The sequence below is a fragment of the Mchenga conophoros genome, linkage group LG5 (genome assembly GCF_057382185.1).
Source record: "Mchenga conophoros isolate Kocher_MC1m ecotype Shallow Benthic linkage group LG5, M_conophoros_male_GT1.1, whole genome shotgun sequence".
NCBI classification, from domain to species: domain Eukaryota; kingdom Metazoa; phylum Chordata; class Actinopteri; order Cichliformes; family Cichlidae; genus Mchenga; species Mchenga conophoros.
In genome coordinates, this window is record NC_140530.1 from 9,332,118 (window position 1) to 9,404,206 (window position 72,089).

Below are 72,089 nucleotides of genomic sequence, written 5' to 3' on the forward strand. Positions count from 1 at the left end.
CCAATGCTTTCAAAAGACGGGTTTTTTTTAATGACCTGTAAATGAATCACTCTGGCAGAATCGTAAGAGAAGCGGAGCCCTGCCTCTTTTTCAAAACAAAAAGGGAAAGTGTGCTGTCCTCTGAAAGAAAAAAAAAAGAAAAAGCTCGCAGATGTTTTGAATAAAAGCCGCACTCCAGACAGGGAAAGATGCAGTAAAACATTTGTTTCCTATACGCCGCTAACAGAAAGATACACTGTCGAGCCTCAGAGAGGGGCCTCAGAGGACTGGCACAGTCTCTGAACGCGGTCGCCTAACAATGAATCTTCCTCCTCTCCAGTTCACACGCTCTTCATTGTCGTTTTCTAGATGCAACAACAGCTATTTTCATCTTCATGATTGCATTAATTACAGCATAACTCACGTCTCTTGGCTCCAGTACTGTTTTCCCTGTAGAAAACAGCGTGTCAATGCTTCAACAAAGGAAGGGAACAGTACATATACTCAGCTGGCACTTCATTAATCAACATAAGAAATCAGCATGGCTTGTCACTTATCTAGCTGAGTCTGCTACTGAAGTTGTATTATATTCTCTTTAAATGATTCATTCGAGTTGGGAAGATTTTAATGAGATTTAGACTGCATTCATATTACCGTAATACAGCCAGATACAGTACATGCAAACACCTCAATATGTAGACATAAAGCCTTGCGATGGACAGGCAGTGAGCGGCTGCTTCACTGTTGAATCATCTTAAAGACTCTTCACTGTCCCAGGAAGACTCTGGGGTGCACAAGCAGCAATAATAGGAAGCACCTAAGTTACAGCCATCTGCTCTCAAGCCAAAGCTGAGGTTTTTTTGTGTGTGTGTTTTTGTGGCAGCAGAGAGAAGGGGCTAGAGAAATTTCTTTTAAGATTCTTGCTTTTTTCCCCCTCTATTTATTAGGATAATGAATTTCCGACTGCAGTGCCAGTTCCACTGAGCCTGCTTCTCGGCCTAATTCTCTGTAACATTTCCTCATTGCCGCTGGGGAACATTATATGAAGGCAGGGCTTACAATACCATCAATATGCCCAAGACGACAATCGGACGTCTCATAGATATTAATGGAAGTGCAAATTAAATCAAAGTTGGAGTGCAGCTATCGGGGCTATGATCAATGCCTTTTGCACAGTCAGATTTAATATGGGGTTTGTAATTTGAGTATCCAAACAAAATGTGCATCTTAATGGGAAAGATGAAAGTAATCCCACATGGGGAGAAAATAATACATTAGCTGCATTGTAATTAGAGAACTCAGAGTGCAATGTTTCCCCAGTATTAATGTTGAATAAAAGCCTGATATATTTACGATGTGGAGACAGGATGTGGACGTTTTGAATTGTTTTTAGACACCTTGAGTCGTCTTAGGAAGCATCTTTAAAAAAACAAAAAAGACTATAACGATGTTGGGTAAATGCATGCGTAGGAAACAAATACAAATGATGAAATAAACTGTCAAATGTTAGAGCAAAAAAGCAGACTTGTTTTTGTTAAAGCAGTGGGAGCACATCTGTGTTATCACAGTCATAATGAAAGAAAAACACCTCAGGTATGTTTTGATTTACGTAATTATGAAATACTTGATCTGAATATGAAAAATCCCATGTTTTTTAAGCCAAGCTGCTACAACCAAACAGAACAGAAGTATGTGAAACATGATTTTGGTAAAAGGTTCTTAATAAATAGTGATTGAGCAAGTCTCCCCGCAAGCATTCAAATGAAATACGATATAATAATGCCTCACTTTTATTTATTGGCAATCCTTCTGAGTACACACACAGCAGCCAGTTAAAGTGACCCCATGTGAAGTCGGCAGGTAGCATGCAGAGAGCAAACAGCAAAACAGCTTTTCAATGAATAACACATGAGCCAACAAACGTTGCTAGACAATGATCCAGTGCGTTCAGCGAGTCAAGTGCAACACACACAATCACGAGAGAACACAAAGAGCTAATCAAACTTGATGCAACCCTTCGTGATCAAAATGAAACAGCAGCTACTAGTAGGCGCCCATGCTTTTGTAAAAGAAAGTTAACTTAATTAAAAAGATATGAGCTTTGTAATAATCTAATTTTTTTTCTTCGTTGTAATTTTTGTTTTGAATAGAAACACTCTGACAGTTTGAGGAAAGTGCTTTCGCTTCTTGGCAGACACTTATACGAGAAGGTCAAAAGCACTCCCATGCGTGTATGCTAAATAGCGCTAGTAAGCCACAGACTATATAAAAGATAATTTTCAGGTCTAAAAAGTGAAGCCAATGTGGAATTGCCTTAAAACTGCATTCTTTCTCTCCTGGCGAACACAAGGTGTCTTCTGTGGTGGCAATAAAAGTCCAGTTGAATCAAACTCTAACCTGGCTCACTTGCTTTATGATCTTAGCAAAAACCTAACATCAAAAATCTCAATAAATGTTTTGTTGATAAGATTATGGTCTCATTTACTAGCTTCAAGTGAACTGAATACAATATGGTGTTTATTTCATAAATTATGATTCCTATTATGTGAAAATAGAACAGTAAAGCAAGGTATGGTTTTGGGTCAGTGTACTGGGCTTAAGTCACTCCAGTCAGGCAGCTCACATGCTTAGGTGTCTTTTTTCTTCTTTTCTTGTCTGATTTCTATTTTCTACATGCTAAGATGGCAGTGGCAATCAGCTTGAAAAACAAAATTTCTACAGAAAAAATAGGAACTTCACAACAAGATCACTGTGGCTTCAACTTTTTACGAGCAGTTTATGCTAGCAGACAGTTAGCTTTGCGCTTCACAAAGATAGCTTTAGCTTTGTCTGCTGAATATACTAAATATTTGCTGAAAATTTACAATAGGGACCCACTCTTCAGTGTAATGGTACCAATGGTTCACCTTTTACTAACAGTTTATGCTAGCAGACAATTAGCTTTGCACTTCACAAAGATAGCTTTAGCTTTGTCTGGACCTAACAAAACGCCCAACAGTATCACACTACTTATTTTATCAGTGTTATATTTTGTTTGCTAAATGATTAAAAATAAATAAATGTAAATATGATAAGTGGTTGTGTAAAACTGAAGTTAACTAATGCTAATTACCAATTTCTAAAGAAAATCTTTCTTACAGATATGGAAGGTACTGTGTCTACTTCATTTACAACTGAAGACATTTTCTCAACTTTATACTTAAAAACTGAGTGTCATTTATATAGCATTTCAAGTGTTAATAAGAACCACAAAATTTTAATTTTCACATGTATTTTGAATCAGAATTGCTGAATATTTTGACTGCAGTAAGCATTAGCACCTTCCATCATTTAATCAGTCCAATTAAATTGTTAGGGGTCATTAAGTTTAAAGTTTGCACAGCACTCCTAGCCTTTATAACGAGATAAATGTTGACTTTTTTTGTTGCACAGTCCTATCTCTGATAAAAGCATAAGGGGGGAGAACAACTCAATTTATAAGGGGTAACATTTCATCTTTGAACACTTCACTGAGTGGGTATGTAACAGGACGCTATAATCCATCAATAAAACTGTATTGATATTGTCGAATGTTAATATGTCATCCATAAACCCTTGGGCCCTCTTGTCACCAGGACACAGTCTGCTCAGCAACTCATACTGCCTCATGGTGTTGTTCAAGATCGACCCAGGTCTCCCACTGAACGGCTGCCGCTGTAAAATGTTGCATGCCGTGACAGAGCGGAGCATTAATCAAAGTTGATTTGAAGTGCGAGAGCGCAAGTGCCTTTTTTGTTGCTGGAGAAGTGTTTAGCACAACAGTGCTGTGTACAATGGGGTCCCACTCTTCAGTGTAATGGTACCAAAAGGAGGTCATAAATAATGGATTCAAGATCACTTACACCTCATGAAGCAGGCTATGGCATTCAAAGGGATCATGTTTTGCTGCTCAAATTATGGATTTAGCTCTTTTGGCTGCAATTGTAAAGGAAAACAAGACCTCTCCAAGAGGACTCTGAAACAGTTTAATGTGGTGCAAAACATGACGGAAAAACAACAGTTTATACACTGCCACTAAATGATGGAAAAAGCAGATTATTTTTGCTTTCTGGTGGGATGTTTTGATTTAAAATTCTCCTGGAATATGTCTCATCTTCAACTTTAGTTAACTTGAAAAAAAAAACCAAGCTGAAACTTGAGATTTTTAAATTCAATCTTGCTTGTGTTAAGTAAAGATTTGCAGATGCAAACAGATACTGCACCTTCCAACCGTTTTGTTCTATCGCCTTTCCACTTCACGTAACTTGTAACAATTATCTGAATCTCTCAACAGCTGGACATGATTACATTTTTAATGCATTTGAAATGTAACCGTCCACTATCACACCACATTTAATTAAAGATATATGAGTATTTATTCAGTTTTTCTTTGACTGTCACATTGAGCTGTTTGCATACTAGAATTGGAGAGGTCTTCTTGCAATAATCTGCCCACATACATGTAGCAGCTCGCTGTTATTATCTTTAGATGATAGCAAATAATGTGATAACCCCTTGTTGTAAGTTTTTGTCCTTGCATCAGTGCTGCACCTGACTCTATGCTGCCCCTCAGTGGCAAAACAGTGAAACAGTCCTACAAAGGACAAACTCGTGAACAAATTCTACAAAGTCTCACCTCCAGATGCTGAGCCAAAGTTTGATATTTCACCAGAAAATACGAGGATAAGAATCCCAATAATTTCCAATGTGCCAATGCAGCTGGAGATAAATACAGAAGAGAGAGGAGATGATCAGATCTCACTCCATATCTTAATGGGATCCTCTCACGAGCCATTCCGATTAATGACCAATCTCACAATTATGGAAATCAGAGATTGGTCACTAACAGTGAGAACTTGAAGTTGCTCACACAAACAGCAACAGTGTCACATTGCAGAGAGCGCTAATTGGCCACTACTTTTCATGTAATTGCGGCAACCAGGGTCACCTCCTCTGCTAACCTCTCCTTTAAGTATTGTTTTTCAGCACACAAACAGTTAATGGAGCAATTAAGATGGTTCTCACAAGTACCACTTCTGGGGACCATTTGGCAAGAAAGAGGTAGAGAGAAGCGGACTGGTGACTGCTCGGTCCATCATGCTGGGTGCACGAGTCCTAGGCGAAATAGAGCGAGGTGCAAGACGTGCAAGAACACTCCCACACTGGTGTGACTGGTCACCGATGAAGCAAACGTGTAGGAGCAAATTTCTGGAGTTTTTAAGAATTCACAAAATATATCAGTTTACTGGTGCTGTCGGCAAAAACATCAAAACTACCTGTTATGCAGGTCTTCTTTGTCATACCAAACAGCGCACCAGGGCATGTGGCTTTGGGTGCCAGGGTGGTGGCAGCTGATCCTTTGGGTCTTTAAGGTAGCAGCCTCTGTGGATCAAGCTTGTTCCTATTTGCCTAATAGACAAATAGGTCAGGTCAGCGCCTTAGGAGTTTTTGTCACATTCTTGTCCCTGAACAATTTTTGCGTTGTGGCACATCTATGGGGAAGAGCCAGCCGCGTTCAGGGACACCAGGATGCCGGCAAACACATGATCAATATTATTCATTTCACATGTCAGTGGTTTTAATATTGGGACTAATTGTTGTACACAGCACTCAACAGCAGCTAATGAGAGGGAAAAAAACAGTCACACACAGTCTTTCACTTTAACATGCAAGGATAACTTCCCCCAGTTCATTACAATACAAAACCTTTTTACTTTTTATTACCCATTTGTATTTTTGACAGCATTTATCTGTGTTTGTGTTGGAGCAGATACAATAAAGTGTTACAGTCACAGTCATCAGTATGTTTAAGCAGCATCCAGGGAATAAAACACTGTAACAAAAAAGAAACTGTGATAATTTGGTCTCAATTGAAAGTAACGCTTGGTACTTTCCTGCTAAAAGAATTGGTAATAAAAAAAATGTTTATAACTCTTTCCTGTATTTAACATTGTTGCTTTATTTTCCTTTCAGTAAAACATTTTCTGCTGTTGTACCACACCGGACATTGAACTAAGCCTACAGTCTGCACAGAGAAAAAAAAAAACCCAAACTCCCAAAACTGATCTCACCTGTCCAGAAACTGCAGTTTCATTTAAACTGATATTACTGTTCAAGTCTCAAAGGGACATAATATGAATGCCACCTATTTTTAATCCCTGGAGAATGAAGAAGAGGGGGGAGGAAAGTTTTCATCTCTTCATCTAACCCTTCTACCACAGACTTTGCCCACCTTCTATGACTAAGTTATGCCCTGTCATGTAGTCAGAGGCATCAGATGCCAAGTAGACCACTGCAGCTTGCAGGTCTGTCACTTGAGCCAGTCTACCAGCAGGAATATCTGACAGCCAGCGCTGCACCAGAGGCCTCAGACTCTCCGAGTGGATGAGAGGGGTGTCAACAATCCCCCTGAAAAGAGAAGCAGACAAAGTGAGAGAGCGAAAGAGGAGGGAAAAGCACACACACACAGACACACACAATGAAATCAGAAGACATCACAGTTCAGAGCCAGGAGTGACAGCGTTGTTTCAGAGCCACCACTTTGGTGACAAAAATAAACCCAATTATCCTTTGCAGAAAGGGCATGGCATGGCATCTCTGATGATATTTACTGTGGGACGGGTGGCACTTTAATGACTGGCACATCTCTGGAAGAGCCCATGGGTACGAGGGGACATGTGGTATAATTTGCACATAGCCTTTGGTTAAATACTTATTATATTTCCCCATTGAAATGTGCTACTTTGATGCCGAGACAGTATTTAGGCGAAGTTTATCAGAAAACCGCTGCTTTTAGTTTGCTGGTTGCACACTGGCATCTAATAGCGCCGTGTCACAACAAATGCCATTCTCTCCACTCCTCTACAGTCAAATATCACAGAGCTTACATTTGAATAAATATGTCAACATGCCCGCCTGCGCCTAATACGAGACGACTTCTGACTTTCCCCACAATCGCTGTGACAGTGACTAAAAGCCATGAGGCCTGAATCATTGTTCGATGTATCCTGGTGCCTTGATATGGAATTCCAACATTTGGCTAAATTAGCACTTCCAAGGAGCGTGTGACACCTTGGTTAACATATTCCACCTCAATTATATTTCTCTTCAGCTGCCCTGTTATCTGGAACCTTTCCTGGCAATCAGAGGTACTGTTTTCCCTCAGCCAATTTTCTAGATAATACAGCTTATCACCGCTGCGGCTAAAGTTGCCAATGGAATCAGGCTCCAGTCAACCTCGTGAGCGCTAATTGTGTCCCTTTTTTATGCATATTTACCGACTGTCACTTCAAAGAAATCAGCGGCCCATTGAGACACCCGGTTAGCGAGGGTGGGGGGGGAAGCGAATTGCTTCTTTGCAAATGAAAATTAGCAAACAAGCTGCCGATAAATAAAGCTGAGCGTGGCGCGTGTGTGAGGGCTTTGTTCTGGGGCTGTGACTGGGCCCGGCTCGCCCGGTGCCACCGGACGGATTTGCTCAGGGATGGCTGGGGCTAAGAGATGCTTCACTTAACACCCCCCCGCCCCCTCAACCACCACCCCTACCTCCCCTCCCGACACACATTCAAACAGCCCCCTTCCTGTGTTCTCCTCCTTTTTCTTCCTACTGCTCAGCTTCACAGACAAATAGATACAAACAAGGGCGCTATTGTTGCGCCGACACTTGGAGTGAGGTTGCAAATTTGATTCCCTAATTGAACAGAACAATTAGAGCAAGTGTTTGGTTGATTCATCCCTCAAGACGTCATCTAATTAAGCACTGATGCATTGTTTGAGGACTTAAATTAGTGCATCCCCCTCAAACGGGAGCTCTTCATATGAAAGCAAAACGGCGCTAATCACTGCCTCCTTTCGCAGCTTGCTATAATCAAAAGGTGGGCCGCTGTGTTTTGGAGGAAGACGAGGAAGGCCAAAAATAGGCAGTACTTACGGCGAGATGCAGTTGACGCGCACTCCTCTGTCGGCCCATTCAGTGCCCAGAGTCTGAGTCAGTTTGACCACACCGGCCTTGGATGTGTTGTATGAAAGCTGCTTCTGAGGATGGGGGACTGGACAGTGAAGGGTGGAAAGAAAATGAGTTACTGAAAAAAGTCACTGCTGTCCATTTCGGGAAGTGGCACGTGCCATTTAAGAAGGCAACAATTACAGCATCATTAATAGTGGTATGCACTTTTCACATTCTTATTAAAGCCTCTTGTTGTTTTATCATTTGCCTTAACTGAAGAGTTTCCTTCTTACAGCGGGCCAATAGCTTCTACGGTGCACATTCCAGTTCCTGTGGTTTCTTGTGCACACTACATAAAAGCTCTTCCATTAGCTGCTGGGGACTCTGTGGATGATGCTAGGTAAAATTAATTGCTTATAATGTCCAGTTATGCTCTGTCCTCAGCAACAAAGGGAGGGAGCCATTTGTTTGCCTTGACCATCACAGATGCTGCACACTGCATGGGATGCCGGGACAGGGGCTCATTTTCTCCTGGTTGATTAATCATCACAAGGAAGGCTCCAAGTTACATACAACTTTAGTAGTTAACCTCATCACCCGCCGATCTGACTGCCAAATGGCTTCAGTGTGAGACCGGGGATGATAAATACCAGCCAGCTGCGGAGAGACAGAGAGTGGTCCTGAGGAGAAAAGGGCTGGAGCATCCTGCATGCAATTTAGGGATGTTGGAAAAAAGAAGACAAAGAGGAATAAAATTTGCAGTGTAGGTGTAAAAGCTGGGATGTGTTGAAGAAATAACAAGTAAAGGGTGGGACAGGAGGATGGTAGCCATGAGCAGGGTTCAGCGACGAGATTGCAGAGGAAGGTAAGGTTGGGTTGGGCTGGGCTGGATAAGGGTAGGCTGGGACCTCAGAGGAGCAGGCGAGGATGAGCCGAGCCCAGGGCTTACACGCAGATTGAAGGTGAAATCCGACTTATCAGGACAGGAAACACAGCTCAAAATGCCTAACAGCACTAATCCTTGCTCAAGACCTGATGATACGGCCGCAAAATACCATTCAGAAAATGCCTTCATCCTTTAAATAAACCTGCATTGATGTTTTTCGCCGTCTTAAAGAGCAGTAATCCCCAGAGAAGCGAAAAAGAAGTAGAAGGAGAGCATTTTCCAAAGCCCTCTTTAACATTCACCCTACTTATTGCCCGTTGCAAGTGGGAGAAAACATGCTCTTTATCAGGCACGCCTTTTAAATTTTGAATTCTTCTGAGCAGATAAGGAGTTCAAATGATGTACTCTTTTCCCAGCTGCTGTTGTTATGTCCATTTCTATGCAGGGCAGATCTGCAGGTATGAGTGCGAGAGTCACAAATCCCTCAAGTAAGGTCAAAACCAAAAAAGAAAAGAAAAAAAAAAATCAAGATAGATATTTCCTGTCCGGGTGTCTTTGAGCTGCTGGCCGTCATTCAGAAAAAAATAGTTGTTAATGTTCAGAGAGTGTCTGTGTGTGTGTGTCGAGGGGGTGTTTGCAGGCCCACGAGCACATTCCATTCAGCAGATGGACAAAAAGCTGTCATTGTGCATTTTAATTGGACATTTACGGCTGCTTTTTGGTCGTCCACTTGGCTAGAACAGGTCCCATCTGATTACACATTATGACAATATTATAACAGATGTCCAGACCAATAAAGTAAATTCCTGAAGGACTGAGCGTAATGCGAGTAATTGATCATTTTCTTTATGCCGGCCTCTATTTACCAGCATGTTCCTGTTTTACAGATTGCCCCTGCAGTCGGGACTGGGGTCCATATGGCACGGCGCTTTACTGGCGATTTGACTATACTGCTGATGAAGTGTTGCAGTTCCTCTGGAGAAACCTGTTGGAGGAGGAACATTACACCGGTGCAGCGAATTACAAGGCTTTTACTAGGCTCCCACTAAACTCTAAAAGTGTCTTCCGCTGTTCAAACAAGGCCGTTGGCACAGGCTGGGGTTTTGCCGCGGCACAGGAACCCTCCCCTCCCAAGTTGGACCTCAGGTTGCCTTCCACATCCTCCAGACAGCTCCGCGGAGAGGGGATGTTTATTATGATGCAAAAATGCCTCGGCGAGATGCAATCACAACACTGCTACTGTATGCAGGGGTGGATGCATCTCTATAGAACTGTTTAACTGGGCTAAAAGTTGCCTAATCCTGTTTTAAAAGTGAAGGCTCACCTTAAGTTTCTCATAAACGAAGAAAACTGCTAAAAAAAAGACTTTGTTTGAAGATGAAAATCTAATGCGATGTGCACTCACCCACATAGCTGTACAGCACAAATGTATTTAACTCTCCCTTCCTCCCCCTCCTTCACTCTGCCCAACTCTCCACGCCAAATGGAGAGATTAAAAGCAGACATGGAGGGGCTCCAGAGAGAAAGTGGGGAAATAGAATCATCACTCACCTATTAGACTGGCCATGGAAGCTGTGTTGATAATCTTGCCGTACCCTTGCTTCAACATCACTCGACCTGCTGCCTAAGGCAAGGATTCGGAGGGGCGAGAGACACGTTAAACACCTTATTATTAAGGCCCTGATATGCCATGCCCAAAGCTGAGCACAGATCAACACAAAAACATGCAGTTTATCGTCGGAGACGGGAAAACGTTTGGTGTGGATTTGAAAGCGGCACAAAAAAAAGGGTGGGCGTGGGGGGGGGTTGTAGGTTGTACATATAGATGTCTCGCAGCAACTCGATAATTTAGGACTAAATTTAGTTTCTACAAAGGAGCTCAAGCTGGTTGGACCATTAATTAGGTCACAGTCTTAACTAGTTTGGACAGAAATAGAGTGCTGAAGGAATACGTCACCGAGAATCTGTTTGGCTCTTTTTTACTCATATTTAACTGGGAATAATTTGTAAATATATTAAACTGATGGATGCATTTTTCATTTTAACAGAAAATAACATTTCAGCTATGGGGTGTTTGCATGAACTGTACTCGTTGTGTGTGCAGAATCAGGATTTTTTCCTTCTTAAGCTTCGAAAACAGCAAGAAAACATGACCCGTCACAAAAGGACAGATAATGTGATTTATGTATGTCAAGTCTTCAGCTGCTATAGAGGCAGCTCTGTTTTAGATTTGCTTCAGTAAACATGTTCATTCAAACACTTTCCTATTAGTGAATCTGACTGATCAATAAGTGCACGATTCATTTTGAATTTGTCTCTGTTTATAGATTAGTTTTTAATTTGTAATGGAAATAAACCAACTCTATAAAATTAGTGCAGTGAGATGAGCGAAAGCTACAGTGGTTAAGTACATTTTCTGGCAGTTCTGGTAAACATAAAACCCGTTTGTATGCTACAAAACGTCTTCCTACCCAGTGTTTATCAAAGCAGAGGTATATGTGAGTGAATCTCTTACAAAACTAATTAGGACCAAATCACTTGGAAAAATACTTGATAATATTTACTGCTATTGCACTACCCTCGCACAGGATGGGAGGTGACACACACCTGACAGCACATGAAGGTCCCCCTGAGGTTCACATTAAAGGTTTTGTCCCACTCCTCTAGACTGGTGTCTTCGCTGGCTGAGTTCATGTTGATGCCAGCATTGTTACAACCAATGTGGATCACTCCCCATTTGGAAACGATGGCGTCGATCATCCTCTGGACGTCATCTGACTTGCTGATGTCAGCTGTTATCGAAATGGCATTGATACCTGTTTGAAAGTAACACAGGGGTGTACTGTGAGAAAATTCGGCATTTTAGATTCTTTGACACAAAAAGTAATGCCCTAAGTAATGTGGATATAGTGAGATCACGTTTGATCAAACATTTTATCCTTTAGTATGCTGCCATCTGCTGGTCAAGACACAAACTAATGACAAAATTCACAATGTGAAACTCATTTTGAATGAATAAACGCAGGGCATGCTTGTTTTCTCACAAATAAAGCCCGGTTTGAAGCGTGCTATTCAACAGTGATGCTGTCATAGCAGATTTTCCAGTTTAAGGCCAGCTTCACCACTTTGAGGCCAACATATTGTTGTGACTCTTACAGGTTTTCATTTTAATTTCTGGCTGTCATCGATGTCTTTGAACTTATTGCTCTGCACCGCAAGCAATCTTAAGACATCTGCAGTATTTCAGCTATTGCAGCGAACAAAAGCAGGGAGACTCCAGGCTGTTCAGCATCACATTCCTTTGGACTTCTTTAACAATTGAGTCACAGCAGGGTGAACAGTCCGAAAAAAAGGAGCAAGTTATGTTAAATCAGGGTTGTAATGTAGTTCTTCTTATTAACTTTAAGGAAAGTTTTAAGGAAAGGAACAACTTAAGAACAACAACCATAACAACAATCAAGTGAGTAAAGAAAGGAAAGTAACCAGTAACTTTTTTTCCTTAATTACTGATTACAGAATAAAACTGAACCACACTGTTTTAGGAGTTGTGGATTAAAGCCATCCTAGTAAGTGGACTTCATTCCATATTTAGTGGCGACTCTATCCCTAAATTCTGTCCCAGATATAAATTTTGTTGACCTTGAAGTTACGTGAGTGACGTCCATTCAATGAAACAAACACAAATGGAGAATGTAAAATCACAAGTGCGGGGGGGAGATGATGAAATTAACTTAATGTATACAAAATATATATATATATACACAATATATACAGAAATTCAAAGAATTTAGATTTGTAATAAAAGTATTTTCAGAAACCTGTACATGTTAATAATCACTGTCTATGTAACAATGTTCGTGTAAAGTCTCACATTGATTGGCTCACCAGTTAAGAAGGAGACATACAGACATATGCCATGATCCTTACAGTATGAACACTGACCATTCAGTCCTAGCCTATATAACAACCATAGCTTCATAATGATTACAGAACATCAGACTACTTGTTCTTATTGCTTAAAAATGCAGAATTATCATATAGAAATAAAAAACCTGAAGTTGTGCGCTATTTGAACACGTTGCCTGCCTGCAGCACTAAAGGACTCCGTGAGAGACGTCTGTCTCGCCCTAGCAGCACCTCTCCTCCCCTTCAATTTGCCTCAACATAAGCTCATCATATTCTGTGACATGATTTACTCTGAGGTGTTTGACGAGGTTAGTGATGTTGCCACAACACCTCACTGTCTGCCACAGTTATCGCAAACCGCGTCTCGGCTGTTTGTGGAGGTAAAATACGTCCACACATGACTCCAGTTACGCTCAGCCATTGTTGTGAGTGTGCACGTCAAGGGGCTGCGACACATTCATACAGCCATATTTCGCACATGACTATGAAAGGCGGAAGAGGAAGTAGTTCCGCTGTGTTCCTGTTAATGGTAAACTACATATTTACCCCAAATTACTAAAATATTGATATTTTAATTTGAGAATCAATTCTAGAACATAAATAACTGGTATCGGAGGAATCGGTATGTCAATATCGATCCGCACACCACTACTTCACAGGGCCAACCTGCAGTACCTTAATAGCCCACCAGGAGGCTGCAGACCACTTTGGGAATCCATTCTCTAAACTAGGATGGGCTGTGAAAAAAAGGGCATTCAAGTCAGTCCTTGTATGTTTTTTGTTACCTTTAAGGAAGAGCTCCTCAACGACTGTCTCAGCTTTTGCTCCATCCAGGTCTACCACAGCCACCTTTGCACCAGCTTCACCCAGAGCGTGAGCGAATGCTCGGCCTATGCCTTGTCCAGCGCCTGTCACATAGGCCACCTTACCGTCAAGACGCATTCGATCCAGGATGAAACGCCCTGTGACCCCACGGAAAACCTCATCATCTGTAATTTTACACTAATGAACGAGAATAAACAGGCAGATGTGATCAGTAAGTATGATGATGCCTGGAGAAACTCGTCACATCAATCATTACATGCTGTAAATAAAACGTAGTCAGAACTACAAAGTGGTAATCCATAAATCAATAGGATTTTGCAGGGAAGCCACAGATAGAATCAATAATGGCACAGTGAAAGAAGGAGTACAAGTAAGCAGATACAAATCAACATAGAAAAGCTCCTGCTAACAAGTGCTAACAGGTATATTTTAAAATAGGATTTAACTTTTCACCGTATGAAAAAACCTCAACACAGACCTTTTAGATCATCTGTAAGTAAAATTAACCACACTGAATAAGTGCCCCAAACATTTCATTTCATTCATTCATTTGTGTCATGATGAGGGAGATGAATTGTTTATATGGTAAACTCTTTCTTTTGATGGGGTCATGAAAAGAATTAAATCACTACTTGGTAGGTGAGATAAACTTGGATCCCGCTTATCCCTGAGTTGTGAGGTGTTTATATCTAGCATTTAATGTTATAGTATTGCTGATACTGTGAATAGTGAAGGCACGTATATCAGCTGTGACTGAGGGAGGTTAACAGTACCTGATGCCGAAAGCACTCAGCAGCCGGAGGTACCCGACGGATAAGAGTGAGGCCGTCTCTTAAAGGGACTATGACCTTTCAAACAAGGAGGCATTATTAGAATAAAGGTTAACCAACAAACAACTGACTGCAACACGAAAACATCTGAAACTCACCTGCTCTACTCGGGGGTCATTAGACACAAACTGGTTGAACTCGCGAAGGGCCAGTCCATTGCTATCTGTGGTTTCATTAAGATAAACCCTGGCTTTGAACAGCGAGTTATCGATACATATCACCCCTCGCAATCTGAGCATGTTGTTGTCCATGATAAATTTGTAGTAGTTGATGTAGTTGTTTTTGTCTGCATCGATGAAAACCATGTCGAACTGTTCACCGGCGGTGGCTAATTCCTGGAACAGAGACAACGTTATTACAAAACTGACCCCATGACCCACAGTTTGTTCACTTATTGACAAAAAGGGTCAGCGTTAGCCTTGGACTGTTCTGATTATGGAACGCATGTGACACGCAGTGAAGGCTAAGTGTTACCTAAATGTATTTTTAGTTTGCAAAACAGTTCATTGGACCTTCAAAAGGATCCAAAGTTGATCGATTTTTATTCACCTTTAGTGTCTCCATGGCATTTCCAGTCTTGACGTTAATCTTTTTACCATGTGGAGACTTATCAAAAATGGGCTGAGCAAACTCTTTAAGGTATGGCTCCAACTCGCAGGCCACTAAGCACCCGTCCTCTGGTAGGGCTTCAGCCATCGACAGAGCTCCATAGCCAGTGAACATCCCGATCTCTAGGACCCTTTTTGCTTGACTCATGTGGATCAGCATCTTCAGCGTTTGACCTGCCAAAAACAGATCAGAGATCATGTTATCACAATATGACTAAACCAGTAAAAAAGAAAATGGTATAGTGTAAGCAGCACATGTATGAAAGTCCCACCTTCAACGTGTCCAGTGATACATTCCTTGGGAAGCTTGAACATAGTCTTGCCCTCCTTGTGCACTTGATCCCAGTCATGAGAAAAAGTCTTTCTACAATGGAGTGTAATCGAATATGTTAATGCTTATTTCACACAGCAAATGCTTGCTGTGCTTTATGATTATAAGTGAGGACTTACTTAAAAAGTTCTGCAAGCTGTTCACTTTCCTGTGTGGTCATTTTCTCCAGGTAGTCATCCAGGCCACTGGCGATGTCCAGAGCCTTCTGCAAGTGGCTTGTCAACTCTTCTGGAACATTCCCACAGGATGCAGCTATGTCCTGGGCTTTAGTTAAAAGGTCCACAATGACTTCCACTGGGGTGTCAGGAACTGGGGAGGATGTCATATGTAATGTTACTTAATGATGTCTCCATTCTAGTTTTATTGTCATTTCCTGCTCCAGTAAAATGATGCATCTCAGAAGCTCTGAGTCGATGTTTAATATCAAGTAAATTATTCAGCTGGTGTTAAGAATATCAGAAAATTGAGGTAATGACTAATATGCATTATTCATGCATTATCCTTACAGAAACGTTTTTTTCACTTTCAGCATTTTGTGTTAGAAAAATAATAAATATAACTAAAGAAAAATCAGATAGATCAGAAATACTTTATTGATCTCCAAAAATCTGCAAATTATAGAAAGCATTATATTGTGTATACTTACTGCACAGTAAAGTCAATAAATTGAATAGTTTTTAGTGCTAAGTCACAGTTTCTTGCCTATAATGAGTCAGCTGATATCTGCACTCATCAGCCACTTTGGTAAGAACACCTGGTCAACTGCTTATTAATGCAGATATCTAATGAGCCAATTATAGGGCAGCACCTCAGTGCATTAGGGCATGTAGACATGGTCAAGATGATGAAGAACATTTGAATGGGGAAGAAAGGTGAACATGGCATGGTTGCTGATTCCAGATGGGCTGATTTGAGTATCTTAAAAACTGCAGATCTGCTGGGATTTTCTCATACAGCCAACTGTGGGGTTCACAGACAAGGCGCAGGAAAATAGAACACATCTGGTGAGCAGCAGTTCTCTGAGAGAAAATCTCTTGTTAATGTCAGAGGTTAGATGAGAATGACCAGACTGCTCAAAGTGGACACTAACTCAAACAACCACTTGTTTACAACTAACTAAGGCATGCAGAAGAGCATCTCTGAGTGGGATGCGCTGTAACGCCCCACAATAATCTTAATAAAGTGTCGCCTAAGTGTCAAAAGAACTACCTGAATTATTCAAATTATTAAAAAGTTTTAACAGGGACCTCCCAATAAAAGTAAGCAGTTTACTTAAACCTAAAGCACTCTACTCGAAATAAGTACTTTCACTCTTATACTTTAATACTGCACGTGTTAATATTTCAGGAAAATATTCCACCTTTTATTCAACTGCCTTATGCACATAAAGTTAACATAACGTTGAGAATTAAAATTGTGCATATGACACCAGCACACTAACGCATTATAGCGTAGTTTAATACACAAGTAATACAAATATGCACCGTTTATAGAACTGTTCTGCCACATATACGTTGTTCACGTGTCTGTGTTAATATATCTTTTAAAATCGAAAAACTTACAGTACCGTTAAGAATTGAGATATCGATTTATCAGAACGGGAGTAAAAAAAATGGCAATAGTCTTACCTTTTTCGGTTGACATGCTTCCGTTTTATGGGCGTGACGCTTTTACCGAGTAGAGGACGCTAATCTGTACCTGCGGAGGTAACTGAAGTTTCAGTTATATCACCAAAACTAGCTAATTGTTAGGTAAGGCGGAGAGACTGGCTTACACAACAACGACTCTTCATTATTCAACTGGTTCTGGCACGTGACAGCGGCTCCTGCCTGCCTCCGACCAGTGTCTGAACGCTGGTTATCAAACAGCTTTCCCAGCTCAGGGTGTCGCTCTTTCTGAGAAGAAGCTGGGTAGTGAGTGGGTGGGTGGAAAAGGGGGGGGGCGTCAGTGAGCCAGTTTGTGGGAGGGCCTGAAATGTCTGAAGTTCCTGAAATGATTTTGGCTATTTACGGCTGACTGCGATCCAAGAAGAGAGCAAAACTCCAACCAGTACCATTAGCCACACGTGTGTGTGAGATATAGATAAATAAATAGATACTTGATCCCGCAAGGGAAATTACTTCATTACAGCTGCAGCAAAAAGAATACTAATTGTGTAATCTACAATAGAAAAAGCATTGTAAAAAGTACCACGGACCATACTGAATGCCTTATTATGTGGAATTCTATATGGAAGCGTTATAAAATAAGCTAATACCATACAATACTAAGTTTAAAGCACTTTAAAACAGCTACATCAGATACAGAAAAGTGAATAAATACATTGAAAACTATTTTTTTAAAAAGTTGATACAAAAACAACATTAAATGCAGCTATACCACAATGAAAACAAACAGTCACAATGTTATAAAAACAAATAAGATCAATGTTTCGTACTGGGTCGAATGCAAGGGAGTTTAAGTTTGCTTTTAAGTGTTGGTGATTGTCTAATGTGCAGATAAAGCAGATATAGTGAAAAAAGCAATGTCCCTAAAACTTAAGTAACTCTACACTTAAGAGTACCTATGTTAGCTTACACTAATGCAGAAAGTGGTTTTGAAACACATCCATGATTTTTTTTCCCGTGGTCTTTAGCCTGAGGTAAACCAGGTGCTGTGTTTCTGAGAACTGTCTGCAGTTTGTCAGATCATCACCTGGGGCGGGTGTGGCACCTTTGAAATGCAATTAAAAAGCCTCACTAGTTTTTTTTTCGCTCTAGATTTGCTCCGTTAGCTCAGACATGAGAAATATTTAAGCCGTTTGAAAAATAAAAGATGAGTTGTCAAGATCAGCCTTTACACAAAGTCTTTTACACGTTTCAACCACTTGACACAAGTGATGATATAAGGCCGACATATGTTCCTCTTCTAGGTTTCGTAATGTTCCACTCTGTTACAGCAGCAGTGCAAATAATGCTTATATGTTTATAATGTTTAAAAGGAAAGAAGCTGTATTGATAAAGTTTATCTTCAAGGATCTGCACACAGCCTTTTGTTGGAGCAGTTTGACTACAAGTGCAACAAGTTAAGCCCTGGTGAAGTGAGTTTAGGTTAAGTGCAGTGTAAATGTTGGGGGCCAACTGTGAACACACATTCTGCCTTTCATTAGCTGGCTTGTAAAAAATGTAAAACCCTAGTCAGAGATAAGGCATATAAAGATTTTCTTTTTGCATATTTGCCACACATGTTACAGATCATCAAACGACTTTTAATAATAGACAAAAAATAACATGATTAAATACTAAAGTTTTATTTATTAAGGGGGAAAAAGCTATCCAAACCTACCTGACTCTGTGTGAAAGAGCACCCTGTAATCAACCATTAGTGATACCTGGCGCAGAGTCTTGCACATTGCTGTGGATGACTGTTTTAAACGAGAATGGTGTGTTTAAGGTCACGCCAAAGCATCTCAATTTGAATTTAGACCTCATTGCATGAACTGAATCTCCTTCAGGACTTTCTGGTAGAGAGCAGAATTAATGGCTCCGTCAATTACAGCAAGTTGATAAAGTCCTGAAGCTGCAAATCAGCCCCAGACCACTTTTTCCGAATAGTTTTGTCATCAGGATGCTTTTAAGATGTATTTATATTTGGTTATAAGCTTTTGCTAATACTCTTGTACAATGTTGAAATTGCAAGTATACATCCGTAGATTATAAAAGTGATCAGGCTTTTTTATCGTCAACAATACCCGTCCAATCAGTGAAACTGATGGGGGGGTTTTCTAATCTGGTGACAAACGAAGGCGATTTCTACATATCCTTTACTAGACAATACAGCAGTAACCTGTAGTGTTTAAATGTAAGCACTGTAACTGTATGCAGATGTAAATAAAGTTGCGCTTTGCATTTAGCTACCACAACAGAACAGGAGCAAATATAAATGCAAAGAGCAAAGTGGCATGTAATAATTTGAAACGAAACTTTTAAAACAGCTCAAAATATCATCAAACAAAGTGTTCGTGTGCAGTTTGTTAAACAGTGTATCTGTGAGCTAAATGTACAGTTGCTGTAGTTCCCACTAAGTGGAAAAAATGTTATTGTGTGGCCCCCGACAGAAGGAGAAAGATATAAGATGGGTACAGGACAGAAGAGGAAGAAGTGAGATCATTTTCAAAGGTAAGGACTGCTCAGCAAGAGGAATAAAATAATCTGTAAACGTAAATCCTACTTATAACATTCTAAGTCATTTCAAACCTTTTAAACCAGATATCAGATCGATTCATGATGTATTGCCAAATTATGTTTTTGTGAAGGGTTTTGCGAAACAAACAGAAGTACACGGATGTCGTGTTGTTCAAAGGTTGCATGAAAATGCTATACAAAGCAGTTTAGTACACTTCATTGACCATGAACATGCCAGTGTCATTTTAGGTCAATGTTCATGGTCAGTGTTCAGTTACATTAAGGGTAGCAGACATTAATGTATCTTTAAAGTGATGATTTAGAATTTATTTACTCACAAAGGCACTTTTTCATACTAACTTTATAGTGTCCATGAGTTGGAAATCAGCTATATAGCTTATGTAACATCTTATATGCTGATATGTTGAAGTTAGTTGGCTAAATACATAAAGAGCAGGAAACCTCAAAGCAGCAGCAGCAGCACAGGTCAGCTGATCAGAGCCAGGGAAAATCTTGCAGAACTCCCTCCTGCTTCATCTCCCACGTGCCAAATTACAATTTAAACCCTTAGTATACCCTTCTCCTCCTGACTAAGTCACGTGTTCGGCATATATTGGTGAAAAAAGGGCCACCTCCATCACACAGAAAACTCTGATTTTAAGCTCAACAGCTAATTAACACCTATTAATCTCCCTGAGCAATAAAATGATCTTTTTGAAGAAGTATTGATTGAGGCTCTGTGTTGTTTTTATTTAAACCTGATATTTCTCTATCAGTAGTGAAACCTTGAAAGCCATAAAAGCAAATGGTTAAACCACAGAATGATGTTCGTATTTTTTAAATACAAAAACGTTTAATCAGATTTTGTTTTGCCCATGTTCTAAAGTGTCCTACCTTTCCATTTGTTTCCTCTTACTTCATCTTTCTGTTATCTGCGGGGATCCACTCATTTCACAGTTACTTACTGTTGTTTTTGGATGTTAGTTATTTTCTTACTCTCACGAGTGCATTTTCCTTTCTCTATTATTTCTCGCCCTGGTGTGTATTTAGTCTGTGTCAGGGCTGGACTGGGACAAAAAATCAGCCCGGGCATTTTGACTAGAGACCGGCCCACCAGGTATTATAGGAAAAACCATAAAGCCTTTGAATGAAAACAAACGTCGTTGTGACAGTGATGTACACTGTCTTGTTGGTACATATGTATCAATCTAATAAACTTAAACCTACACCATCCTCCCTATTCTGGTATTCTAAACAGTACTTAGCCGAAACCCAAAGACTGCTTGGTTGAGTTAACTTCCTGAACTATCTACAACATATGGTGGAAACCTGAAATTAAGACAGAAAAGACTAGAGGTGAGACATGACCATTACTGAATATTAAAAATAATAAATGACAGATTTAGTGATATTTTCATAAACTATTTATTTACCACATCAATAAACAGCATGGCAGGGCAAAATATTTTTTCTAACATGGCAACCTTTTAAAAGTGAAAGGAGACAGAAAGACAGGTGAGAAAGAATAAAAATTTAACTGACTTTTTGATGGCATTTTACACAAAGTACTAGTACAGTATCTAGAAAATGTGGGAAAATACTGGCATCTGAAGAAATTATGTCGGGACCCTGAAAAAAACTTACTATGTACAATAATGGATTTCTATAAATTTGACATCAGATGAAAACTTTGGTTGTAAGATTCGGATAATTATTTGTTAAAAGCTAGAAATTTTAAATGAGAATAAGAAAGAAAAGTATTTCTTTGTGCCCCCCTTTCCCTGTTAATGCCCTACATGCCCCCCTGGCAAAACTTTGCTAGACCCGCCCCTGCACAGTTACCAGCTGTCAGCTACATAGAAAAGGATCCTGGTGTAAGTTGTCTCTCAGAAACAGTTCATGGCTTTCCTTCAACCCATTCATGTCACCTGAAAGCTAAACCTGTTTCTCCATCACCTGTTCAGCTCTGATGATTCAGTAAGGACATCTCCTGGTTTCATCTTCATGTTTCCCTCTCACCAGATAACCAAACCGATCTCATGACCAGCAGCTTTTACAGCTCCAACAAACATCAGCTGATACTAGAAAGTAATATTAAATAAATTCTAACAACAGCTGATCAAGTTTAAAGGCGCTTCTGCTGTTTAACGCGACCTCCGCTAGTTTCCTCTTTCTGGCGCAAAGCGGGAGATAAACAAGCAAGAGAGACGGGACTTGTGGCAGAAACGCAGATCAGCTGATCACTGATCAGTTTCATGATTGAAGTAACAGCAGGAGAGGGAGGGGGGAGAATGAGAGAAGAAGAGGCAGCTGACAGCGTAAAGACACAGAATAACTCCAGCTTTGTGCCTTTTTTTATTGTAGCTGAAGTACGGGACAAATCGCGTTTATTTTCAGCTCAATGTGAAACGCGTAATATTAACTCTGAATACCAGAGGATTCCGTTTTTTATGGCACGGTTGGCAACTCTACTAACTAACCATATGAATAAAATAAAGTTCACCAGTTCACCATCATAGCACCCACCCAACTGTATAGAAACTCCGTCATGCTAGCTAGTACACAGTACGAGTTATTGTAACTGACTGTAGCACAACGTTAGCACAACGAAAATAAACTACACCTAAACTTGGTTTGACCCAGATAGACTGCAGGTCATAACTTCTTACCTGAAGCTCATTTCACCTGACAGTCGGACTGGCGGCCGCCTTGGGTCTCTCCACCTCCGCCACCCCTTTCCCCCATCCACCTGCTGGCCTCCACCACTTGCTAATTTTACTGAATCTGTGAAAGCTCCACCATAGCCACTACCAAACAATTGAGTTATTTTTACACGTCTGCCAGCATCTGTCCAATCCGCCACCTTTCACTGTTTACACGGTTACGAAAAAAAGACAACAACAACAAAACATTGGCCCATTTAAAACGAAAAATTACCATCGGCCCACTGGCAAATGCCCGGTATGCCCGATGGCCAGTCCAGCTATGGTCTGTGTCTGTTCCCTCATCGCCCCTTTTGCTTTATTTGGTTAGTTCACTGCCTTTTTCTGCATGCTCTTCTTGTTCAGCTCATATTGTCACAAGATATTTTAGTACCTACTTTGAGTCTCACCTTGAGTCCACCTCGGAGCTTTGTAACCAATGCCAAAGAAAGAAAATTACCATGTCAAGTGAAACCATTTCAATTCTGCAAAATGAACTATATCTATTTAACCTCCTAGGACCTGGCGTCCACATATGTGGACATCACATTTTGGGTTATTTAGACCAAAATACTCAATTTTGCTCTACATGGGCCTGATATCCACTTACGAGGACATTATACTGCTACTGTTCTATCAAAACTTTAAACAAATATCCTCATATGTGGCTCTTATTTTTCTTAAAAACAAAAATAAGGTTAAAAAAAATCTGGTAATTCTTTGTTTTTACATTCATCAGGCCCCAATATGCCCAAGTATCAAAGACAAATTAAAAATGCATGTCGTGGAAGAGTTCGGGTCTTAGGCACTGCAAAAACCCACTTCCTTAATACTAGATAAATACACTTATTTTTGGTGAAGATTTGCTTAAAACAAGTGAAATTATCTGCCAGTGGGGTAGGTTTTTTTTCTTACTAAGATTTCTTGAAATAAGAACAATATCTAGATTTAAATAAAGCTAAAAAATAAGACGTTTACACTTATTCCAGGTAACAAATCAGAACAATTGAAACTTAAAATAAGATTTAACCACTTATAGGCAACAAATAAGATTTTTTTTTTTTTTTTTGTGACACATTACTTGGTATCGGATCGGAAAGAAAATCAGTGGTATCGCACATCACTACTGCTCCCTCATGTCCTTCACTCCGATTCAAACAGTGAGATAATGGACAGAGCCACTTGAGGGCAGCCAGGGGGGAGGTAGTGTTACACATTTTCGTCTGTGTAAAGCTTGTAAAACGTGAACATAACATGCATAATGAACTGGCATTAGAAAAACAAATTTTAACAAATAACCCATCAATTACTATGACTGTTGTAGTCGTCTTTACAATTGCATTACTACACAAGTTAAATGCAGACTTGGTATAAACCACCCCTTCAAACTTGGTATTGACCTCTACTATTCTGCCCGCCAAGAACTTCTTTCAGGTCTTTTTCCCAAACAAGATGGCCTGTTGGAGGTGTGGGATTTGTTTTGTTTTTGTTGCCTTAGCATTAAAGTCTCTTTTGAGACATATTATTACAATTCATAGCCGTAGTCCAGACTTTCGTGTGATATGTGGGATTGATGGTTTTACGGAGGAATACAGGAACCTAACCTAGTGCTAATACATTATAGACTATGTGCACATTAGCATATGCTACTTCCGGTGCGGAAACTCCTGTGGGGAGCTTTGTTTCCGGTGTCCTATTCGCGCCCTGTTTACGGTCCAAAACAAGTTAAGCAAATGAATGAATCAAGCGGCGATTTACATTTCTATAGATGTCTTGGGCATTTACCCAATATATCTGTAAATGATGTTCATCGACTTGTCGATATTTTTTCCCCCGCGCCTCAGAGCAAAACAGAAAATGGATTCAAATGTTATATTTCTCAGTATCTGTAAACAGCGGTCTCTCGTTTATCGCGGGTGTTATGTTCTAAAAATAACCAGCGATAGGTGAAATCAAGTAGCCAAATTTATTTTTTGACGGTGCAAAAGTTTCGTGGACATCGTGGACATACAGTACTGCACTTCAGAGTCACACTGCCAGCGATGGATGCAGCGATTCTGTACTGTACAGGAGAGACGTCACAGAGGAGATCGTCTGCAGCGATCAGGACGCAGGACACAATGTGACGTAAAAAAAAAAGCATGCAAACTTGCACTAAAAAAATCTGCGAAACAGCGAGGTGAAAGGTGAACCGCGTTATAGCGAGGGACCACTGTAATTTTGAAGGTAAGTCACAACTAGGGCTGCCACAAACGATTATTTTGATAGTCGACTAGTCACCGATTATTTTTGCGATTAGTCGACTAATCAGATCATCATCCATTGGACGTACAGCGTACAGCTTATTGCACCAGCAGCATCTGGTCTTATATAACTATCATTAGCTTACAGCTTGAAGTGTTTGTGCTAACTAAAAATAAAGACAAGATGGTAGTTTATTAATTTTTAATGAAATTTGCAGATTGTTTCGGTGAAGTTTAATAAACTCCTTGCTTTCTAAAATATAACAGGACACCGGAGTATATTCTCCAGCGTCTCACACTTCTGATAATCAGCTGTCTGCTTGACAGTTTTAGCTGTGCAAAAAACTATAACTTTAATCTCAGCCAAACCAATTTACTCAGGAACAAATAAAATACTAAAGAAAGCCAAACAATAACATTTTTAAGTTATCTAAGTGACTTATATATATGTTTAACCTGACTAGCGGAAGACGGCGGTGGGTTTGAAAACGATTTGCCGGGAGTCCGGTGTTCTCACGGCTCTAGTTAGCCTTGCCCCCGCCTAGCTAACGAGCTAGTGGGTAACAGACGTCTCCGAAAACGTCGGAGCGCTTTTGAAAATATGTGGTGTCTTGATAAACTGAGCAGATATTTGAGGTTTACACAGCTACATTCTCGCCTGAAAATATGTTAAACGTTTATTTTGTGACCCGGAAAGAATAATAAGAGTAAAGTTAAAACTAACTAGCTGCCGCCATTGTTGACAGCTGCGCTATGAATTCTGGGACACAGCTTCTTCTTCTTCGGGGTTTAACGGCAGCTGGCATCCTTGTACATGCAGTGCTGCCATCTTCTGTTTCAGTCCGTTATTACACTCTTAAATCCTACTACTCATTCCTGCGTCCTTTGTGATCTTACAAAGCTTCAAACGATGCGTCGACTATTAAATTAGTCGTCGACGATTTTAATAGTCGACATAATCGTGACTAGTCGACTAATCGTGGCAGCCCTAGTCACAACATACCCTTCGTAAATACTAATGTATAGAAACCGTTACCAGCAATCATTCATTTTTTGTGTGGCTTTTTTCACGGTTTGTTAACATGCTGTGTAGGTGTGTACTTGACTAGCTGATCTCGACATAATGGGGGAAACATCTGGTTTGACTATTCTTCACCTGTAGTTTGAATGCTGAACATTTGCCTGTTTAAATCATAAGACCAGTCACTATACAGAGATGTGCTTCTGAATGTGGACGATGTGTCTTCTGATTCTGTAATGCAGTTCTGCTTGTGTTGAGTGATGTAAACAACTGATCGATTTAAACTCTTTAAACGTCAAAATTGATCATTAGATTTTTTATGACACAACAGTGGTGAGTGTTCCCACCTTCTCCTCTTTGTAACTTAACGCGATCTTTCCGTTTTCGAGTTTTGGACATGATTTTGGAGTATATCTTCGCAGTAGCGATTGACGGCAAAGTAAAGCTACCGGAAATGTACAACTCCACATGCGGTCTCAAACCAGAAAGTTAGCATTTTCTCGTGCACAGGGTCTATTTAACTTTTTAATATGAACTAGACTATGGAACACCAAAGTGTTAAAATGTGTCATTTAATTTTTATTTTACATTGTATATTTTTTATAATATTTTATTAAATATTTATTTCACTACGATTTTTTTTGTAATAATAGAGACACTTTAATTTTAAGCACCTGTTTAAGCAGCAGCCAATGAGCGTTCAGTTTCCCACCCACTGACCCTGATTGCCTGAATAAGAAATTCAGTTGTTAAATGACCTTCTGAAATAAATACACCAATTTGAAAAACCCATTATGAAACAAAAACAGACTTTGGGAAGAAGAGATTTTGGAATATAAACTCAATGAATTTAATAAAATGTCTCAAAAAATGTTCTATAATTCATAAAAAAAATTTAATGTTACTTTAGCTTCAAGTGACAACAGACTAAAACAATCCTCTGGACAAATGCTTATATTGATCAAGATTTTGCCCTTCTTATCCCTTTATCCAGTTTATTTTGGATTTGATTGAAATTGTTAAAATACTTTTTGCCCCAGTTGTGTCTTTACAAACTGAGTCCAAACTAAAAAAAAAAATGATAGAAGATTACATGCTGCATCTTCCCTCTCAGATTATTGCCCTGGGACCTGTAATACGTCATACATGTATGAAATTCGAGTCTAAACACAGTGTTTTTTAAACAATGGTCAGCCAAATTAAACTTTAAGAATGTGTGCAAGTCTCTTGTAAACCACAATCAGCTGCTGGAGTGTTGTCAAAGTGAAGCAGGAAACGAGCATCCGATATTTGTAAATGAGAAATGACTAGGTCCTGTTTCAGAGGTTGCTAATATGGAGCATTTGCAATCAAATGTTGTGGATTTTTTGGTGATTGAAGATGCTATACATCATGCCGTTAGAGTAAAGTGGCTTATTTTACATGGTAACAAATACATCTGTGACAGGTTTCAGAAATAAATATACCTTCCAATGATTGACTTTCTTATTTCAAGGAAAAAGGTGAATGTTTCTTATTTTGAGATAATTTTTTGTTTTACACTCTATCTAAAAGCTATTTTTGCTAGAAATAAATGTAAAATGGTTCATTTTTAGATTTACAGACTAAATAAGAAAAAAAGTAATATATACTTGAAACAAGTCTAATCATCTAACACATGAGACTGGAAACTAGCTTGTAATGTTCAAAACAAGATGGACAGGATAATCTGGCTAAATTTAAGACAATAAATCTTGTTAAGCTACAAGAAATATGCAGTGGGAGGTTAATAGCAATAAATAGTCTGGATTTAAAAGTCTGTTTCTTAAACAAATGTTATTCTATGGGCATAAAGTCACATATTACAACACAGAGCCCTGTCAGTCCTGTCAACAGACTAGAAACAGATCTCAACAGATCTCATTGCTAAACTTCTACTGTTGTCTTTCATACCTTGCAAGTTGCCCTGGGGCTGTGAAACTCTATGAACTCAGAGTCCATGGAACCTGTTTTGTAAAATGGCTTGGTTAGACAGTTACAAAATATGACATTTTAAAGAAAAAATAACCCATCAGCATTTCTCTCTGCGATTAATCTTCCTGGACATAAAGCCAGGATTCTGGAGCTGTATTTACTGGAGCTAAAGCCTATCTATTACTGTACCGGAGAATAAAGATGCAACAAGTTAAGGCTGAATTTGTTTTACAACATCTGTATAGCTTCAGTAACACTCATAAAAGATGTGTTGGTAGATACTGATAAAGTCTTCAACAGGTAGAGAAGAGTTCAGCAAAAGAAGTTTCTCATGGAAAGTTCAACGTGAGGATGCCTCGGGCATTTCGTAAAAGATTGAATTTGGCCTGCAGGTCTCAGTGCCTGCTTTAAAACTGATTTGTAAAGGAAACACTGAAGGAATTTAAAGGCCGGTCAGATAAAAGCAATAGACAAGTTAGAGGAAAAAAATGTAAGCCTCTCCAATGACCTTTCACCAGTTCCCAGAATCCAGCTGAGCACCTGAGCTCCAAACACACAAATGAAAGAGCGCAGAAGCTGTTCTGCCCAACATTTCACTTAATGCTGCTTTGTCCTTTATTTGTAATCCGTCTATTATTCTAGGGTCTATACCAGGGGTGTCGAACTCCAGGCCTCAAGGGCCGGTGTCCTGCAGGTTTTAGGTCTAACCCTGGGTCAACACACCTGAATCAAATGATCAGTTCATTACCAGGCTTCTGGAGAACTTCAAGACATGTTGAAGAGGTAATTTAGTCATTTAAATCAGCTGTGTTGGATCAAGGACACATCTAAAACCTACAGGATACCGGCCCTCGAGGCCTGGAGTTCGACACCAGTGGTTTATACCTTTTAATATTAAGTAACTTGAGGCAACTGTTGTTGTGATCTGTTGCTATATAAAGGAAGGGTTCCAACACAAGGACGAGGGGACAGAAATGTTTTAAAAAAAAACAAACATTTTTAACAGGTTTTAACAAAAACTTTGCTTTATAAATATGGGGCAGTCTGGGCCAGAGGTCAGCAATCTGCGGCTCGCCACATTTCTTTAGTCGCATGCAGCTTGCGAGCCATGGGTTAGAATTAGAGTTAACAGTAACCCTATTAATACATTTACTACATGTGTTCATTTATCCTCTTCCGTTTATATCTGCCACCCTTCCCCATCACCTGCGTGTCCTGCTCTTTATCTCTTCTTATCTGGTAGGAGGAGCTATAATGGCTCTTTTTCATGTTGTGGTTTGCCAACATCGGATCTGGGCAGTGACCTACCAGACCTTCATGTAGAAAAACTGAGACGTGCTGCTGTAATTGCATTTCTTTACGTAATATTAAGATATGTCAAGGATTGAATGTGTAAATAAAGTAAAAAGTAAAAGTAACCCTTACTACCCAGACCCAGGTAGTGTTACCCTTTTCCCTGGGGTGGGGAGAAGCAGTCCGCCCCGTCTCCGCAACAGCAGGGAGACCCCACATTCCAGACCCCAGTCGGATGGCCAACTCCTCCTCCTAGCCCCTCCCCCGCTCCAGCAGGCCGCAGAGAAGGGGGTGTGTGAAGACTCCAAACCTCCCTCCGCCCGCTCATATGTAGTGTTGATGCATGTGTGTTCTAAGGTGCATTTAAAACCCAGGAGGGCATGGAGCTACCTGACAGAGAGCGGCAGGTAAGCGCATAGCCCCTCCTGATAGCCCTCAATGTCTACATGTATTTAATATTGAGAGGTGGGCAACGACGCCAGGGGTGAGGTTGTACACCCTGATGGTCTTTTGGATACCGTGTAGCGTGCCCACCCCAAAGATCCTATATGTATGTGTAATGAGAGTGTGAGTAATGTGAATGTCTAAGTTGTGGGATAAAATTGAGGCACAGGCAGCCAAAAGGGGACAGAGGGGGGGGGGGGGGGGGGGGTAGCCTCCTCTGCACCCTGGTGACACACCTTTACCCCAAGGCCCTGCATGTGTGGGTGATTGTGGTGGAGCGGGAAAAGGGAGGCAGCTGGAGATGGGGAGGGAAGGAAGGGAGGGGCAAGTGACCCCTCCCTGGGGCCAGCTCCCCCGCTGACCCCAGTAGGCACCCCCATACTCCGCAACCCGCCAGGGAAAGGGGGTCCAGGCCCCTCCGGACCGGGGCCTAGTTCGGCATCGCCACCTGGCCCCACAGAGCCCGGGACAGCCCACCCGACCCCACCACAGAGAAAACTGCACCCACCCCGTCATCCACTCATCTTCCAGACTACACAAGACAATAGACGCTCAGGCTGAGATCTTCCTCTACCTCTCCTGTATCTCCCCCTCCTGCAGAGTGAGTTCCTGAAGAGAGGAGACCTCCTGCAAGATGTGACAATCTCCCCCACTAGTTGAAGAGCCCCCCAGGTGGCTCGATGAACCGGCGGAACCCTACGCCAGGGCTGGGCCCCCCATACACCCACCCACCCACAACCCCGGCAACACACCAACCGGGACCCAAGCCACCGAGGCCCAGCCAGGGCCCCAGCCCAGAGACGGAGCGACCCCAGAACCTCACGCCCGTCCCGGACCCACCCAGGGGCAGCCAGGCTACCAGGTCAGTAACCCACATCCGTCAGCACAGACCCTCCCCTAGCCCCGCTGCACGCAGCCACAAGGAAACCGTCACCTAAGAGCCAACAGAGCTCTTAATAGGCCATGACCGCTACCCCGGGTTGAGCCCCCCAAGGAAGATGCTCCTGGGGAACCCCCTGACGCCCTAAGCTTGTCCCTACCCCCACACAAATCACATCAGCAAAGATGGGACCAAACTATAACCCCCCCACCCCCATTAGGTGATGGAGCTGATCAATGGAGCCCAGAGCAATTGATCTGATGTGGTGGCAGAGGCTGTATCAAGACTAATGTAATCTAATAGATAATTTCTATTTGGTTAGAATTAAGATTATTTTTCTTTTTCCAGTTCATGAGGACTGTTGTCTTGGCTATGCATAGGGCAGTGAAAACCATATGGGCTATATTCTTTTCTGTAGTGACATTATCTAAGCTGCCCAACAAACACACTAAAGGGGAAGTTGGAATGTTACATTTGGCAGTGTGAGCAGTTGTTGGTAGACGTAAAGCCCATCTTGAACATCCGATGACTTGTATAGTGCACTCTATGTAGTATTTTGTATTGAATTAATTGAAGACTGGGATTTCTAATTAAATGAAAGGTTTTTAAGCAAATTTGAGACCAGAAGTTTTGGTCTAAGTTAACTGATAAATCCGCTTCCCATTTTGTAATAGGAAGTGATATTGATTCATCTGTTTTAGAAAGCATTCTGTAAATTTTGGAAAGTAGTTCAACTTGACCCAGTTTGAATTTCTTTTTTACTATGAATTTAATTTGTTGATATTCTAAAAATCTTTTCTTGTTGATCCCATATTGTGTAACTAGTCTGTCAAATGGAATAAATTCTGTTCCTTCTATTATATGTTCTAAGTATTTGATTCCTTTATCACTCCAATCTGGAAAGTTTATCATATTATTGTTTTGTAATATGTCAGGGTTGTTCCAGATAGGTGTACGTTTGCATGGGATTAATGAAGACGCCGTCAATTTTAGAAACTCCCACCATGCTGTCAGAGAAGAGCTGATGCTGACGCTTTTGAAGCATTCATGTCATTGGATATTTGAGCTGATAAATGGTAGGTCTGAAATCTCTAGATTATTGCAAAGTGCTTGTTCTACATCTAGCCAAGGTTCATCTAAGAAGGTATGTTTTAGCCATCCTGAGATAAACTGAAGCCTGTTGGCTAAGAAGTAGTGCTGAAAGTTAGGTAGTTCTAATCCTCCTTTATCCTTGGTCTTTTGTAGTGTTTTTAAGCTTATATGTGGTGGTTTCTCTTTCCAAAGGAATTTGGACATGTATGAATCTAGAGATCTGAACCAATCTTATGGCGGTTTAGTTGGGATCATTGAGAATAAATAATTTATTTTTGGTAAGACCATCTGTCACGTCCGGTGTCTCCCTGCATCTGAAATCACTCACATAGGACGCAGACCTTCACAATAAAACAGGAACTTACACATGCAAGGACACAGACTAAGAAACGCGGACCTGATACAGGAACACACGGGCAGAACAGAGTAAACACTAAACAGAGGAAGAACAGAACCAACAATCACACTAATAGAAAACACAAAACGCTGGGTCAAAAGGACCCAGGACCATGACACCATCATTTAGTGGCAACCCTTCCCCCTTCCCATGAGTGATATGGGTAGACATTTCCATCTAGCCAGATCGCCTTCTACCTTCTTTAAAAGTGGCATATGGTTTAATTTAGTTAGATCTGCAAACTTGGGAGAAACATTAATACCTAAATATTTTATATTTCCCGATTGCAGTGGTGAAGAAGAAGAATTATAGAAGGAGCAATTAATTGGGAGGACTGTAGATTTTGACCAGTTAATTGAGTAATCTGATATTCTTGCAAAAGAGTTTATCAATTCAATCACCCCAGAGATATTGGTTTGTGAGTTTTGGAGAAAAGGTAGCACATCACGTTATGTGTAATGTTAGGAGAAAGGGGGCTTGGCTCTCTACCAGAGATCAACAAGATGGCGGCGCGCACAGACGCAGCGGCCCGGAGCTCCTACACTTTTGCACTTTTGGTGGTACTGTGTATTATTTCACACAGTCTGGGGTTACTTCAATACAACAGAGATGATCTACTACAACTAAGCCGTGGAGATCTTCAACTAACATCCGAGTATCTCATCCCCCCGGAGATCGTTAAGCAACCCCCGGGGCTACCCGCAACAGCAAGCCGCAGGAGGAGACGTTGCGATCGGAGGCAGAAGAGAGGCAAGCGGGGAGGCCTGTGGGCACGGCTAAAGACTAGTCCGTTTAAACCACCACTCCCGATCATATTCCTCTCCAATGCCCGTTCAATCCGTTACAAACTGGATGAAATACGACTGCAGATCGCCACTCGACGGACTTTTAATAACTGTTCGTGCATGATTTTCACTGAAACCTGGCTGGACAGCGCCATTCCCGATGCGGCTATCGATCTAGCAGGCCGCACCGCCTATCGAGCCGACAGGTCTGCGGACTCGGGTAAGAAGACTGGCGGGGGGCTGTGCATCTATATTAACAACCTTTGGTGCACGAACGTCACGGTAACGGAAAGACTGTGCAGTACAGAGGTAGAACTGTTGGTGTTAAAGTGCCGTCCATTCTATCTCCCTCGGGAATTTTCTGCCGTTTACATCTGCGCTGTTTACATTCCACCAGATGCTAATGCTAAGCTAGCGTTAGCACAATTGAGCAGCAGCATCAATAACAGCCTGGTAGCACACCCGGACAGTGTCTTTATTGCGGCTGGGGATTTTAACCACGCGGACCTGAAATCTGTACTTCACAATTTCCACCGTAATGTGAAGTGTGCTACCAGAGGAGATAGAACGTTGGACCAGGTGTACACCAACATGGCGAATGCGTACAGAGCCCAGGCTTATCCCCACCTGGGTCTGTCAGACCATCTCTCCCTTCTGCTACACCCAATATACACACAAAAGATCAAGAGCACTGGGATTACAACCAAAACCGTGAGAACATGGCCGCAGGATGCTATTCCGATGCTTCAGGACTGTTTCCACTGCACAGACTGGGATGTATTCAAGGTGCAGGACACTGACAATCGTGTCGCATTGGACAGTTACACCTCCACTGTCTTGGACTACATCTGTTTCTGTGTGGACAATGTAACAACTTGGAAACGATTCCGTGTGTTCCCTAATAATCCACCCTGGATGACACACGGAGTTCAACAACTTATTCGAACAAGGAACAACGCTTTCAAATCCGGGGACCAGGAGGCATACAGTGCTGCCAGGGCCAACCTGAGAAGAGGCATCAAGACTGCCAAGCAGCAGCACAGGAGGCGTATCGAGGCCAGGTTTGAGAACAACACAAACCCAAGGCAGGTCTGGGAGGGCATCAGGGCTATCACGGACTACAAAAGAAGAACACCATCACCCTCAGCCGACAGTTCTACTCTGGCTGAAGATCTAAATCTCTTTTATGCCCGTTTTGATAGGGAGAACACCGACCCTGTCCTGTCCCCTCTCCCCTCAACCGACCCTGCTCCGGTCCTGAGCACTCATGAGCTGAGGCGTGTGTTCCGGAGCATTAACACCAGGAAGGCGGCCGGGCCGGATGGAGTGCTGGGCCGGGTGCTAAAAGACTGTGCTGCGGACCTGGCGGACGTCTTCACCTCTATATATAACACCTCGCTGTCCTGTTCACTGGTACCATCCTGTTTCAAAGCAGCAACCATCGTTCCCATCCCAAAACAGTCAAATGTCACATGTCTGAACGATTTCAGACCTGTGGCACTCACCCCCATTCCCGCCAAATGCCTGGAGAGACTGGTCATTAAACACATCAGAGCTACTTTTCCACCATCCCTGGACTCGCACCAGTTTGCATACAGGGAGAACCGGTCAACCGAGGATGCGATCGCCACAGTGCTGCACACATTACTGAAGCACTTGGAACACAGGAACACCTATGCACGGCTCCTCTTTGTAGACTACAGCTCGGCTTTTAATACCATCCGGCCATACAAACTCCGTCCCAAACTCCACCAACTGGGACTTAACTCTTCTCCGTGCAACTGGATTGTGGACTTCTTCACTAACCGTAGACAGAGTGTCAGAGTGGGTAAGAACACCTCTTCCACCCTTGTGGTCAACACCGGTGCCCCTCAGGGGTGTGTTCTGAGCCCTCTGCTATACACTCTCTTCACCCATGACTGTATTTCCTCCTGCGCGTCCAATCTCATTGTTAAGTTTGCAGATGACACCACAGTGCTCGGACTTATATCCAACAATGATGAGACAAACTATAGGACAGAGGTGCAACAACTAGAGTCATGGTGCCACGACAATAACTTGGTCTTAAACACCAAAAAGACCAAGGAGATCATTGTAGATTTCCGGAAGAGGGGTCATAACAACCATCTGCCTCTCTTCATTGGCAGTGAGGCGGTGGAGAGGGTGAGCAGTTTTAAATTCTTGGGGGTAACTGTGACCGAGGACCTGTCCTGGGGCAACCATATCACCTCAGTTGCACGGAAGGCCCAACAGCGCCTCTACTACCTGAGGAGACTGCGGAGCGCACACATTCCCAGATCTCTGATGTTGAACTTCTACAACTGTGCCATCAGCAGCGTTCTGACGTATGGATTTCTAGTGTGGTTCCCCAGCTGCACCAAGGCCGATCAGCAAGCACTCCAGCGGGTGGTGAAAGAAGCTGGCAGAATTATTGGAACAAGTCTGCCAGAGATCAGTAATATCTTCCCCACTCGCTGTCTGAGGAGGGTGCACAGTATCCTGCGGGACCAACATCACCCTGCGCGCCACCTTTTCCATCTGCTGCCCTCAGGGAGAAGGTACAGGTCTATACAGGCCAGAACATCCAGACTGGCCAACAGCCTGTATCCACAGGCTGTGAGGCTCCTGAACTCTCTGCCCCCCTCTCACGGACAATAACCATATCCAACTTCTTAATAGCAATGAACTGGTCTGCATTGGTGCATCATATCTTTATTCTCTTCCCCCTCCTGCCCCCCCCCCCCCCCTCTTTCTTAAATAGATAACTATCATATCTGATATCATATCTCACAGTACAATAATATTGAATGGGTTGCATTGTTGTATTTTGTCATGTTTCTCAGGTCTTTGTCTGAATTTCTACGAACATTATTGCTAAGGATTGTCTTATTGCATTGGAGTCACACTGGGTTAAATATGTACACTTGGGTTTTAAGGGGTATTTATTATTTTCTTCTTTTTTTTGGGTTGTATGGAAGACCCAAACGCAATTTCATTGTTCTTGACAATGACAATAAATAAATAAATACTAAAATACTAAATATGTTCCACATTTTTGCATTTTATGCCCTTAATTACTGAATTCTGTCTAATTGCTGCTGCTAGTGGTTCAATAAAAACTGCAAACACTGAAGGGGAGAGTGGGCATCCCTGCCTGGTGCCCCTCAGGAGACAGAAGCTGGAGGACGTTTGGTCATTTGTTTTGACACAAGCTGTTGAGGAATTGTATAATATTTTTAACCAGTTAATGAAAGAGGATCCAAAACCAAATTTGTGTAAAGTTCCAAATAGAAATTTCCAGTTAACTCTGTCATATGCTTTTTCTGCATCTAAAGAAAATATTGTAGTTTCAATGTTTTTACTGTATGAGTAGTCTATCAAATTAAGTAATCTATGTGTATTTGTTGATGAGTGCCTACCTTTTATGAAACCAGTTTGGTCAGGATGAATTAAGAGGGGGGTTATTTTCTCTAATCTCTTTGAGAGAGCTTTGCAGATTATTTTGAGGTCTACATTTATAAGGGATATTGGACGATAGCTTGAGGGATATACAGGGTCTTTGCCTGGTTTTAGCAGGAGATTAATGTGGTGAATCCAGTTCCATTGCTTGAGTGTCTAATAATTTTGGAAGAGCTATGTTGTCTAAAAACTGATCAATTTCCTTTTTAGATGGATTTATTTGTGGTGAATACAACGTTTTATAGAAATCCCTGAAAATGTTGTTTATTTGTTTCGGGTCATATACTGTGTTCCCAGATGAATCTTGAACAGCACATATAGTTGCTTTTTATTTATTTATATTTAGCTGGTTTGCTAGAAATTGACCGGATTTATTACCATGTTCATAATTCTGTAAGCGTGGTCTTTGTACTAAGAATTTTTTTTTTTTTTTTATCAATTATCTCATTTAATTCTAGTTTTCTTTTGCGTATTTTGTTCAATGTTTCCTGATCTTGGTGGGACGCGTAGGCTTCTTCTAGAGATTTGATGGTTTTTTCTAATTCCTGAATATTTTTGTTTTCTTCTTTCTTTTTATGTGATGAGAAAGAGATAATTTTACCTCTCATCACAGCTTTCCCTGCTTCCCATAGAACAGAAGCTGATGTTCCGGGAGTGTCATTATAATCTAAATATGAAGTCCATTCTTTTTTAAAATATTTAATAAAGTCTTCATCTTTAAGAGTGATGTATTAAATCTCCAGTTTTTACTTGGCGTAGTATTATTCTTGTGCATTAGTGTTAAAGATACAGGACCATGATCGCTGACAGCTATAGGGTGAATCTCAGTGTCTGAAATGTCGCTCAGCAGTGAGCTGCTGACCAAAAAATAATCCAGACAAGAGTAAGAGTGATGGACATGTGAGAAAAAAGTATATTCCTTACTGGTGGGGTGAAGTGAGCGCCGTGCATCGCAAAGACCAAAATCGCTCATATACTGTTTGATTATATTTGTGGACTGCCAATTACGCTGAGTTCCCGCTGTATTGACCCTAACCATTTCTTCATTTAGTCCAAGGTTGAGGTCGCCTCCACGAACAAGTGTGCCATCTAAGTGTTCAGAGAGTGCACTGAAAAAACCGTGAAAGAATGAGGGATCATCAACATTTGGACCATATACACTTACAATACATAGCTTTTTTTTTTATCAAGTATAGATAGTTTAATGATTAAGAATCTGCCCTCTGGATCTATAACTGTATCGAGTACTGTGAAATTAATATTTTTATGTATTAAAATTGCTGCTCCCCTTTGTCTAGAATTATAACAAGCTGAGAACACATTAGGAAACTCAGGTGTTTTAAGTTCATTCGAACCTCTAAGAGGTCTGTGGGTCTCTTGTAATAGGACAACATCTGCCTGTAGTTTTTTGAGTTGGTTAAATATTTTTAACCTCTTTTCTCTGGAGCCAGCTCCATTTACATTCCATGTAACAAACCTTAGTGCGCCCATAGATGTCTGTGTATAACTAGGGGTGTATGCTGTGTGTGTCGCTTCAACAGGTGGAGAGAATACGTCACTTGTTCGTAAATAAAGAGAAGGAGAGAGAGAAAAAATGTGTGGCTAGATGCTCCCTGAGTCTGACTATGTGTGTGCATACAGTATTTACTAATATGAATAGGCTTGGCTTAAGTGTGTGTATCCTGTACGTCTGTGTGCGCTGTCTGACTGATGTAAATGTGCTGCCGTTGAGCGCATGATTGTGCGTGATCGTGCTGTGCGTATAATGTCAAAATAAAGGATGTTGTTTGTGGATGAGTCTGGAAGCAGGTGATCGAAGCAGTGAAAGAAAATAAAAAAGAAAGAAACCAAGGACAAGGGTGAGCAGCATAAAAACAAGGGGGAAAATGAGAAGATGCGATATAATACTGGTAAGTTAAACAGATGTTAATGCAAGTTAGTCTGAGTGGATATGAAAAGAGTGTAGCGGATTCTTATCTGGTGTGAAGTTAATACAGCCACGGAGTGATGTTGGGGTCGCGGTAAAGCTGTCCATCCACGTACAGCCGGTCCACAGCGATGACAGTGCGGGAGCCCTTCTGGATGAAGCCGGGTCGGATTGGGAAGAGGACCCTGCGTCGTTCCTGGATCTCTTTTGGGAACTGGTTTTGTTATACTTTTTAATACAATGGAAATCTATGACTGCTGCATTCTTCTTGCGAGGTACTTCCTTTCAGTTTTTTTGTTCTAATTTATTTTTTTTTAAATTTGCTGGTTATGGTTGCTTTTTGAGAAAGAGCACTACAATACCAATAAATAGCAAAACACATTCATTATTGCAGTGGATCCAAGTCAACTGGTTTTATTCATGGCGCTGCCCACACCCAGTGATGAAGGGCTGTACTTCGGAATCACACTGCTGTGAAAGTACTATTTGTATAAATATGGATCACAACAGGTAGTGCATACCCCAACAAATACTACACACAGTTGCACATTTAAGCAAAAGCTTTTACATGCATTTCTACATGTGTGCATATATACAAGCAGAGGAGAGAATAGTGTTCTGTAGTAATGCTATAAACTCTAACCATGGTTGCCTCTGCATTTAAAATAAGAAACCACAGAAGGCCCACATCCTATGATCAAATAGGTCAACTGCTGAATAAAGTCTCAGATATCATCGCATGCTTTTCCTAGTGAAAAGTGAGTTCTAGCAATCCAGGGGTGAGAAATTTTAATTGTAATAAAACTTTTAAGCAACTCAGTGCCAGCAAAAGTGTGATACGTGAGTTTCCTGTTGCTAAAAGCATCAAAGTAAAATATCTCTCTCACAGGTTTTTAGCATTGCATACACTTAAAAACACCAAAGAGTAAGTGTATCTTTTATTTTCAACAATGCTTATCTTGCCTTTGTACCGATTTTATTTAGATTTAGACTGCTCTGAGCTTTTTGTTTGTTTGATTATAGTGGCCATGGAGCACCTGTTTCGAAAGCCACAGATACACAGCAGATAAGACTGAAGCCATCTTAAAATGAACGATAATCTTTTAAACAAGAGTGCATAGTTAAAATAACCCTCTACTGCATAGCGTTGCCCTGAGGCAACAAATCACATTTTCATGCCTTATGGTGGCCCTTCAAAAAAAACCAAAACTTTTTTTTCAAACAATTGGGGGGGGGGCTTTCTGCAAGCTGCACTACATGAGAGACATCTCCATTAGGAGGCAAGATAAAGATCACTATTTTACATGTTTATAGTGAAATAAATGTATATTAAAAAATACTTGTATGTGCATGAATATGTTAAGAGGCATATTTGATTGTTTGTTCTACTTTTTTAAATTTATTTATACAGTAAAACTGTTAATTTTCATTCGTTGCCTCAAGGCAACACTGCGCAGTTAGCCCAATTTTTTTCAGGCAATATAATGCATTTGGATATGTGTGTAGAGATGTGTTTGTGTGCATTTATATGATCATAGTCAATGTTTTTTACTTTACAATCTACTCATAATTACAGGAAATGGATGTAAAAACTTTTTATGCAAGGAAACCAAGGGAATGTGCACTTTCTGTCCTCAGAAAGTGAGGACAGTGAGCTTTCAGGGAGTGACAGTGAAGTAGAGGAGTGGATCCCTGAATGAGGTTTGAGGGACACTTAGGAGCTCAGGGGTCAGGGGTCAGTTGGTAAAGTAACTGTGTCTGTGTGTGTGTTAGTGCCCACATAGCAAGCAGGTCTGGCCAGGATCTGGTATCAAGCCGGCACTTTGAGTAATCTGGGAGAGTAGAAAAGCGCTACATAAAAATCAGTCCATTCACTGTCTGAACAGAGTTTCGGCATGTTACTTTTGCACTGTTTTGCATGTTCTGGCACATGTTGTTATTGCATGGCTTGATTAAGGTACACATTATGCTGACATCTGGGGCCAGAGCTGAAACCGTTCTGGGCCAGCACAGGGCCAGCAGTGTGTCTACAACTGGCCCGTGGCTGCACACCACCTACAGATGGCCCACATACCGCAATGAATGACAGCCCTTTGGTGGCCCAGATCAGGTTTGCCAGAGGTAATCCACACATGGGCCAGCACAGGACGACCAGGGTGTCTGAAACTGGCCTTGTGCTGGCCCATGTGTGGGCCACCTCTGGCAAACCAGGTCTGGGCCACCAAAGGGCCATCATTCTTTGCAGTATGTGGGCCATGTGTAAGCACATTGTGTGGGCCTGATCCCTGCCATACCAATATTGCTGTGTGGGTGTCAGTGTGTGTGGTCATGTATTACTTATTGTTGTGGGGACACATATTTGTTTACACACTCATATTGTGAGGTCTCGCCTACTTTATGGGGACAAATTGCAAGGTAAATCATTCAATTTTAGGGTGAAGGCTTGAGTCAGGATTAGGGTAAGGTTCAGGCAGGGACTTGTGATGGGTAGAGTCAGGATAAGTCTCCAGGAAACCCCATGCACACGCGCGCGCGCATGTGTATGGGGTTAGGGTCAAATGTTGGATGTATTTTGGTGTTTTATTGTTTTGTGAAATGTTTACATTGTTTATTTGTTGTTTATTTATTTGTTCATCCTTGTTGTACTAATACAACTTATTATAGAATAACTTGGCATTTTACTACCCTTGTTGCACAGTGTTGCCTTGAAGCAACAAACCAATATCTGTTTGGGGGTGGACAGGGTGTCAAATTTATGATTGATATATTATTAGAGACCCTAAAGCTCCCCCAAAATAGGGAGAAATATTTTTTTCCCCCAAAATTAAAAAGTCATGCAGTAGAGGGTTAAAAGAAGTGTAAAAAAACAACTGATTGCAGCTTAAAAACATATCTTCTCAACTCATGGATCATTAGAGATAAACTGGTTGAACTCATAAAGCCCTATTCTAAGATAAATAGTTATCTATACCTATAACCTGCATAATCACAGAAAATTGTTGTTGCTGATTAGTCTCTTCTTCGTGATATTCTTTTCAGGCCTCATCAAACTGCTCATCTGCAACAGCTTGAAAGGGATTATTACAAAACTGACCACGTGACCCAGTTATTCACTTATTGAAAAAAAATGTCAGTGTTAACTTGACATGTCTTTGTAAACCAGTGTTTACAAATATGAGCCTGTTCTGATTGTGGAAAGGATGAGACCCATCACAAAGGTATTCTTAATATCCAAAAAGGACCCAATGCATCTTCAGAGTACATCAAATTCTCTGATTTTAACTCACCTTTAGCACCTTGATTGCATTTTCAGTCTTGACAGCGATTTTTTTTCCATGTGGAGAGCCATGGCCAGAGCTCTATAACCAGTGAACATCCCCATCTCTAGGACCCTCTGTGCTTGACTCAGGTGGATTAGCATCTTCAGTTTTTGACCTGCCAAAAGCACACGAAAGATCACAGCAAAATGTTGAGTCTGTTCATGGACATAGCATTTTCTTTGTCAGTCTCACTGAAGACTGAGAAGTCACTTGGATGAGTGACAAAATGTTTCTCTTACTGAAAACGCTCCAAACAGATCAACAGAATCAACAGTGTGGGATCACTGAGCATACATCACGTCTTAGCCTTGCTTTACTTGATCCAGTCAAATTAAAATCGAAAAGAACTTTAAGTGGTTAAGTGGTCAAGCCATTTATTATCAAGGAAACCATTGGGTTTACATGACTACAGTTAGTCAAGCCTCTCAGTTTAATGGGGGTAGGGAAGTTTTAGTTGCAAGATTGACTAGTGTATGTGTCAAGGTACTGTACATCAAATGCAGTCTTTTTTGGTTCACTCACTCAGTTGTGTGTTTCCTGTTCTGCTGCTTGAAAGGTTGACATGGACATTAAAGGTGTTCAACAATAACATGAACTATAAAATGTAACAACAGTCCTGTGAAATAGAATTTTCAAATATAGCTCAAATAATATCGCACTAGGAAGTGCCAGGTTTTTTTTTTTTGGAATCCAATACACAGATTTCTGTCATGCAGCAACATGTTGGGGTTAGAAAGTCAAGTTTCACATGCTGAATATTAGTTCCCTTATTTGCTGTTGAGCAGTTGTGTTTATAAAGGATTTCCTTGAAGTGCATGTAGCACTTGCTGTATTCATTTTGTCCTGGTGTATTGTCAAAATATCTAACATGGCTGTGAGCTTACGCTATTCTTACTCCATGTTAAGTTGCAAAGCAATGCCTCTTTCCAGGACTTCTTTCTCCATTTTAACCATCAGATACATAGAATATTCCTGACAGGAAGAAGATTAGAACTGAGCGAGTTTTGGTGAGCTTGTAAATCCTTCCAATCTCAACGTTTTGGATTCTTTTCTCGTTGTATTTGTACTTCTGTGTATCCTGTAATTAGTGTTTACAGAATAAGTCAGGTTGTGTTTTACAATGTTGTTAATTAGATTAAGAAAAAAACATTAATACTTAATCAGTGTTCTCAGTCTAACATATTCAATGCCAGTGCCATGTTGTTTGATGCCTTAAAACTTAACCTTGAAGTCAGTCAAACCTGTTTTGAAAAATATCCTTGTTACCACATGACTGTTTTTCAAAGTGTGGTTTGAAAAAATAAAAACCCAACAAAAACTGCACCTTCACCAACAGGAGCAAAAAAGTGTGCATATTCCAAAACTGTTCAACTGCTGTATGTATTTATTGTGGTTAAACTGTTATACATACAGTTAAGTAATGTCATACTTTATTCAAAAAGCAGGTGTTACCTCAGAGTTACGCAAAATGCGTGCATTGACATGTGAAGCATCTCAAAAAGCTCCTCCCTTGTCCTAAGGGCATTCTCTAAACACTGCTATATGTAAAGGCTCCTAAGGCAGGATGAACTTGTCACTTGCTTTGTTCACACCTGTAACTTACAGCCTACAAGAATGGGAAAAGTTCAACCAGAGGAAAAAGATGTCAAAGAAAAGACAACTGAGTTTAGTTTAGTGCGGGTCAAAAGTACATGGAAGGGCCAACTGGGAAAAAAGATCAATAAGGACAGAGTGGACAGTGTCTCGGCTGCAAAAATGTGAGTACACACACCGTAGTCTAATTTACAGAAATCACAGGGAAAACTGTGATAAACCTTTAATCGTATTTTACGACTGACCTCTTTTTGTTTGCAAATTTCTTTCATTTTCTTCAGTCTAATGCTCTTCTCAGTAAATTCTACACTGCAAATTATCACTTAGTTAGTTTGATAGTAGTAATCTGATATTTGCAAATATTGCCGAGTTAAATTATAATTTCTGCATTATTTAGTCTTTTCTAATGGCAGAAAGTGCCACTGGTATTTTTCAGGAAGTGGGATTTAGCCAGAGGTTTGTGGCTAAATTCCACTTCCTGAAAAATACCAGTGGCTGCTTTTGGCTGCAATTCAAAAAACCCATTTTTCTTTGCTTTAAGTCACACATCAGTTTGAAATGTAACACTACAGTCTTTTTCTGTAATAATGCATTACATATGATTACATAACACAGTTTTTTTTATTGATAAGTACAACATCAAGCATTTTGAAGACGAGCGTTTTAGTGTTTTAAACTGTTTGTATCCTGACATAATAAGATTCCTGCTTGGAGATAAGAAAGAAAGAATGCTGTAAATGAGGCTCAGATGACACCTCTGTCTAATAAAGAAGCTATTTATTGTTTTTAATCTTGCATAATTGTGAGGTTAGACCAAGATGATGGACAGGTAGATGACGTCTCTGTTCAGAAATACTTTAATTGTTACTGTTAACTGTTATTAACTTACAGTCTTTTTAATCTCAGCCCAAATACAGACCAAAGGTCATCGTAGTGTCCTGTGATTATAATAAATACTTTTTTGTGTCTTGTCTGGCAGCTGTGAAAATGTCACAGAGAAGGGTACAACCTGGACAGTTATCAGTCCCATTGTCTTTACTTACAAGGTAACTGAAACTCAGGGCTTGCTGGACCCAGGCAACGACACCCTCCTTCTGGGCCACATCAATGACCCTCAGCAGCTAGAGGACATTAAAAAATCAAACAAGCCAATCAGACGCTTTGTGGTGGTTGACCAGGCAGTCTTTCAAATCTATGGCTCCAAGCTAACTGAATACTTAGAGGCCAACAATGTCTCTTACAAGATCTTGGCTCTACCCACCACTGAGGAGAACAAATCTATGGAGACGGCCCTGAAGATCTTAGATGAGGTCAACAACTTCTCTCTTGACCGACGAACAGAGCCCATCATTGCCATTGGTGGAGGCGTGTGCCTTGACATAGTGGGCTTTGCTGCCTCACTCTACAGGAGGCGCACTCCTTACATCAGAGTCCCAACCACACTGCTCTCCTACATCGATGCCAGCGTAGGGGCAAAGACAGGGGTTAACTTTGCAAACTGCAAGAATAAGCTGGGTGCCTACATTCCACCTGCTGCCACCTTCCTTGATCTATCATTCATACAGACTGTTTCCCGACGACATATCTCCAATGGGCTGGCAGAGATTTTAAAGGTAAGGCAAATTTAATTTATGATAAAGTCTGTACGTTGAAAAAAACCCAGCAACTTGTGCTAATCTCATGGGCCATAAAGGTCAAGTACTACAGTCACACATGTGCCATTTATAGCAGAGAAACTAGTCCAGAGGTCACTAAAGATGAGTGACCCCGACAGCAGAAGTAACTCCATGCAATTTTTGTCGGTTTTTTGCAGATGGCTATGATGAAGCACGGCGGCCTCTTCGAACTTCTCGAGAAACATGGCTCTATGCTATTGAACACTAAATTCCAAACTGATAACAGTGTATATGGGTGCAGCACCCTAAAGGCTGCATCACAGGCAACTCGCATAGCTATTATGACTATGTTGGAGGAGCTTGCCCCAAACCTTTGGGAGGATGACCTTGACAGACTTGTGGACTTTGGCCATCTTATCAGTCCAGCATTAGAGATGGTAATGATCACTAATGGCAAATACAGCTGAACCCTTTGTATCTTTTGCTGATAAAGTTTATGGAGTATGTGCAAAATATACATTAACGCTATGTAGAGCTTTAAACACTTTTGAGATTATATATATATATATATATACACACACACACAGATATCTTAAAAGTGTAGGGTTTCACATTTTCATTCAGGTTGCAAATGATATCATCTCACCTTTCTCTTCCCCGTCCAGAAAGTTCTCCCGTCTCTGCTTCACGGTGAGGCAGTGAACATAGATATGTCCTATATGGTTTATGTGTCCAAAGAGAGAGGTCTATTGACAGAAGAGGAGAAGCAGAGGATCATCAGCTGCATGGTGAGCCTGGAGCTTCCTGTCTGGCATCAAGAGTTTACTATGGAGCTCATACAAAATTCTCTGCAGGACAGGCTGAAACATTCTGGCGGCCTGGTCAGAATGCCTCTCCCTGTAGGTCTCGGGGAAGCAGGTACGGATCCTGTTGCTTGATTTAAATGTACTTGTCACTGCTACAAAACACGTTTTTTCCTTCCAGAAAGAAGTAGAAGTCATTGCTTATGTATTTGCAACAAAGGCGGAACTGGAAGTTTCACATTTTTTGCTGCTGAATTAACTGTTTGAGTTGGTCTTTTGTACTAAATATTTAAAAATTTTGCTTTGCTCTTCTTTTTATTGCAGAAATTTTTAATAACACATCATATGAGATCCTGCACAGAGCTTACGAAAAATGGTGCAAGGAACTGAGCACCGCTTCTGAGAGCAACTGTGACCCTTAATAGTGTCATCCTACAACCCCCTCAATACTGGTTTTTTTTAATGTTTTGTTTTTACATTTTTAAGTGTGTAGTATTATGTACTGTACTTTTAAATGTTTCGTACTGGTAGGAGAAACTGGTTTATAGCATTGGTCTGCTGCATTTTCAGAAACAGTCACATTGTGAGATAACTATTTTTGTATTGATAATCTTAAAGCCTGTAGAAATGGCCTATAACTGTCAGAATTATTGTTAGTGTGTGTTCCTATTGTTATTATTGTCCTAAGTGTTCTCATTGTTGTGTGATACAGTCAAAAATAATTTTTCACATAAGGGCAGCAACAGCTAGCAAATAATATAAGATCCACAGAAATATAAGAAGCCGCTTACAGCTTGTGTTCGTTGCTTGTTATGTCTGTCAAATATATAAGCGCCATTAAAGATTTTTAATTGGTTATCAGTGGAGTTTGTGTTTGTAACAGTTCACTCGTGTTTTACCCTTAAAACTTTTTTAATAGCATTATTTCAACTTTAAAATTGATTTAACATTTATTAAAAAAAATTAAATGTTAAGTGTATTTATTTGCTTATTTCATAGCAAACCTGATATGCTAAAAATGTCAACATCAAGGCAAATGTAGAAACAGCATCACACAATCTTACCACACGTATTTGTTTTTTTTAAATGAATGATTAAAAAACAAACGAATAAAAACACAAAATGCAGTTTCAATCCTGATACTGTTCCTGATCCTTTCTTCTGGGAAAAAAAAGGTGCAGTTGGAAATATATGATTTGGAAAGTGGGGGAAATTGCATTTTTGTCAACATCAAAATGCAACACAAAAATCTATAAAATGCACATTATTGATTAATTTCCTCTTCCTCTGTATGTCCCACATTTCCTGATATATCCTAATACTCCAACTGCCACATCCTTACACCAGCACCCTGGCATTAAGTTTTGTTTATGATAGTATGACTACTTATCTTCTTTAAATTTCTCATTTTGGCTGAAGATGCAATTACAGGTTTTACTTAAACAATTTATGGATGGATAGGTTAACGTAAAATATAAACTGACTAAATATTCAATTCAATTTTAATTATACAGATGCTTAATAATGTAAGGCACAGACCCTTCAATAAATAACATTGCAGTGATAAATACGTAACCATGGGTGCTTTTTGACAGAGGAGTTGTTTAAATGGCCAGTAGTTCTAAAGAAATAAAGTAAAGCTTGAGGGAGAGATACAGACCAGCCCGTGTTTATTCGCCAACACTGAATGATGTTAACTGGCATCCTTCTACAGGCTGCTACTTCTGCTATTGACCCCCAAGCCATGCCATTGTATCATCAACTATTATGTAATTACTTCCTCACTTAGCCTACAAGCTATATATAAAATAAAAGTCTATCCTGATTCCTCATTCATTTTTTGTAACAAGTATTTTTCTTTCATTCTTAACAGTAGTAGTTTCTTTATTTAAGTTCAGTTCTTAATTTTAATGGAAAATTCTATTTTTGTAGCTTTTAAACAAGTTTATAACTTTATAAAAGAAATCAATGAGTGTGAAAGTTTAGAAGTGAATGGTTTTCTGTTATTAGCAGGGATTCATGTTAGGTTCATGGGTGATTCAAGATAAGCCAGGTGTGAGTGTGAGCACAAATGGTTGTCTCTGTGTTTTAGCCCTGTTATGGATGGGCTAAAAACACAGAACAATCAGGTGTTGCAATAAGATGCAACACAAACCGAGGAGCACATTGCAGGCCTGACAGCAGGAGGTCCATCACTCCTCCGAGACATCATTTACATTGCAATCTGCATTCATAACTGTACATTCCAAACACACAAATCTCTCACATCTGAAATCCAGGCTGCATCTTGCTGCTATACATCATCGTTCATGTGATCTGGACACCCCAGAGGCTTAAATATTCCCTTAGCAAGTGGCACACAACCAGATGCTTTTAGCAGCCGCCAAAAACCTTCTGGTATAAGTCTAGCTGGATATCTGACCACTGTTCCTGAGAGATTTGGCAGAGCTCATTCATAGGACACTGAGAAAAAGTTTACACAGGTTTATTTACAGGTTGCTAAAAGTGCAGAGAAAAAAACTGTCTGAAATGCAGTGGCTTCTAGGCTGCATATAAGTCTGTGTACACACACACACACACAGTCACATTTACTGGAGGTGAGGTCTGCAGAGAAACAGAGATTAGAGCAAACTGACAGGAAGCATTAACAGCAGGGATGGCAAAACAAGGCTTATGAAGCTCTGATCCCTTTTTCTACAACTGTGTTAAAAACTGGCCAACTACCCCAAGCTTCATTCATTGCACTCATGGTGGACATCTACTGGCAACAGTGGTTGTTGCACAGCCAAATCTGACTTCATTTGATAGGTCGTTGTTGTTTATACCCAGCACTAAAGACATCTGGCTGAGTAATTCCATCTATAAAATAATAATAAAAAACATAAAAAATATAGTGAAATAGGTTTGTCATTGATTGTAAATTACATAATTGACATGGAGGATATTACATAATGCAATGAGGCAGTACGTATGACTATGTTGTGATGTGTTTATATACAAACCCTGCCCTGATGTCGTCAGTTCATTGTTTTCACCCACATTCCTTTATCTCATTTCCCAATATTCATCTCACCATCTTCCCATATTTATTTCCCAGTGAGTAGGAAGGCAACTCTTGAATAATATGCCACCATGAGTATATTATATTTGAATAAATATGGAGAATAAACTAATTCTGTAGCACCAACTGTAAATATTCCCACACTTGGGAACGTTTCATCAATGGCTCTATTATTGAAAAGTCCAAAATACACCAAAGCAAAAGCTATTAGTAACGCTCAGTGCGCGTAGCACAAGATGTGAAACAGTGAATCAGTCATCTTAAGTACACCGAGTGTAGCTCTGGCCCACTGCTTCACAATAAACAAATTAAAAGCTCCATGGTGCTGAAGGTCAAAAACTCTACTGGGAACTTCTGATTGGAAAAGGGAGGAAAACTTTCATTGATTTTTATTCACATATTAGACACACAGGCTGTGTGTGCTGACTGCACAGGCTCAGGCTGAAGCAGTGCAGCGCCTGGCCCTTTTTCAGGTACCACTAAAGTTACAATGTCACTATTAGATGCCAGTAGATTGCAGTCAACTGAATTCAATTCTCTTAACCCTCCTAACTCCTGTAAATCCTGCATTTGTAACTCTGCAAAAAGCTGACAAACTGAGAATAGACTTAAGTAACAATGAGTAATATTTAATTTCTTTGACAGGTGTTGTTCAACACACCTATTTACAACGTGGCTGTGAAGATCTGCTGGCATCTTCCGGTGAGTTACTGTGACACCTACAGACCATCCACCTCACACCTAAAAACCTGTTTGTGATGAAGTGTAAATACTTTGAGAAAGCCTCTCTTTTGCTTTGCTTTGAAGGCTTTGGGAATTTGAATTCCCAAAAGATTTAGAAGAAAAAGAAGCCAAACCTTTTCTGAAACTGGAAATTTATTTTATTCATTATGTTCACATAACCTCTAACTGAGGCTACGTCCACACGTACCCGGGTATTTTTGAAAACAGATTTCTCTGTGCGTTTGCACCTTTCGTCCACACGTAAACGGCGTTTTTGGTCACTGAAAACGGAGATTTTTAAAAAATCCGTCCAGGGTGGATATTTTTGAAAACTCCGTTTTTGCATTTACGTGTGGACTAGAAAAACGGAGAAAATGCAGCATCAAAGGTGTGCGCATTTTTTGACGTCACACTGTGCGTTATTGTTTCGGTGAAATGAATTTCTACAATACTGTTACTGTTAATTGTACTCTCTGCAGTGTTTAAATGCTTACATATACACACAGTTACTGTCCCTCCACACATACGACTCGGTTCTGCTTCTATGCCCCAGCTTTGTTTACTTTTTCCCACCGAGGCTTCTAGACTTCTGATTGGCCAACATTTCTGCACGGTTAGGAATATATCGCCACCTGTTGCTTTGGCATGTTCCTAGCAGCGTTTTCCTTCATTTCTGCGTTTACGTATGGACGGGATTATTTTTTAAAACGAAAACGGAAAATCTCCGTCTTCAAAAATACCCGTGTACGTGTGGACGTAGCCTGAAACTGTACCGATGTGGGCATTAAACATAATTAATAAAATGAGGGACAGAGTTTCAAGCCTGAATCCTGCTTAAGTTTCCAGAGGCCATACCTCCTAAATTTCAGTGATTCGCAATTATTAACAGTCCAGCTACAGTGTTTCAATATTTCTGTGATTCTTTAAATAGCTTTAAAAGATAATTCTTCTAACTTTATTTTACCTAAACTCCTCAGCAATGCCAGAAATGACATCCAAACCCTTAAAGAGAAGCAGCAGGAAGCATAAAGCTCCAAACTGCTCACAGCACATGAAGTGGTAATAGAGGTAGTTCCCCCGTGTCCTTCTGGGAGCTTCCTCCTTGCCCCCTTTTGAACATGGCCTCCCAGAACCTCAGCATACTCTCCAGCATTGTCACAAAAGCCACTTTGGCTCAAGTCTCTAAAACCCTCAGAGACATGGAAAGCCAGGACATCTTCTCCTTTTCCATCAGAGATGACATGGTCCAGACTGTCCTGAGGGAGATCAGAGAGAAATATCCAGAAGAAATTCTACTCAACAAAATTGCAAACTTTGCACCAGAGCTTCTCAGAACAATTGTGGACGTAGCAAAGAACACCATATGCAAGATCTTCAAGCCCCCTTTTGGAAGTCCACCAGTGTCTGATGTTATTCCAAATGAAGAACCTTCTTCTAAAGGTCTGCCAATGTCTAATGTTCTTTACACTGAAGAACCTCCTTTTGAAACTGAGTCAGAATTTTAAAGGGTCCTTAAGGGTTAACTTCACTAAATCCTACAAGGACTAAAAACATTTGTTATGCACTGGCTGAGCATTTTATGTAGGCTAAAAAATCATGCAAAATATATTCAAATAGTTGAAATCATCTAAACTATCACACCCCAACATATAGCATAAGTGAAAAAGTGAAAAGCAACTATAATTGCTATAGACAATTATAGCTTGGAGTGTATGAAGTTGTAGAATTCCATTTGCAGAGATAGGCATTATTGCTAAACGTTCAAGGATGCATAAACCATCACAATCAGAAGCACATATTCCACGTTTGTTTTTTGTCCTTTTTACTAATATTCAAAAGAATATTCTTGCTAACTTTGGTTTCCAATTAAATGTAATTTGGTGTAAACAATGAAAAACTAAAAGGGAAAACACGTTTCCAAAAGTTGAAGAGAGCACTGAAAAAACGATTTTACAAAAAGAAAATCGCCACTTCAGAGGGACCTGACAATGAGAGTGAAAGGCAATTATATGCCTCTTCGTAGTCAATGCTAACTGACAATGAGGTTGTGCAGGATGCTGCCATTATGTACACTTGGGTTTTAAGGGGTATTTATTATTTTCTTCTTTTTTTTTGGGTTGTATGGAAGCCCCAAACGCAATTTCATTGTTCTTGACAATGACAATAAATAAATAAATACTAAATATACTAAATGAAAGATCAGCTGTCACTACCAGTGATGTCAGAGAGCCCCCTTGACACGACAAAGAAAACGTCTAGTCAGAAATTATTGGATGAGAAACTTGAAGACTTGGCAATAGGACACCACGAACATGACGAGATAAAGGCTGGTCATCCGATCACTGATAGCGTGTTGTCAACAAATATCTGTGAGAGAGACACGGAGGATGATGTGGTGTTAAAATGCTCAATCAACAATCTCTTTATTCCATACGACACTTTGAGCATTACGTCCGGATGGGAGATTTGCATAGGAGGGTGTCCAGCCAATCTCGAAGTGTCTGACCGTTTCTCACATTCTTATAGTTTCAGCCCCCTCCAAACTAAGCATGCACATTATTTCTCTCTCTCAGTGAGGCTAAGTTACGACCTTGGCTGTCTGTGCAGTATGTTTTGTTCTTTCTAATCAGACAAATAAAGCCATGATTCTCTGCAAACAGTATTTCTTATACATCAGCAGTATAATGAATGAGCTTAATGAATTTCCTCAAAATTGATGTGCTTTGTGAATAGTTGGAGCCACCTGGTGGACAAATACCGCAACTGCAACTGTTAAGGTTCCAAATTGCATGCACAGCACATGCAAAGGAAAATACTCCCAAGCTGGTGGTAGGTGCTTGTGAGCAATGCTGTTGTCAATTTTGTATGTGTATTGATGAAAACATTCTCATAGTGGCAATTGTCAACAAATGTATTTTGATTTTTAAGCAGTACTAGCATGTATCCTGAAAGTTACAGGCATTTTGATGCATGGGTAGTAATTTTATTCACGAGTAGCATTTTTAGTTAGCATGCTAAGCTAATACTCGTTAGCTAGTTGGGTGCTTTTTGACTTGCATTCAGCTCTAATTTTTCTCTATGAGATTGTAATTGTTCTAATTCTTGTTAACAGAACTGAACGTTACAGTTGCTTTTCACACTGTTGACGACTGTGTGCTGTTTTTTTTGTACCAGGTAGGCGCTGTTAAGTACAAGTTTTAGTTGATGCTGTTGTATAGAAAGAAAATGATGAACAATGATGTTTGTTTTATTATAGAAGAGCTGTTTTTATATGTTATTGTTGTTGTAGGTTAGGAAAAAGGAGATATGATGTCTCTCATCTCTCAGTTACCATAGGGAGAGAGGTAGATAAATAATACTGCCACTATATAATCACAGGTTTGGTTTCAGCTAGAGCTGGGCGATATGAGATTTTTTCATATCACGATATGTTTTTTTCATTTCAGGCGATAACGATATATATCACGATATAAGCCAAATAACTATATTTGTAAGATTTAAATGTGCCGTTGCTCACAAGTAAAATGTGAAATAATCAGCAGCTTGTTTTTATTTAAATATTTATTTCCCATAATAAGTTCAACAGGGTAGATGTACTTAAGGAACATGAGACTTTTTCAGATAAATAAAGGCAAATATTACAAACTACACAAAAGGCAGCCGCTAAAGCGTTTAAGTTTCAAAATAGAACAAACGAAACAGACTACTAAATTGTCAATTCCACTTAGAAACAAAATATTAATTCTAAAAATATGTTTTACAGAAGAACAGGCAAAACTGACTAACTTTTGTCAATATCAAATAAACTGAGAACTAAAAGGAAATTCTCAATCTCTCCTTGTTGTATAGCTGAGCTTTTCAAACAGTTTTAACAGTTACTTTAGTCTGACAAAAGCCGAATGACGAATTAGCGCTTTCAGTCAGAGACTGAGGCTACGTCCACACGTACACGGGTATTTTTGAAAACGGAGATTTTCCGTTTTAAAAAATAATCCCATCCACGTTTTAAAAAATAATCCCATCCACACATAAAGGGAGAAATGAAGGAAAACGCTGCTATGAACATGCCAAAGCAGCAGGTGGCGCTAGATTCCTAACCGTGCAGAAATGCTGGCCAATCAGAAGTCTAGAAGCCTCGGTGGGAAAAAGTAAACAAAGCTGGGGCACAGAAGCAGAACCGAGTCGTATGTGTGGAGGGACAGTAACTGTGTGTATATGTAAGCATTTAAACACTGCAGAGAGTAGAATTAACAGTATTGTAGAAATTCATTTCACCGAAACAATAACGTGGCGCAGTGTGACGCATGCACCAGTTTATTGTATTTCCAGACTTGCTTTCGGCACAATTTACAGTGCATGCTACTCTGTTTTTTGTCAGACTTGAAATAGCCGAAATACCTTCACACTACGGAACTTCTATGGCTCTTCCGTTCGACAATCTCTCCGGCGTTGGAACCATCATCTGTTTTCTCTTCGGTCACGCTCGGTTGATTTTTCTAGTCGGCACACTCATTTCCTCGATTACGCGCTGCTTCCCAAACAAACACACGTGCGGCTTGGCACTTGTGCTGTACGTAACAAGTCACGCGACGTGACGCTGCGGCTGTGATTGGTTCGGCTCTGCGCTACTTAATTTGGATTGGCTGACTTTTTTTTTTTTTTTAAGAGGACAAGAGCGGCGAGGTCTATCGCGATAGTTTAATTTCTCTATCGAGTAAAAGTTATATCGCGATACATATCGTTATCGTTCTATCGCCCAGCTCTAGTTTCAGCTAGAACTTTTAAAGAAAGACTTTGTTGATGTTGTGTTGTATAAATATATATTCATCTTTTGTTACGTGTTATGTTTCGATAAAAAAGGAAAATACTCCCAAGCTGATGAACTGAATGTTGCAGTTGCTTTTCACACTGTTGATGACGACTGTGTGCTGTTTTCTTTGTACCAGCTGCCAGAATAAAGAGGGAGCCCAGAGTAAGGGCAAGTCCAGTTTCGCAGTGCCATCCTTTCTACATGGGCATATGACACCACATGCACCATAGACTCACAGAACAGCAATAGTTACACATTTTATTTATAGGCAATATATATATTTATATACATATACACATACATATATATATAAATTATTGCTGTTAGTGTTTATTAGTATTAACAAGATTAACACTCCTTCTTCCTAGCAGTTCATATCTCGCGATGCAGGGTCCGCTGTTTTGCATGTCTTCCTCCACTTCTTCCTATCCATGGCGTCTTCTGGTGTAACATTCGCAGCCTTCATATCATCTTTTGATTCGGTCCATCCAGTGATTTTTTTGGTCTTCCTCGTGGCCTGTTGCCACTGTCTAATTGCTGGGCTGTCTTTGCGATAGAGTTTTTATCACTACGGGCAACATGGCCGTACCATTGGAGCCTCGCCTCCCGCATCTTGTCTGTGATCGGTGTCACTCCCCATCGTTTCCTGACATCTTCGTTTCTCGCTCGGTCTAGTCGTATGAGACCCAGAGGCCACCTCAGCATCTTCATCTCCATGGTGTGAAGGGCTTGTTCGTGCTTAGTCATCGCTGGCCAGCACTCTGACTTACAGTTTTGTTCCTCAAGATCCAATTGGTGATTTAAGTGTTCCAGAAATTTTTTGAGCAGTGTGTTTTGCTGATTTCTTTACATTGACACAGAAAGGTGGTAAGGAGAATGGTATTTTGTTAATGTGCTAGATGGAAGTTTGACTGGGAGGCTAAGGTTATGGAAGAATCACAGATGTACTGCAGCACATCAACTTCCACGAATTGTTTCTTTATATCTTTAATGTCAATTTCTTCATTCAGACTAATTTTTATCATTCTCTGCAAGTCCTTCTGCCTCTTTCCTATTTGATATCAAAGGGTTTTCAGTAGATTGGTCACTTGCCTTCATCATTCTTTGGTCTTAATGACCAGTGGGCAAGTGTTGAACTATCTGAATCTATCTGAATTGAAGAGCCACCTCCACAGGACAAGACTCAGCAGTCCATCTGCATCTTAAGGATAAAGGACACTCTTTCGAGGATGACAATGTTCACATTTTGGACAGAGAGGACAGATGGTTTGAAAGAGGAGTGAAAGAAGCCATCTATGTCCACTGTGAGCGACCATCTTTGAACAGAGGCGGTGGTTTACAACACCAACTGTCTGCCATCTATAATCCAGTTTTGAGTTCCCTCCCCAGACGCCTTAACGCCCACTCACATCCTGGGCCATCTGACCTCAGGAAATCGCATGATAAGGTGGGGCCAGGTTTCACAATGAGCTCACCCGAAACCCTGGCTGATTGGGACCCACACCCATTTTTACACCTTGGCTCAGGCGATTAGAGGATCATCAGGGGGTCCTTTTGTCCCTCTGTGAGGGGATTCTCCCACTAGGTTTAAATCTGGGACTCCCCACCATTTGACCTTAGAACTGAAGAAGCTTCTCGGATGAGAGGTGAAACGTCTTCAAGCAACTTAAAGAAGTCCAGACGCTTTTTTTTTGCAAGCTCCTTTGACAACTATCTGAATCAAGTAATTCTGATTTGATGTTTCCTTCAGCAAGATGTCTGACAGCACTGGCTCTGTGATGGTTGCACCATCATGAATCAGAGCTGATTCAGGAGGGGGATCTAATAATCCATCTTCAGGTGCGTCTGAAGCAATGACTGTAGAAACATGGACGACGCGACAGCTCCCCAAAGATGACGGCAAAACGTCTCTATCGTCCCCTGGTGCCTGGCTGCAGTATAGGTCATAAACCCCGCCTTCTTCTGGATGAATAATCTCAGTTGTTCTCCTGACTGAAGTTTGTATAGCATCTTGCTATGCGATTGCATTTGTCCCTGACCACCAGAATCCCTCACGTTAATTTTTATCGAGTGGAAAAAAAGTTGGCGTTCATCCTCCAGCTTCACTCTGTTAATGTTATGCTAACATAGCTGTGTCGCTAGCAATCACGTAGCACAACATTATATACCAGGTAGTCCAACTTCAATAACCCTGCAAACGCCACTGCTGTTTAGTTTTCTGTCTTCATTTATGTTGGAAGTGGTAACAGAGCTGTACGTTTTAATTAGTTTCAAAAATCTCTCAGTCAGAACATGGTATGTCATGTTTAGGTGGAAACTAGCGAGCTAACTTCCTGTTAACTTGTAACTCCGTTAAATTTAATAAATTTTGTTTTCATGGATGCCTGGATGTTAAACTTAATTGTTACACCTGGTAAAGCAGCAACGCTGATCATTTTATTAAAGATGAAATAATTTAGATCATTTTTAACTCTCAGTGTTCTTTGACTTTGGGGCCTGAAGTGGACGGAGTTTTGGACCCAGATTACTCCGCGAAGCTCCTCACTATGGCAGCCGTAATGCTCTGACAATCCATCAAGCAGTGCGGCTTACCAAAGTTGTACTAAAACATTTTTTAACAGATTTCTGCACGCCCAAATCGGTTCGAGGTCAGTAAGCACAACCAGAATTCATACATAAGGCACACTCTCGATTTTTGAGAAAATTAAAGGATTTTCAGTGTGCCTTATAGTGTGGAAAATACGTTATACAGAAGAAAAGAATATATCGCGATATATATCGTTACTGCACGTGCTTCAAATTACCGTACTTTCTGGACTATAAGCCGCTACTTTTTTCCTAGGTTTTGAGCCATGAGGCTTATACAAAGGTGTGGCTATTCTGTGGATTTTTCTTCCACCAGTAGGGGGACTCTAACCAGAATTAGAATAAAAAACAAGATAGATGAAAAATCAATGCAAAGAAGAATACCCTACTTTTTCTTTAGCAGATAGAACACGCACAACAAATTACCAACTGGTAACCATTTTCAAATCCTCGCCCCTTCATCATGGAAACCACACGAAGAAGTTCGTATGATGCAAGTTTTAAGTTGAAGGCCATCGATCTTGCTATCCAGGAGGAAAACCGCGCTGCTGCACGCAAGCTTAGCGTCAATGAGTCTATGGTGAGACGTTGGAGGCGACAGCGGGAAGAGCTCATGCAATGCTAAAAGTCGAGAAAAGCTTTCAGAGGACATAAAAGCAGGTGGACTGAACTTGAAAATGTCCTGGAGGAATGGGTGAACACACAGAGAGCAGGTGGCCGAGGTGTATCCACTGTACAGATCTGACTGAAAGCCAAAACAATCGCCCGCGAAATGAATATTAAAGATTTCAAAGGTGGGCCGTCATGGTGTTTCAGATTTATGAAACGTAAAAACCTGTCCATCAGGGCACGGACCACTCTCCGTCAGCAACTCCCCCCGGACTATCAGGAAAAAGTAGAAACCTTCCACAAATTCATTGAAAAAAAGATACAAGAAAACTCCATCGGACCAGACGATATAATCTGCCTCTGACTAGGACCGTTAACAAGACAGGTGCATCATCCATGTTGTTGAAAACAACAGGCCATGAGAGGACGCACTTCACCTGCGTTCTGGCATGCACGGCATCCGGACAAAAACTTCCACCAATGGTGATTTTTAAGCGCATAACTATGCCGAAAGAACAACTCCTGAAAGGCATAGTGGTCAAAGTTAACACCAAAGGGTGGATGATAGAAGGTCTAATGAAGGAATGGTTAACGGAGTGCTATGGGAAGCGCCCGGGAGGATTTTTTCACTGGAAAAAAGCACTGCTTGTTTTGGATAGCATGAGGGCCCACATCACAGATTCTGTGAAAGCAGCGATCAAGAAAACAAACTCCATTCCAGCTGTGATTCCTGGAGGTACAACAAAGTTTTTGCAGCCACTTGACATCAGTGTAAATCGGGCATTTAAAGCTGCACTACGGGTTGAGTGGGAGACTTGGATGACAAGCGGTGAAAAGTCATTCACAAAAACTGGCCGCATGCGAAAAGTATCCTTTTCTGATGTCTGTCAGTGGATTCTAACAGCGTGGAGTGCTGTGAAAGAATCCACCATCACCAATGGGTTCCGAAAGGCTGGACTGCTGCGCGAAGAGAGCGGCGCACCTTCAGAGCCAACTTCACCGGAGGATGACAGTGACACGGAGAGCGAGACTGATGGAGACAGATGTGATGAAGCGCTTCTGAGCCTGTTCAACTCCGACACTGAAGAAGACGACTTCATGGGTTTCAGCGAAGATGATTAAAGTGACTTGTGGTTTCAAATACAGGAAAAATGGAGGTAAATAAATAGCGGTTATTTTCTCTTGGTTCTGTTCCGTTTTAATAAGCAAAGTTGCTGCCGTGTTAAAAGGCATTGTTCGGAAAGAATCTGTTCAGGTACATACTAGAGATGGCACGATACCACTTTTTTATGTCCGATACCGATATCATAAATTTGGATATCTGCCGATACCGATATGAATCCGATATAGTGTTTTTTAATCAACAAAACTGTTTTTTTTTTAAATATCTTGCTGCATTTTGTATAAGTTCATACTCAAGCTTAAAACAACAACTACACTAAAGCTATTCTGTTATACCTATATGCAAAAAAAAAAAAATTTCATAGTTCAGCAATACTGATCAATCTAATAAACTTAAACCTACACCATCCTCCCTATTCTGGTATTTTAAAGAGTACTTAGCGTAAATATTAAGCAACCTAACTAATAGGGTTCCAACTCCCAGCAACAACAAAAATAAATAAATAAAAAATAGGGAACCACCCCTCACACTCCACCTCATGATGCTTAATCAACGTAATCAACCTTAATTTGATGCAGTGTGGAAAAAAAAATGCACAGAAATCAATTATTTTTCAAGAAATATTAAATAGATTCAACATCTTTCTTCAACAAAATTGCAGACTGCACAGATGGTACCTTCCCAAAGGAAAAAGTACTATAGCTTACTAAGGTATATATATTAGACTTAATAGTCACTATATACAGTAATTGACTTCTATTCATTTTACATCAGATTAAAACTTTGGGTGTAAGATCCGGATAATTATTTATTAAAAGCTAGACATTTTAAATGAGAATAAGAAAGAAAAGTATGTCTTTGTGCCCCCTTTTCCTTGTTAATGCCCTATCGGCCCCCCTGGCTAAACTTTGCTAGATCCGCCCCTGCACAGTTACCAGCGTCAGCTACGTAGAAAAAGATCCTCGAGTAGAAAGTAATAATAAATAAATTCTAACAACAGCTGATCAAGCTTAAACGTGCTGCTGTTGTTCAGCCGCTGGTTTCCTCTTTCTGGTGCAAAGTGGGCCAAAAACAAACCAGAGAGACGGACTCGCGACAGAAAAGCCGATCAGCTGATCATTAAGCAGTTTCATGATTGAAGTAGCAGCCAGAAGAGGCAGTCGCTCCATATATCGTTTGGTAAGCTTAACGCAGGAATGCTTTACAAACATTCAGAGATGGACTTACACACTTGCTTTACTTCTCTCGGGATAACTTTGTCGGAGATGAAATGCCGGGTTGCTAGCGAAGCTATCCAGACCACCGACAGGTCCCGCATGCCACAGCCGCTCTATCACGTGATGCATACTGCTCCGACGTGCTAACGTTCTGAGGTGAGTTACGGCGTGTTGCAAGTTTTGTGAGGTGCTTTCGTGATATTTAATGGATCGGATTACATTTTTTATTTTTCTCCGATATCCGATCCAGTAATTTAGGTCAGTATCGGACCGATACCGATACGTAATATCGGATCGGTCCATCTCTAGTACATACATGTACATTTGCAGTGCAAGATTGTTCTGTACATGCAGTAGATATCTATTTTTTTTCATCATAGATATCTGCGGCTTATAGCCGGGTGCGGCTTGTATATCTTTTTTTTTTTTTTTTTTTTTTAAATAGAGCGGATGCGGCTTATATACAGGTGCGCTCTATTGTGCAGAAAAAATTAGGGCCAAAAAGAAACAAGCCCTTCAGGCAGACGCTGCCAAATGTGTAAAAATAACTGAAGTGTTTGGCGGTAGCTATGGCATAGCTTCCACAGATTTAGCAACATCAGCAAGTGGTGGAGGCCAGCAGGTGGATAAGGGAAAGGGGAGGTAAGAGGAGGAGAGACCCGAGGCGGCCGCCGGTCATAGTGGCAGAGGAACTGAAGTTATGACCTGCTGTCTATCTGTGTCAGATATAAATAGAGCAGGGCGATATGGCCAAAAATATTTATCACGATATATATTTGAAAATTTGCGATAACGATATAACCGACGATATAATTGATGCGAGACAAAATACAACTCCACAACATTACTAGCGCAAAAAGACAACCTTCCATTTATTTTCACTTAAACAAGAAGCTGGTTTTTATGTACATTAAAGCTTTATAAAAATGTAACAGTGCAAATGCAAATTCCTTGCTGAAAGTTTAACCAAAAGGCATTTCCAGTAGAAATGGGCTGACATATCCTGAGCATAACCATGTATAATATCCACTGAAGTTAAAAAGAGGTGCTTTGCAACATTAAACTGCAGTGTGCAGTACGTATTTTTCGGACCATAAGGTGCACGGGATTATAAGGCACATTAAGCGAAACAAAGCAGTCAGATAAATCAAACTTTATTAAACTCATTCTTCTTGCTTCCTCCACTTCTGTACCATTGATTCATTAATGTTGAATTCTCTGGCAGCTGTTCTATTCCCATGTTGTTGCAGTATAGTAATGACTAACCTTGTATTGTTGATGGATTATCTCAGTTGTTCTCCTGACTGAAGTTTGGTCCGTTTACAGCATCCTGCCATGCGATTGCATTTGTCTCTAACCATGAGGAGCCTTCACGTTAACTTTTATAAGTGGAAAAGTGTTAGTGTTCGTCCTCCAGCTTCACTGTTTATGTTATGCTAACATAGCTGTGTCGCTAGCAATCACGTAGCACATCATTATATACCAACTAGCCCAACTTCAGTAACCCTACAAACGTCACTGCTGTTTAGTTTCCTGTCTTCATTTATGTTGGAAGTGATAGCAGAGCTGTACGTTTGATTTTTTTCAGAAATCTCTCCGTCAGAACATGCTTTATCATGTTTAGGTAACTAGCGAAACTAGCGAGCTAACTTCCGCTAGCTTCCTGCTAACTTCTAACTCCGTTAAATGTAATAAATTTTGTTTTCATGGATGCCTGGATGTTAAACTTCATAGTTACACCTGGTTAAGCAGCAATGCTGATCGTTTTATTAAAGATGAAAGAATTTAGACAGTTTTTAACTCTCAGTGATGCTGCAGTGTTTGTTTGACCTGAAGAATACGGAGTTTAGGACCCAGATTACTCCCAGATTTAAGAGCATTTTAGTCTGACAAATACGACGGCCGCTTGCATGTTCTGCAAAAAAATGTTCTTTGTCGTGTATCTGACGGACAAACACCAAACCAGTTCCACATCACTGAAGTTGCACCATTTTTACAAACCAATTCTGGTTCATTTGTTTCACTCAACAATCGGCCATGTGCGTATGAAAACAAAGGCACTGCGCATGAGCGTTTTACTCATATTCTATCGCGATATTTCATTTTCCTATCGTTGCCTAACATTATACCGGTATTACCGTGAACGGTATAATATGGCCCAGCCCTAGATATACACCAAGTTTAGTTGTAGTTTGTTTTCGTTGTGCTGACTTTTTACAGTCGCTTAGAATAACTGGTACTGCGTACTAGCTAGCATGACGGAGTTTATATACTGCTGGGTGGGTGCTATGAAGTTACTGATAGTAAATTTTATTTTATGCTTAAGGTTAGTTTCTCAAACTCCTCAAAATCTTAACAAATTGTGCCAATCCTTACATGTTGCACCAGGCTGATTTATCATCAAAAGTGGAGAAGTCTGTGACAGAGGAGACAGAAGAGCAGCAGAGAGAGATGGAGCCAGAGAAAAGAGCAGGAGAGAGAGATGGAGAGATGACTTTATGTCATCCATGAGGGATGCATTTGACATATGTTTCACATATTATAGCCCAACAATTTACTTATAGCAATTTAAATCCGAGCAATCAGTTTTTGGCAAATACCGTAAATCACTTTTTGGCAGACAATCACTTTTTGGCACAACACCGGCTATTGCAGTTAATAATACAACAGCTTCTTGCCATTTTTTGTGTTTCTTTTTATCGCTGTGTAACTGAGTTCAATTGAAAGCCTGCATGCGCTAGTACCTCTTGCCACAAGTTCCCAGAATCCTTTGCGGTTTTACCCCTGAATGACGTCACATTTTTGGTGGGCCGGTCTCTAGTCAAAATGCCCGGGCCGATTTTTTGTCCCAGTCCAGCCCTGACCACGTTGATGTTAAATTGGGGTGTAACGTCATCATAGCGGCTTTGACTGGCAGCTGCAGTCACGGAGAAACTTGCGTATCTCTGTTTGGGAATAGCAGTTAGAGCGTAGGCTCTGAGAGGAGGGCCAGCGTTCATGCTACGAAAATACGATCGACTGTTTTAACCTGACAGCCTGAGGTGTTCTTCAGTAAACTGGACTACCCGACAGAAGGACCTGAGGCCCCGCTGCACTTTTTCGGTAAGTTAAACGTGTTTATAAGCTAATCCGTTACTACCGTCCTTAGCTAGGTCCTGAGACCTAGTCTGCAATTACCGTTACTGTACTTTTATTACAAGTATTATACTGTAAAAGCAACAGGCTGCACTCTGCTTCAGCTCCTATGAAGAGCTGATTATTAAATATGTGCAAACAGCAGCATGTTTTCTTTCTCTTGCCACATCTGTAAAGACAGTAACCAAATTTTAAAAAAGAAGAAGCTTGTACTTCAGTAACTCCTCATTAATCAGTAACAATGGATTAAACAGTGGAACTGAAAAAATGTAAGACAAGAACTTCAGATCCTGAGTGTGTGGGACAGAGAAGGATCAGCTTTATTTCAGATTTGAGAAATAAACTTTATATTTCAGTTTGTGATGATTCTGTTCTCTTTGACTTAATTTTGACTTATTAACTCAACATTTTGAGAAAAGTAACTTGAAATTTCGAGTTAACGCTGCCAATCAGTAATCTACGTGAATGATGTCATTTCCTTGTTACCTGGAAGCTGAATTAAGCCCTCAGGTACAAATGCTATAGCTAAGTGATGAAATCACTATAAGCTAAAATGATGAAATCCTTGTGTTATTAGCTGAATCACATGGCGTTACTATCAGCAAACGTACCCACAAAAGCGCCAATTTGTTGCGATCCGGTTTTGAGTGCACGTTACTTTGGGGTAACAAGAAAGTGACTTTATTCATGTAATTACTGATTGGCAGAGGTGACTCGAAATTTTGCCTTTTGAGAAAAGTAACTCAAATTTCGAGTTATTAACTCGAAATTTGGAGAAACATAAGTCGAAATTTCATGGAAATAACTTGAAATTTCGAGTTATTGATACTTGGGTTTTTTTGGGTTTTTTTAGTGGCGGAAACGGGCTTCCATACATGAATGAATTGAAGGAAAGTTATGAACTGCTTCTGAGAGACAAATAACACCAGGATCCTTTTCTACGTAGCTGACAGCTGGTATCTGTGCAGGGGCGGGTCTAGCAAAGTTTTGCCAGGGGGGCAGGGAGGGCATTAAGTAACGCGTTAGTGTAACTACATTATTATTGTTGTAATGAGCACGGTAACTAGTTATTATGCCAAAATCAGGAACGCATATATTGTTACTGGGATTTAGATAGGGTCATTATTCGTTACTTCGTGTGTTGCATTCGACTTACCTCGTAAATCTTAACATGGACCTGGGAATGATGTCACACTCTGGTTAGCCTTGTCAGAGAAGTCGGGATTCCAATATGGCGATGCCTTTGAAAACGGTTGTTTTGCTAGCCCTCTACAAGAACAAATTACTACTAAACACATATGCAACTCATCTGCAGTCTGGAGTTACCTACATCTTACTACTCGGATGGCAGAATTTTGCGAGTCCCGAGTACGATCAAAAGCACCACGACTGCAGTTTCCGTGTTGGATGTAAAAAGCGCACATGACGCTGTGACATATGCTAGAATCATCCCGGCCGGAAATGACGGTCCAGGATTGGGGTTTCTCTCGTGGAAATATGCACATTATTTTTGCTTTCTGTTGGTAAAAGACAAGAATATTGTGGTGAACTGTACTCTTTGTGGAGGTTCTATAACTCTTTCAACATCAAAGACCAAGTTAGTTGAAAAAGAACCTGAAGGTAACGTCGGTGACTCTAGCTCTGCTGAGCTATTCCAGCAAAACAACGAAAGCTTGATTTCACACAGCCTGCTGCACAGTCCATCACCCAGCCACAGCTACACAGGCTGATTGGCAGGTATGTTGTGGAAGACATGAAACCCATCTCAATGGTTGAGTCCCATGCTTTCAGACAACTAATTAGTCATATACCTGGGCGAGGGAGAGGTGGGAAGGCACCATGCAGAAAGTCATTTTCCAGTTACCTAGACCAAGAATATGCCAACATGGAGTCAGAGCTCAAAAATACACTTGACAAGGTAGACTATATCCCCACATCAGCAGACATGTGGACTGTGCATAATACTTTTTTTTCTTGGTGTGACCACGCATTGGATAAATGCACAAAACATGAAAAGTGAGAAAGCAGCGCTGGCATGCAGGCGAGTCATAAGTATGACAGTATTGCATCTGAGCTGAACAACATTAATTCATCTCATGGCCTATCATTTAAAATCACATCAACTGTAACGAATAATGGCTCCAATTTTGTCAAGGCTTTTAAAGTGTACCAGCCACCACCTGAGTCGAATGACTGAAAATGAGGAGGATGAGGTGACTTCTGTTTCCATTGGGGATGTGCTGCAGAATGGTGCTGATGGTGCAATTTTTTTACCGCCACATCAGAGATGGATATCGCACACAATGAATCTTATCTCTTGCACTGATGTGGAGAAGTGGCTATTGTCTGAAGCTGCAACAAACACGATCTACAGAAGTGCCACCACATAATGTGTAGGGCTGTGGAACAAGGCCAGTCGTTTCACAGTGGCTGCTGAGATTGTGGAAGACATTATTGCAAAGAAGCTACTAGTACCTTGCACAACAATGTGGAACTCGTTCTATTATGCTCTGGAGAGAATTTCAAAGATACCTTTGGTGGAGCTGAACACAATCTCATCCACACTACATTTGAAATGTTTCAATGAGAGGGAGCATCAGTGAGTACAGTGCGGTCATGAAACCACTTACTGTAGCACTGGACATTCTTCAGGGAGAAGACCATTGTTTTTATGGCACACTCCCACCCCCACTGGAATTGCTGATGACCAAGACTCTGGCTATAAAAAATGGTCTGCAAATCCTTGTTGGGCTACCAGATGCAGTTGTCCAGGTAATTGATATTTTCATTTTTTTTTTATCTTTAATGAAATGTATTACTCAATTGCTTTTTATATTGTTGTTGACTTGGCTGTCTCTGACCACTACTGTGTGTTTTTTAACATCACCGGTTTTATTCAGCGGGAGACCTCGGTGCGAACTGTGAGGAGGCGCTATCTAACCTCTGAAGTGGCTGCAAATTTTACCAGGGTTTTAGACGAATGCCCCCCTGTGATTTTACCTGCACCCTGCGATTTGATTTTTAATCATTTCAACAGCAAACTGAAGAAAAGCCTTGACTCCGTTGCTCCACTCACCACCAAAAAGATTAACGTAAAACATGCATCACCCTGGAGAAACGAAGAAGTCAAAAAACTCAAAAGAAATTGCAGGGCAGCAGAAAGGAGATGGAGGAAAAATAAAAATACTATCAACCATCAAATATTTTGCGAGCAACTTAAAATGTACAATAATACATTAAGGAACTCAAGAAATTCATACTTCGCCAAAATAATCAGTAATAACAAAAATAATCCCAAGGTCCTCTTTTCCACTATAGATCATTTATTTAACCCTGATTTTAACAGCTCCCAAAGAACCCCCACAGACTCACTCTGTGAGCAGTTTGCAGACCACTTCAGGGGAAAAATCAGCGCCATCAGATCAGATATTTTATCTAATCGCGATATGTTTGTAAACACATCTGAGGGCTCGATTGTACCTGAGGAGACACTGGACAGCTTTGTCCTGGTTAATGCTGAGAACCTTCAGAAAGTTTTCTCCACAGTGAGACCCACCACATGTCTTTTAGATCCAATCCCTTCTTCACTCTTTAAAACACTTTATGGATTTTTTGAGGCTGAGCTTTTATACATGATGAATTGCTCTCTTCAGTTGGGTGTCTTCCCTGCTGCCTTTAAAACGGCGGTGGTGAGGCCCCTTCTGAAGAAGAGCAATTTGGATTGTAATGATTTTAATAACTACAGACCTGTATCCAACTTACCATTTTTAAGTAAAATCTTAGAAAAACTTGTTTTTACTCAGATTAATGACTTTTTGAATGATAGACAGATCCTGGAGATATTCCAGTCTGGATTTAGGGTGAACCACAGCACAGAGACTGCTCTCCTAAAGGTTTTAAATGATCTTAGATGTAACTGGGACTCCCAAAAGCTCTCAGTCCTGGTGCTACTGGATCTAAGCGCAGCCTTTGATACAGTAGACCACGCTATTCTTTTAAACAGACTGAAACACATGGTGGGCCTCTCTGGTGCTGTACATAACTGGTTCACTTCCTATCTCTCTGACAGAACTTTTATGGTGAGTATGGATACATGCTCCTCTAAGATCCATAAAACGACATGTGGTGTGCCTCAAGGGTCGTTTCTAGGCCCTGTACATTTTAATTTGTATATGCTCCCTCTCGGCAGTGTCATCAGGAGGCATGGAGTGAACTTCCACAGTTACGCTGATGACACGCAGCTGTACATCTCCGTGTCTCCTGATGACACCAGACCAGAGGTGGGACCAAGTCATTGTTTTGCAAGTCTCAAGTAAGTCTCAAGTCTTTATCCTCAAGTCTCAAGTCAAGTCTCAAGTAATGTCAGGCAAGTCAGAGTCGAGTCTCAAGTCACTGGTGTAAAAGTCCGAGTCAAGTCACAAGTCTGAAATTTTGAATTTCAAGTCCTTTCGAGTCTTTAAAAAAAAAAATGAAAAAAGAATGTTGCAGTTATGCTAAATGTAAATATTAGACCATGTAATTTTTAAATCTGTGTTTTTCTCAACACATGACAAAATAGTGAACTTAGAAAATATACACAAATTGTGAAATTGCACCTCTTTAAAATGCAGCTCAATTAAACCTAGCTCCAAGAATAATTTTCACCGACAGTTCTGAGATAAGCTGCATGTTATTCTTGGATGCGGTTGTAGGACCAGCTTTAAAATCGCATGACAAAAATATCATACATATTAAAAAAAACTGCATCACCAACGTAGCCTGGACAACATTTGCTAGTTAGATGAAGTCAGCTATCTCATCGTAGCATATTTATATGCATATTTATAATCATACGGTTCTTGGAGTGAGTGCACACACTCATGAAGTTTAGTAACTTCAGGTCACTGCAACAAGCCCAGGTACAGTTTACCGACGGATGGGTGCAGGACCTTGAAATGCACCGTGTAGAAAGTAAAGACCATCGTACGTATCATAAGTTTACCAGTCTCACAAATCGTCGTCATAAATACACATTCGTTAACTGTTTATTAATATAACCTTTGAGCTCAACGGTAATTAATTAGTAGTGGAAATAATTTCTGGTTCATTACAAAAATGTAGCAGTGACAATAATATTGTATGCTGTAATCGTACTGGGCAATTAGTGATACAAAACAACTGTTTTATCCTGTGAATAAAAGTATATGTTTTTGTCAATGTACCATAATAACAGAGGCGAAACGCAATATTGTGTCAGGACAATTTACTATTTATGCACAATAAACAAAGGAGCATAGCGCGACAATTTCTGTTCAGCGCCAGACTTGCTTGTAACCTATATCACCAATTGTGTTATGAAAATGACGTATTAACTACTAAAAAACACTGACCTTCGTGTAAATGCTTGGAGCAGACTAACCTGTGAGCTGGAGTGTTCTGGGACGTTATATTTGGTCTTTGAATGGCTGCAATCCAGGCCATCCGTCGCGTCTTTGTTACTTCGGAAACATGGCTCGAACAATTTCTCTTCAACGACGTAATCCGATAACAACCGATCTCTTTACCCGTCGGCTTCCCGTGGCTGTCATGCGACCGGCTATTGCAGTTAATAATACAACAGCTTCTTGACATTTTTGTGTTTCTTTTTATCGCTGTGTGACTGATTTCAATTGAAAGCCTGCGTGCGCTAGTACCTCTTGCCACGAGTTCCCAGAATCCTTTGCGGTTTTACCCCTGAATGACGTCACATTTTCAATCTCTATATAATATGCATGTTAAATTTTATATTTGGGGTGAAATGTCAAGTCTTTTCAAGTAAACCGGTTCAAGTCCAATTCAAGTCCCAGGTCATTGGTGTAAAAGTCCAAGTCAAGTCACAAGTCTTAGAACATTTTTTCAAGTCAAGTCTAAAGTCATAAAATTAATGACTCGAGTCTGACTCGAGTCCAAGTCATGTGACTCGAGTCCACACCTCTGCACCAGACCAATGGATGCCCTTTTTAACTGTGTCTTAGATATACGATCTTGGATGGCAGAAAACTTTTTACAGCTTAACCAGGACAAAACTGAAGTTTTAATTGTCGGTCCTGAGGCTCAGAGAGAGAAACTCTTGTCTAAATTAGAGGCATTTTCACTATGTCCTTCGCTACAAGTGAAAAACCTGGGTGTTAATTTTGACTCTGAGCTTGGTTTTATCCCACATGTTAAACATGTAACCAAAATTGGATTTTATCATCTAAAAAATATAGCCAGAGTCCGCCCTATTCTCTCTCGGGCCAACACGGAGATGCTGATGCATGCTTTTATTACCAGTCGCATTGATTACTGTAATGCCCTGCTCTCTGGTCTTCCTAAGAAGAATATTTCAACTTTACAACTTTTGCAAAACTCGGCAGCTCGTGTGCTGACGAAGACCAAAGGGCGGGCCCACATTACACCGGTTTTAGAATCGCTGCATTGGCTCCCCGTGTGTTTCAGGATCGATTTTAAAGTTCTTTTATTGGTTTTTAAATGTCTTAATGGTCTTGGGCCTTCTTATCTCTCAGATCTGCTTTTACCATACGAACCCTCGCGGACCCTGAGGTCATCTGGTACTGGCCTTTTGATTGTCCCTAAAGTCAGGACACATACTCACGGAGAGGCAGCTTTTCAGTGGTATGGTCCTCGTCTGTGGAACAGCCTGCCGGAGGAGCTCAGGGCCGCAGAGAACGTACATGTTTTTAAGAACAGGCTCAAGACCCACCTTTTTAATTTAGCTTTCACCTAACGTTTATTTATTTTATGCTTATTTATTCTATCCTGTTATTCTATTATTAATTTAGACTTTACCTAATATTTATTGATTTTATTCTTATTCATTTTTTAATCTTCTTACTCTATTTATATTTATATTTATATTGTATCCTGTTCTTATTTATTTTATCATTTTACCCTGTATATATCCTATTGTGTCATATCTCCAGTGTTTCCTTGGAGGGTGCTCTCTGCACCGGGGCTGTGATCGACCGTGGCTGCTGGGTTTCTGGGGGTCTTCTCAGCCTGGCTGGGGGGCTCCTTGGCCTCCCTCCTGCTGTGTGCCCAGCCTGGAGGCTGCGGTCTGTGACCGGCTCCCGGTGCAGACGGCTCCCTGTTATAGTGTTTCCTCACTTGGCTCATGCGAGCCCAGCCCAATTTTTACTCTTTAAGTGTGCGCGTGTGTGTGTATGTGTGTGTGTGTGTGTGTGTGTGTGTGGGGGGGGGGGGGGGGGGGGGGAATATGTGTATTCACATCATTTATGTTAATGAGAGTGTGGGGAGTGAGTTGGAGGGTGGGGTGGGCTGCTTTTAACTATGTAAAGCACTTTGTGCTACATTTTTTTTGTATGAAAAGTGCTTTATAAATAAAGATTGATTGATTGTGCTATGCTGTTGTGTCACATGCAAGTGAATGCTGTTACAGTTTGAGATTCTTAATCCCAATAACAAAATAAATAAAATAAATAAATACAACATAGTAAAATGCACACTATTTACAAATTAAAATACTTGCTGTGTCATTATTACAGGCAGTCAAAACAAGGTTTGCACATGTCCTTGGAAGTGAAGATGCTTTGCTGACTGCTGTTACACTACCAAAATTCAAGCTTCATTGGTTACATGACCAGGCGCGGACGGACCTCACAAAGGCCGTCCGCGCCTTTGTGAGGCGCTCTACCAGCACATCTGCTGGTAGAGTGTCGAAATTTTTCCCCGAGCAAGATCAGCTACAACCATGTTCCAGTGCCACCAAGACAACACAGCACCCGAGTTGTTCTCCTTTGAAGAGAATTAGGACATATATGCCACTGCTGAAGCTGAGGTAGCAGAGTACCTCAAATCAGAAGCAACAGGGTTGGACTCTCTGAAGCATTTCCCGATGATAAAGAAACTCTCTCTTAAACTTAATGCAGCCACTCCTTCAAGTGCCCCAGTTGAAAATACTTTTTATTTTATTTATATATTATTTATTTTATTTCTCTTTGTCAGGCTGAGGCTGTAGCCCTCTGGGAGGCACTACAGGAGCCTCTGGACTAGACCACCAGGTACCGGAACAGCTTCTTCCCTACAGCTGTCAGATTTCTGAACTCTGCCTCCTGATATCTGACCCACATTAAACTCACAGACTTAACATACACACACCCACAACCACCTATAACTGAACACACAATGGACAAAAACAAACAAATGGACAACTGTACCCTCATACACACAATAATAACATGGACTGAACCACTGCTCACAACCACTAGCACAAATTATCCACATATCTCACTGGTCTAAACTGCACCACTGTAGATGCTGTATAGACAATCATTCTGTACAATACGACAATAACAATTCCACAACTGTTTACAACTGTTTATAACTTGCATAGTTCATATTTCTGTATAGTTTTCATATTTATATCCTGTTCATAGCTTGTACACTCACTACAGCCTGTACATACTTATAGTTATAGCATATTCATAACATACCTTCATACGTGTACATTGCAACATACCAATAATAGACCCATATATTGTACCCACATGCCTATATCAGACCCATTTTTGTAATATATCTATATTATTGCTAATATATATTTTGTAATAATCTCTATTATGGCTAAAGCACTTTCTAAATGGATGCAAACTGCATTTCGTCACCTTGTATTTGTGACATGTGCAATGACAATAAAATTGAATTCTATTCTGTTCTATTCTATTCTAAAATACTTTAAGTTTACCCGTCATTACTGAACATGAGGTCTCCAGTTGGTGCAGTTCAGCAGTTAAGTTTACAAAGAATGGACAAACCTCACTGTGTTTATGTTGAACCATTTTTGCACTATTCTGATACCTACAGCTCCTAAATGGTCTGAGGCACAGTTTAATGTTGGCACTGCTAAAAGTATACTTTCTACTCATTTCAGTGGCAAAAATGAATATATCTTTCAAAAGTTTCAACACACTGTAAGTTGTCTTTTGTGATCCAATGCTTCTTCCTAGTGATACTACGTACAATGATTAGATTTATAACACTGCTGCACCAGCCCCAAAATGATGTGTTTGCATTTGTAGAGGGTTGAAATAGATTAAAACAGACAGATAAAAAAGTGACACATAAAAAAAAACATTGTTAATTTCTAATTTAGTTTCTATCATTTCATCATTAACTTGCACTCACACTACGACACTGCCATTTTAACCATTTTTGGTTCAGGCCATTAGGGGGCAGAGTGCACTTGTGGCAGGTTAGTGCTAACATGTAAGCAAGCTAGAAGACTGGCATCCTTGCTGGGTATCCAGTTAGGGAAACAACACATTAATAAGAGAATTATGGGTAAAACCAAAGTTACTTTCCCTAGTAACTAGTTGCTTTGAAAGTAACGAGTAACTTGAAGCAACTGAGTTACTTTTGATAGAAGTAACTAGTAATGTAACTAAGTTACTAATTTAAAGTAACTTACCCAACACTGGTCATAAGGGCAGTTCTTCAAGAGCCATGTATTCAATGAGGTGGTAGTTATTGTGAAAAGTTTGAGAACCACTGCTATAGACTATAGTGTACACTGTACACCCTACTTACTGGTTTTTGATGTGTCAGTCTGCATCTTTCAATTGTGCGTTTCCGTAACAGCTCCGCACCACCCAGGCGGCAAAAATTTGAGTGCAGTCCAGTCTTAGGAGCACCTAACATACTGCACAGGACCCTCAAGCTTCCAGGCATGTGGTAGACAACCCAAGCTTAAAGGATAAACCACCCGCAGTGGCGAGAGGAAACATGACATGTATGATTGTTATTTATGTGTAATATATCTGTACCTTCAT

The 72,089-nt window shown here is 40.6% G+C and overlaps 2 protein-coding genes across 3 annotated transcripts; one reads left to right on the top strand and one right to left on the bottom strand.

The window, feature by feature from the left end:
• Positions 1-5,651: 5,651 nt before the first annotated feature.
• On the bottom strand, positions 5,652-17,265 carry LOC146573734 (uncharacterized). 2 transcript variants are annotated; one of them, XM_085273070.1, is made up of 12 exons: positions 17,103-17,265; positions 16,957-17,026; positions 15,448-15,637; positions 15,270-15,361; positions 14,939-15,171; positions 14,488-14,724; positions 14,333-14,407; positions 13,520-13,736; positions 11,436-11,644; positions 10,380-10,452; positions 7,928-8,045; positions 5,652-6,405 (listed from the first exon to the last, which is right to left on the bottom strand). In XM_085273070.1, the coding sequence occupies exons 2-12, from the start codon at positions 16,970-16,972 to the stop codon at positions 6,210-6,212; spliced, it is 1,656 nt and encodes a 551-aa protein (XP_085129196.1). In that variant the 5' UTR covers positions 16,973-17,026; positions 17,103-17,265; the 3' UTR covers positions 5,652-6,209. The 2 variants fall into 2 exon arrangements, with proteins under 2 accessions (XP_085129196.1, XP_085129197.1); XM_085273071.1 differs by having other exon boundaries at positions 16,957-17,038.
• Positions 17,266-42,555: 25,290 nt separating this feature from the next.
• eevs (2-epi-5-epi-valiolone synthase) lies at positions 42,556-45,875 on the top strand. Its single transcript, XM_085275510.1, has 5 exons — positions 42,556-42,764; positions 43,580-44,213; positions 44,414-44,653; positions 44,882-45,134; positions 45,344-45,875. The coding sequence occupies exons 1-5, from the start codon at positions 42,622-42,624 to the stop codon at positions 45,439-45,441; spliced, it is 1,368 nt and encodes a 455-aa protein (XP_085131636.1). The 5' UTR covers positions 42,556-42,621; the 3' UTR covers positions 45,442-45,875.
• Positions 45,876-72,089: the final 26,214 nt, after the last annotated feature.

What these genes read in the sequence shown, in the direction of transcription:
- LOC146573734 (XM_085273070.1), bottom strand. An exon ending in ATGCCATGGAGACACTAAAG is followed by an intron (nt 14,725 to 14,938) that starts GTGAATAAAAAT and finishes TCTCTGTTCCAG; the next exon opens with GAATTAGCCACCGCCGGTGA. An exon ending in ATGACCCCCGAGTAGAGCAG is followed by an intron (nt 14,408 to 14,487) that starts GTGAGTTTCAGA and finishes CTTGTTTGAAAG; the next exon opens with GTCATAGTCCCTTTAAGAGA.
- eevs (XM_085275510.1), top strand. Translation starts at nt 42,622, where the DNA reads ATGGGAAAAGTTCAACCAGAGGAAAAAGATGTCAAAGAAAAGACAACT. An exon ending in AGTGTCTCGGCTGCAAAAAT is followed by an intron (nt 42,765 to 43,579) that starts GTGAGTACACAC and finishes CTTGTCTGGCAG; the next exon opens with CTGTGAAAATGTCACAGAGA. An exon ending in TCAGTCCAGCATTAGAGATG is followed by an intron (nt 44,654 to 44,881) that starts GTAATGATCACT and finishes TTCCCCGTCCAG; the next exon opens with AAAGTTCTCCCGTCTCTGCT.